Below are 60948 nucleotides of genomic sequence, written 5' to 3'. Positions count from 1 at the left end.
AGGTTTCTCAATACTAGCCATGCTCTTAAAGAAGAGGAAAATCCACAATTCTAGTAGCTTTTCTCCTGCAACAAAATGAATTTAGGGTCAGAAAATGAATCAGATCCAACATTAGGATTTGACATGGTCTCCAAGAGTAATTATTGGCATACAAATAGTTCCCAAAACACAATCTTACATTTTATCTTTAAGAAGAACGGTTGATGACCACAAAGACAACAGACTGTGGAAAGAATCTTTTATTCAATATAACTTTTTCTGGTCAACAATATGGAATCATTCACTTGTATTCGGTGTCCTGAAGTCAAGGCTTCAATTGTTTGAAGGTCTGTTGAAAAGAGAAATTAAATTACAGTTATAGAAAAAAAGATAAAAGTCAAAATCACAAGAAAATCTATTTTAGAGATCGTTTGCTGGTTTGATACGTGTTTAGCACAAGACAATTGTTACAGTGAGGTGAGGAGCCACAGGACGTGGCATCACGGTACAGTCACCAACCAACAGGGCATGAATGTCTTCATTCTACATTTTTAAGAGGTGCAAAAACACACAAAAAAAACATAGCCCCATCAGGAGACCCAACAAATAATATTATACAAACCAGACAGTTTTTTAAAACTTCAAAATTAATCCTTAAAGACCCAAGAGGCCTGCATGTGGTCTAGTGAATATCTTAACCACCCGGAGAAGTGTGTTGTGGAAGATCGCTTTGGACAATCAGAAACCGAAGTGAGTAAAAAAGTGTAGGGGGAAGGCATACATTTTTAAGAGGGATTTCATGTCTTTATTTGCAGGAGCCATCTGCTTAGAAACATCCAACTGATATTTAGCATTACAAAAAATGGTGTCTCCACTTAATACAGCCTGCCCCCTTCTACCAAGATGTTTCCCAGCATTTACAGATTACTGCGGAGTATACTCTGACCTGCTCAATTCAGCATCCCAACTTAAACCTAGACTAGCTAAGTGTATATCGTGCAGTCTGCTTATTTTTTCCTACAACACGAGATTGGAATTTGACGTGCCAGGAGCCAAGCAAAATTTTAACAAAGTAAGATGGTGACTGCAAGGGACGACTTCGAAAGTGCAGTTCACCTGCATCACTGGCTTCATCGGCCAATGTATCCAGTGGAGAAGTACAATGACAAAGATGTGGGTGTTTTATAATGCCTACGTGTTGCGGCAGAACCACCTTAAAGACATTCTTGGAGTGAAGAAATTCACCTTTGGCTTACTAAAGTTAAAGGAGGCTAAAGCAGGTACTCAAGGTCAGACTGCTTTGCACCAAACCGTTTTAATACTGCGGACCATAAAAAAGCCTGGATTTATTGGTTGCCTTAACATTAAAAGCCAGGGTATGCTTTGAAGCAGGCATTTATGATGCACAACGATGGGACAGCGCAGATAACCACCCAAAGCACCATCGGAGCAGTGTTAAATAAATGTGCTAAGCCCAATCCAACAGGGCCCTTCCACCACTGGTCATGCCATCTGAACCTAGGTGCATTAGGATATGAACTTAAGAACTCCACCGTGATGTAGGGCACCGTGCAGAAATGCACCAATGGTGATGCTTTTGAATAGACAGTTGATAAAAGCTGTATTGATCGCTATATCCCGTCCTAAAAAAACATGTATATATATTTAAAGTTCTCGCAATGAACAGCCGCACATGTCAATCAAAAATCACGTGCTTGATGCAAAAAAATATATATATATCTGCTACTATCACAAGACAAATTTCTGATCTTTGAATAAAATTAAGACAAATACAAAAACGTTTGCTTCAGGAGCTTTCAAGATCTAGAAAACAGATAAGAACCTTTGGCCTAAATGGGCCCTTGCAAGGGAGGCTCTCCTTCAGGTTAACAAATGGATAAGGCAATACAGCAACAGGATAAAATACTTACTTGGCCCATTCGACGTTCAGGATCAAGTGATCATAACCAAAGCCAGACACCCCGGCAATGGCCCTGGCAGCATCTTCCCTGCGGTGGAAACTGATGAAGGCAAATCCCTGAGTAGAGAAAAAACAGAGAATGAAGGGGTCTCAATTCAGGACATTGAGAAGAAAATAGCAAGTGCCCAGATGTATACTTCTCTGTTCATACAGCTTTGAAATGGTGGGCTTCTGTGCAAAGTGGACCACAACCCACCACAATTACAACTACTAAGGCATCAGCAGCAAACATGCAACGCAGTGCTGAAAAATGTTAGCCTCACACCTGAACTGTGGCAGACACACAAGAAACGGGACACTCCAGCATGTAGATACTGAAATAAAGTCTGCTTCCAGTCCCCTTTATCCATCCTTCACTTGTTATTGGTTCCTTGGGAGATCTAATAATATAGGAGGAATTCACTAGGTATGGCCCACTTTTAAATGCTAGGTGCCTTGGCATGTAAGCTAGAAGGTTTACTGGGTGGTACCTTCCTGGATATTTATTTTGTCAGACCTGTCTGCAGGTTTAAAATCTGCAGCAGTCACACTACACAAGTAGGCCTGAAACCAGGTTTTCCTGCTCAGCCGAGTGGATAGCACAATATGGTCTTCAGGTCACTGATGCATTTAACTTTTCATGCCATGGGTGTATTTTCAGCACCATATACTAAGGTACTAAAGTTATGTAGGCCAAATGGGAAGTAGGCAATTTATTCATGTTGTTGGAGATGAAAACTAGGATCTGGTCCGCAGTGCCCCATTGTGTAGAGCTCAACTACCAGTCAGCACAAAAATGAAGATGCTCACGCAAAAAGAGGGTTTGTTTAACCATAAAACTACTTATAAAGTGTAACTACACCTCAAAGACATCTGTACACTACACAGAACAAGATCGCAACAAAGTAGAAAACGAACAGAAAAAAAAGAAAATATCAAGTATTGAACACCCCACCACTCACCGACAGATACAACACTGTAAGCTGTACAGATTTCTCCTCTGCAACCATTGTGAATGGCTGCGGATTACCTACCTTTGACTGTCCAGTGGTCTTGTCTTTGGCCAGGTAGATTCGGGAGATGGATCCAAAAGGCCGGAACAGCTCCTGCAAGTCGGTCTCTCGAGTGTCCTCGGATAAGTTGGTGACTCGGATTGTAGCATTATCATCAGCTGGGAGAGGCAAAAGATGGTTAGCACAGGCTGGCCACAGATCATACTCGAGAAGTAAAGTACTTCTACACCACGAATTGAAGACTGAGCTACAAACTTCACATAATGCCACAAAACATGAAGTTGGGAAAACGGTAAAAAAGTAGCTTAAGACCGCTCTGTCTCCCAAATTCTTCTCAGATCACAAAGCGATCTATAGTAAAGCGCTTTGGATGTGCTCTACTTTGCACGATTTTCTTTTTTAAAACTAGGCATTTCCCAAGACTCCATTTTCAACCTTGGGGCAAATAGGTTGCTTAATGGCATTGTTATAAACATGGAGTGCAAACCGATGCACTTACTTGCAACAGCCAGTGAATGATCAAACCACAATGATCTGAAAACGTGGCTGCACTGAATAAAGTCAGTATTTGTTTGCATTTACATTGGGTTCACAAAAATACTGTGAATGAAAGGACGAGCAAACTGATCATATTTACGCTCGTTCCAGGTTTATGTTGCGGGGTGGGAGGAAAGAGTTTGGAGGGTACTCTCCTTTAGTTTCCATCTAACAGTCACTTCTATGGTTAAACAGATTATGTGGGAAGTTTTTCACTGCCAAACCTGTAGACCCAATCTACGCCACTTTAGCTTTAAATGGATTCTACAGATCATACTGGTAGGTGGGTGCTGGATTGTTTCACCAGATTACCAACAGAGGATTCTTTTAATCGTAATTTTAAACTGAGGAGCTAGAACTGGGTCTCTTCACCGGAGGCATACCTCTGCGATTTGGCTGCATGGACTCTCCTCGCCGGGTGGCCCCGTCTCGCAGACTGGGAGGTACATATTTTCCAGTTGTGCTACTACTCTTCGCAGCTTGCGCGGCATCAGGTTCTGCATAGAAATTAACACAGTTAAACAGGACATACATTGGTAGTTGATTTATTTATTTAGGTCTATAGTGAGTTGATTATTGCATTTAAAAGACAACTTTGGCCACAGACCTCCACCAGGAACTTTATCCTTGTCTCCAGTAGTTAGCCCCAGCTGATCTGCCAACTCTTTCTGCATTGGGCCCAAAGTGTCCTTATAAGGACATCTTGTTGTCCAATGGTCACCCTTGCAGATACGGCAGGACACAATCTTCTGGCCCTTCAGCTTATTCATCGGGTCCTCATCCTCCTGAGGGTTCAGGTCCTACATGTAAGATTAAAAAGACCATTAGGTGAGCTCGAGGTGATGGAAGTTATGGTGAACAATGCTCATTTCCTCAACAAATCAAGGCCATTTATAAAGGTCTCATTTTACACAAATGACTGTTCAAAGACTTACTTTGTTGCTCTTACTATTCGGCAATCAGTGTTTGTAGAATTAGTGGAGGAATTTCTGACCTTGAACACATACTTAAGTTCAACAGAAGCTTTGGAATAACTGATGTTTTAGGATAACAATCTTCCATATCTCTCTTGTAAGCAACTACTCATCCTGCTCCAAACCGTGAAATATTCTCCAACGGTCGATAGTGCAATATATATTGTGACATAAAATATATGTTACATACAAATCAGACGAAATTGTATGATAATCCTAAAGCATTAACTCTTCGGGGTGTGCATGTGGGAGGCTTTTAGCCTCGAAAAGTAACATTATCGAATGTAATGATAACTATTAGAGCGTTCAAGATGACCATATTATTTTAGCAGCTGTTTTACTTTTGTTAGCATGACAGTTAAAGAAATGCTGCAAAAAGGTATCTTCCATTCTGCTTTCTTGCAAGACCATGTAAGGACCAGATCTGGAAGGTAGATGGAAACAAGGTTGAATACATTTGCTTTCCTTTTGGACATGTCTCTGCCTAAGACATTGTTCATGCTATATTGTGAAGATACAAAAACTGTAGCGCACCTCCCCATAGAGAATCATTGGACAGTATGCTATAAAGAGACCAGATGATTTCGGAGTGGCAGGCACAGATTAATTGCATTAGGAGAGATGCTGGAGAACCATTATCCATCGGCAGGCACAATAGCCTTCGGAGGTATGCAGGGATAAGTACATGGCATAAAATAGTTAGGGATATTACTATTCATTCAGCCAATACAACAACCATGAGGTGAATTACAAATCTATAGGTGTTAGGGAGGGATTAGATGCATTTAAAACACGTAGTAGGGATGTGAAATGTTTTGGGTTTCTATGATGGGCTTTCTTAATATTCCGTTTGGACAGTTTTTGAGGTTAAAAAGAAACTGTACTACACTAAGAGACTGAAAAACATGCGGAGGTGCTCAAAAACAAATTTTTGGAAAGAGGGTATCCAAGACGGATGGTACGCCAAGCGTACAAAAGAGCAAAGTACTATAACCGGGACACCCTGTTCGAAGAAAAAACTGCAGTAGCAGCAGAGGCACAGCCATTAATCTTTGTAACCAATTTTAGCCAAGTAGGTAATAAAGTCAAGAATATAATAAATAGAAATTGGCACCTAATCTCCAACATAACACTAGAGAAACTGCCGAAACCCATGTTTTCTTTTCGCAGAAATAGAACGATCCGCAATAGGTTGGTACATACCTATAGAGAAACCTTGAATCAATCCCAACCATGCATCAACAATGCACCTCTACCAATGGGAACTTTCCCATGCCAGGGATGCGTTAATTGCGGTACCATCATTAAAGGGAGTTCTATTATCACCACCAATACAACAGTCATGTTTAAGAGCTTCATGAACTGTCGCACCAAGAATATAATATATCTGATACAATGTCCGTGCAATTTATGTTACGTAGGGGAGACGTCGAGAGAGGTACGTATTCGCCTTAACGAACATAGATCTGCAGTAAGAAATAAAAAGAGAGGCGCTCCCCTGACAGAGCACTGGAGACTAGCAGGACATAGTGCAGAAGATCTAAGATGGTGCCGCCTTGAAACTGTAGTCTTGAACTATAGAGGAGGCGACACCAATGCAAAGAGGAAAAAGAGAGAACAGTTCTACATGTCAAAATTTAACAGTGTGAGATGTGACTTAAACAGTAAAGAAGATTGGGAATTAATTGTGCATTAGTGGGGGAAAAAAAAACCCATAAAGAGCCGTATTAATGACAATCTAACTGAATTTTATTCCCAATACAACCCAACGAGTCAATATGAGTATAATACCTATGTGCCCTGTAGTGATAGAATATGTTAACATCGTAATATTACTCTGAATCGATTACCAGAAGCATTGACCTACAATGAGTAAGTAGAATGTGCAGACAAGGGTCACAAAGACGTGATCATGTGACTACCATCCTGCGAATTAATACTAAAAGCATACGAAGGAGTGAGACAGGAGATGCCGATTTTTTTTGGACAATATCGGCATTTCGGTAATTACCTCAACTCGCGAAGGCCATATGGCAGTGAGTGCAATAAAAGTTGGATTTTTTTAATTAAACAAAAATACAAAATAGGGGATTACTGTTGACATCTTAGAATCGCGCGCAGAAGCGCCTTTGCTGGTAGCAGTGCGTCGAATTGCCATGACAACAGCCTTCCGATTGGATACCTTTTGCCCAATCGAATCAGGGAGTAGACTGGCAACGACGTAAGGCTGTAGAACACGTAGGCCATAGTAACCGCGTTATTTTGGCTTAACTACCGAGCACTGATAGGCTAGAAAAAGACCAATCAGCCTGCAGATAGGACGTTACCAATTAGAAAGCTCGCTTTATAAACGAGGTTGACGACACCGACGTAGTATCGAGATCGGAACTAAACGGAAGCCGCATACGGATCAGGCGACGCTGTGACGAGGAGCAGGGAGGCCGAAAGAAATGAAATAGGTAAGCCCGACAAGCCTAATATTGTAAACTTTGAGACAATTGAGGGACTGGTGAAATGCCTTATTCTAGTTAATAAGAGGCGGGAATCAAACAAAATATAGCACCTTTTTACTAACTGTAAGGACACCGCTGCATGAGAGGGTGCAACATAACCACATACCAGCTCCAAACTTAATGACTAAAAGTTTAAATTTACAAAAATAAATAAAAAGAACTATACCATAGGAGCTCAAAATTTAAGAATCAGTTAAGTCTGAAACGTAGCGATACCACAGTTCTGATTCGAATGATAAGTGCTATACGCAAATCAGACGTAGCAGAGATAGAGATGCTACCGATACAAATGACCATAACTATATAACGATTAACTTATAGGGTCCGGTGGGTCAAAAGGAGCAAGAAGGGGAAAATAACCCCCAAGCTCTCTGAAGCTGATCGTAATCAAGAAGAAAATCACGACTGCGGTCTTGACCACATGATACTAGGTGAGTGTGCCTTGTAAATTGAGGGATAACATAGATGAACAGCCTTCCACTTAGATATTACTTAACATTTTATCTTGTTTTACCAAAAGGATTCCTTAATTTCTGAAATTTAACGGTGGCTTCCTCGTACAGTGTGGAAGACGATATCCCCCACTAAAGAAGGTATATAAATGAAGTTATATCCACAATAGTATAATAATCAAAACTGCATGATATATGATAAAATAGAATCCTTTGTTTTCCAATCAGAGGGATAACCGGGGACAACCTGAAATAAAAGAAACCTCTAATGCAAACAGCTCGTACAAGACTGGGGCACCAAACACCACCAATAATCAGGGTGGATACAAACACTAATGCTAAAGGTAAGGTGACCGGGCTAGGCCCTTTGTTGATAATTGAGTAAACCTCTTACTGGGAACTGAGATATAACTAGTAAGGACACAACTATATAACTGTAAGATGTGTCGTACAACCACCTATGCACCCCTAGTAATAGGGATGACTTTCGCATCTGTATATCTCTGAGGAACTTGAGGATTCTTAAGAAATACCGAATGTTTTCTAACAATGGGCAAACAAAGACTAAGTTGATAGTGAGCGAATTCCAGAATCGTATGCTTTTCTATATAATGTCGAATATATCTCTGAAGATGCACATGATACATAAAATCTGTTTAAGAAAATGAGTTCTAAAAAAATGTATGATTAGGAAGAAAGTTGGTGTGACACAGTACTAGGGTGCAATGAACAATGTTTTTATAGAATGCATCAGTCAACAAATAGTAATTTTGTTTTTTAATAAAAACTTTTTAGAATCGGTCCTGAAGAAGGTGCCATATAAGAAAAAACGAAACGCTGCGTCGACTCGAATAGTGATTCTTTTTCGTTATGAATTAAAACCTTGAATTCTATTGCAATTTTGTAATTATGTACCTAATGTTATTTTTACAATGAATGTGTAAAATATTGTGTATACTATTGTGTTGACTGACTATATGTTTTTAACTTTTAAACATTATGACATATATTTTCTTGTATTAAATGAGAATAAATACAGATTTTTATCAGAAATCAGTTGTTTTCAATTTTTAATTTTGTAATTAGGTTTAAGTATTGGTCACCCAACATAGATAGCATCTGCAGACTGTTTATGTACTAAATATACACTAAAGCCCTTTTTTTGATGTGATAGGTTGCTAAATCTAAGCTAGATCCCAGAGTACTTGGAGATATACAGAAGATTCTAACTGAGTAGCAAGTCCTTAAGGCTTGCTACAGTACGGGACACTCCATATTTCATTCTTAATATTCACCTTTCCTAATCTTATTGACGGCTGAAGTTACCATGATACCATTATTCGAGCCACAAGGCTTTTACGCTGCTTTTTCCCCCCTTTTTTTTTTTAAATCCTGCCCCGGAAGGTGACTCTTCTCCTGTTCTGGTAGGTAGCAAATCCATGTGGTGGAGAGTGCTTACTCTTTGTTATGATGGACTAGTCATAGTTACTCTGAGCTGATACAGCAATTAACCTAAATGCACACCATCATCATCCTTTACTGAAAAGAAGCTCCAGATTCAAAACATAAGACTGTCGAATGAAGCCACGCTTTGGATAAACCCAAGTTTCACAAATTGATCAGGATATATTTATTAGTGGTGTCTGAATCTTCCAACTTTACCTGCATAATTGGCAAGCTTTCTCAGCCTGAAGAATATCCCCAACTTTGCTTAGAGGATATCAATTCCACAAGCAAAAGGTTTCCATTAGAGAATTCTCTACATCACAAATCTTGTTAGAAAGAAACGTATCCCTTCATTCTAAAAACGTGATAAAAGTTCAAAGATTTTTAAGATTGCAAAGTTGGCAAAGAACCTTGGCAACTGCACACCTCTATAATTGAGGCGGATTTTTATTATTTTTTATTATTATAAAAGACTGAGAAATGGATTTAAAAGAGTGCATTAAACAGGTTTGAAGTATTCCAGTACAATAAATTGTGTACTTCTCACTTAACGTTTTGATTAACATGAGAAATGTAGGCAAAGATGAAAAGGCTGATTTTCCACTATTCTCTACAAACCTTCACTGGCTTTTACTCTACCTCTTTGCTGCTGATGAATGTCATGAGTACATCGTCGCTGACTGTGGTGGTGGCAACATTCGGTCCAGGAGGATCAAACTCAGAATTCCCAAACTTCTTCCAGTTCTAATGATCCAAAAATGAAGAAGGAAAAGAAAACATTACTAAACACTGCACTGCTTTTGTGAAGTACATTTACATCTCAATGTCTTTGATCCACAGGCCCACTTTCAGTGTTCTGCACAACAGACTATGCTGAAGTCCTTCAGTCTATCCCTGCCACTTGATTAAATTGTTCAGAGTAACTCAGAAAAAAGACAAACTGAAAATATGGAGAGAAAGTTTTGGTACTAAACCTCACAAGCTGCTGAGTATATGGAGTTATAGGTGCATTGGTAGAGAAGGATAGCTGTTTTTTTCCCCAGATCGGCTATGTGAGGACAGGCTCTGCAGATAAGGGCAGCATCCCGTGCTGCAAATATGCTGTGGAATACTAGAAACTTTAGAGATTTGGTGTTGGGGTAACAACTTCCAGTGATTGTATGGACTTTGTAGAGGAGCTTTTGACACTGTAAATGTACAGATATGGATTTGGAGCTTCCGCGTTACAAATATGCCTCAGAATTTAATTAAGCAGAACCCCAAACTGCAGTTATCTCCCACCTTTTGCCACCTTTTTAGCTATCAGATGAAGATTTTCAACTTGGTAAAGTGCACCGAGGCCTGTTCACTAGACCCTCTGTGCCAGTGCTTCTTCTGCAAAACAAGGTGTCGTCTAATTGTACTACAACTGGCTATTGACTTTAGCACACATGTGAGTCGCTAGTAAATGGTACATCAAGCACCTAGGGCATGGGTGCTAACAAGGGTCCCAAAGGGCTGCAGCATATCTTATGCCACCCTAAGGGACCAACACACAAATTTCACACAGACTGCCATTGCAGGCTGCGTGACATGGTGCACACCACGAGGGGAAAAAAATAAAATGACAATCCTGTGTGTTATGCCAAAGACACTGCATATAAAATATGTAAGTCGTCCCTACAGCAGGCCGCATTATATTTTGTGTGAGGACATATCTGCATGAGCAGATATGCCCCTGTGATATCTAGTTCTATCACTAGATATTGCAATTGAGCAGGGAAGCTATGTTAAGGTATGTACTGGGCACTGGTCAAAACGAGTTACCTAGCTACAAAATGGCTTCACTGAAACATATGGTGTTTGGTATCAAACACCTCATATTACTAAACCCATATTGATTCCATTGATCGATTTATTAATACATACACCCAGAGTGTACCGTAGAGGTACCCCATGGACTCTACTAGACTTCTAGTGTGCTGGTTGACTGGTTCTGACCAGCCTGACATCACAGATGTACCTCGGACCTCTAGGGGTGAGGGCCTAAGCTCTCAGGAGGACAGAAACAAAGCATGCTCTGGCAGGAGGTGTTATATCAACAACAAGCGAGGGTCCCTGGGTACACTAATGCTAGGAAGAGGAAGCAGGGAGGAATACCAACAACAACAAAGAAGCCTCTTCCTAGAAACTATTAATCTATAGGTAATATATCCAATAATTTCTATATATTAACATTGTCCCACACAAGAGCATTTATTTGAAAAACATATCACTTTTTTTTTATCCATCAATCATGACTTTTTGCATTAAAAGTATATACAATATAATTCAATAAAATAGACATATCACGCAGCCCCCAAGCATCCTCACAGGCAACCACAAAACCAAATACAAATGTAACAAATTACAGTACAAAAATATAAAAAACAAAGACAAAAGTAAATGCAGGCAAAGAGCGCCGATGCACGTTTCGGAAAGGACAAGTATCCACAAATCCTTTGTCAGGGCGCAATGGAAATAAACAATTTCTTCAAAAGCGTAGAATTCTTCAGTATTCAAATAATCTATCCAAATTGTAGATACATAAGCAATCAGGGCTGTCACTTCGGAAATAATACATATAACTTTGTAATATCTCCAGCGGTACACAGCGGAGCAGAACTACTCCACCGCGTCCAAAGACGTGTCTGGCGGAGGCTCAACTCGATGAGGGGGCACACACGCCTTTAGTCTGGATCAAGGGAGACTTCCTAAATTACTGCACCGAAAATCCCGGGGGTCCCGGCAATTACAGGTTCCCTCCGGGAAGGGGGGGGCTGAACTCGAAATCACAAAGTCCTCAGGAGGCAGAATATCGTCCAACAATACGCCGGTGAAATAAAATATGAGGAGGTGTTTACACCACATGCCAACAGGATGACCTGTAAATTAACATTGCCAGGCAGGGAGCTTCAAAGAGCCCACCGCCTTTAGTATGCAAATCTGGCTTCCCTCAGAGGTGATGGTATGCCCAACCCCCCCCCCCCCTACCCAGACCAAGGCCGATTTTGATCCTGGATAGGCAGTAACATTAGTGGTCACGAGGCGTGTTCACCCTCAGGCACGTTCCATCCTCCAAGGTTGGCTACGTGACTTGGGAATCAAATGTAAAAGTATACCATCTTGGCGACGACAAATTTAGGAACTCTGGAGCAGGGTTATGCCCACTTCCCACAGGTAGTGGGTCGTTTGGGGGAAGGGGGTGGGGTAAGGAGACGATAAGCTACTACCCTACACTCACTAATGCCCCTAAATCTAGTGTTTAGGAAAGCTCCTGGCACCAGAAAAGGAGATTCTTTCCGACCTAAGAAGGACATCGAAGAGCAGCAAGGACTGTGGAGAAGCAACTAACTTGCCATCAATCCTGCCGGCCTGTCTGCTCTTCCCGACAAACTTGTGCCAAAGTAGTCTCGTCCTACAGTTTCCGGACCGCCACAAACCTGACTCGAGGAAGCACCACTGCACCTGTGACCCCTAGCCCGGAAATGTAGTGGTCCAACCGTGCCAGCTTGGTCCCCGACCCCAGAGACAAAGCCCACTTGGGTTTGCCCTTAGTGGACTTACCGACGCCGCCTGCAGCCTCCTTGTGCAGGTCCACTCTACCTCCAGTGAGGAAAACTCACCACCTCAGAACACCTCTACACCCTGCCGCCCAGCCCAAGGAGAAGAGGACCTAAGGTGTGCCCACGTCCCTAGGATTGTGAGACTTGATCCGCCTTGTTGAGTCAGCCTGACTGGTCTCCCAGTCCCAGCTTGAAGCCTCTGTGCAACCAGACCATTCCCTATTGAAGTGAATAGGACACCAGACACCATAAAACATCTCTGAACCTGGACGCTCCAGAGCCTCCCGAGGTGACCTGTTGGAGTGCCCTTGGATCTTGCCCCATACTCACCTCAAGTCCAGGAGATTGGCTCCGTAAGTCCCTGTGAAGTGCCTGAATGCAGTACATGTTTGGTGTAGGATTTCTTAGAGTGTGACTCACTTACTGCCTTTGAGTGTGTAATATTTGGTTAGCACTACCTCCGACATGCCTAACTGCTCGTCTGCACGACCACAAAAGAGCATTCGGGGTGTCATTTGTGCCTTTGGGGTTTGCCTGGGCTCTTTATAAAGCATACACTGTGGATCTCTTTGGCCCACTACATAAAGAGCCAGCTTCCTACACCCACACATATTATGGAAGAGTAGGGGCTGTGATAAAGAATACTCTTGCCTTTACATCATTGCTCTAGTCTGCTTTTAGGCACTAAAGTTACTACAGAAGCACCTGAACTGGATCAGTGTTTGTCATTTTACAAACATTTGGTTCTATTTAGTACCAAAACTTGTCAGTACAGCCTGAAATTTAAAACAAACATGTCAACAGGTTCAGGAGCAGACATACACTGCCTGGTGGCTAGTCTGTGGAACGTTCTAGTTGCACAAATATTACGATCTGCATCTGAGACAGAAGTCTCACTAAAGAAAAGAGATGTCCTTAAATGAGGTTTTAAAGACACCAGAGAGTTTGCTTAAAACTACTCCGATACCCTCTTCTTTCAAAAATGATATCTTTGCAGTGCCCAAACACAGGTTACACATAAAACCAGCTACTTTCCGGATTTCATAAACAGCAATCTATATGCACTGCAATAGATGAAACAGACCCCATGTCAAATAGTATTTTAATTAACCGAATGTATCCGCTGACATTTGAGGAAATACAGAAGGGTACACCCCTTGGTTTTTGCCAACCATCATCAGGAACCAATTCAACAGATCTGGTGGAGTCAAGCGTGACCACTGAAAGAATCACAAGCTAATCTTTGAAATGCAAACAGAAGCACAATTACATATAGCCGCGAGAAGGGAAAGCAGTGGAGTGGCGATATGATGCATAGACAAACTCCTGGCGGGGCCATCATCACCATCTAAAGAAACCAATTTTCATTAAGAGTGACTAAAACTAATCTTCCAACATATAAAATGGATTTCATTGAAACCAGAAATAAATATTTATGTCAAATGTACTCAAGTATGAAGTGCTTAAAGGCCAGCGAGATGAAGAAGCAACCCAATGCAAGACAAGCGAGCAATAATTGTGTGGAAGAGTAAAACCTGGCACCATGTAAGACCTGTGTTAAGAGGTTTGTCAGAAAGTGTTCCTAAAGATTCAAAGGCATGTGACTTTTGCCCAGTAATTACCATTAAATTATTATCCAAGAAGTGTGGTCTTGTTTTCTCAAAACCACAAAATCAACACCAATTGTTCCTCTTTACATCTATGAAGAGGGCAGGCGCAAACGGCACAGCTTCACAGTTGGCCAAAGGTCCATTGAGGCTATTTCAGTAGCTTATGTATGGGGCTGGCATGCAGAAAGAGCAATCGGCTTCAGCACAAGCCTGAAATAGGCCAGAAGTGTCCCAGAGATTAATTTGAAGCTCAGTAGAAGGTCTCGTGTGGTTGGCTTACCACTAGACCGAGCGCACAGTGGCCCAAGGAAGAGAAAACACAAGGCTGCACATACTTCTGAATGAGTCTCTGCTGCAAAAAGGGGGGGTCACTGAAGGGTAACAAAAGTTCGTGAAAGGGTCAATATGACACAAGGAAGCACAAACTGGATAATGCTTGGGTACAGTCATGAAAGGAAAGTGTACTGACATCAAAAACAATTTTTTCTCTCCAGAAAATGACTGAACAGATATGCGTTGGGTAGAGAAAATGGCCCAGCTTCTTGACTTTATGACAAAATGCTATAAATAAATTAATAAAAACAAAGGCCCAGTTTGGGAGAAGGAGAATAAAATCATTCAAATCCACTATGAGTTTGACGACACCAATACTAAGCTTACCTTCCTTCTTGCTACAGATTTGGAGGCCTTTCTCGTTTCAATTCTGAAGGTGCGGATAATCTGCAAATATAACAAATTCATTTGTTTAAGAGGTTGGAAGGCAACTCTCGCAAGGAGCAACAGACAGCATGTCATCTTAAGCGATTCAACAAATGTTTTTCCTTAAGGAGAATTTCTTTGGCAACAGGTCTGAAAACATGTTATTCTATAGTTTGAAGGGGAACACAGAGCGGGGTTGGACAAGGAAAGAACCAGTATATAAACTTCCAATGAATCGATTATGCAGAAGGTTCAAAATACTATACTGGAGCAAATGAAAAACAAAAATCACATTTTAATAAATTAACAGAAGGTGTACATGTGTGCCCTCAATTATTCTTTAATACGAGACAAGGAAAATCCATAGCAGTCCGTTCACTTTTAAACTTTACAGACGTGCCTTGGCCTTCAAGACAAGTTATTAATAAAGTAGCATGGACCCCCCCCCTCACCAAATTCAAAATTAATGGGATAAATGGGGAGCCGATTATGATAAAGTGGAGAGTACAGCTATAGCAAAGAAAATGCTTATGAGAGCATGTTGGATAGGCAAAGAGATGGATTGATGAAAAAGTAATCAGTTACGTACTGAGCACCATGACTACGCCAATCACTAAAAGGCCATAGCCTCACCAAGCTTAAGTCAGAAATGCTTTCATTATCTTTTTAAAAGACAGGTTTGGAAAGGCAATATTATTAGAAGCACTGAATCCAGAGAGCTGGAGCTCTGTGGGGGAAAACTCCTGACCGCTTTAATCATTACAAGCAATGTTGATTAAGGAGAAAAAGGTTGCAACCAGATGTAGGATCACTTGCAAGATGGTTTATTAAGTATTTAAGATAGTGGTAGTAAACGCTTAAATAAGTCATACAAAACTTTCAGAAATTGCTAGTAACTGCCAATTTTCCTCTGAACTATGCAATGGTTGTAATTTCTAGATCAAAATCAAATCAGCCTTCCTCGGGGAAGCCATCTCAGAAAGAGAGCTGTGGGTAGCAGACAAAGGCACACTTTTCCTGCACGCCTCCGCAATCCAGCCTTGAGCTACCATGGATTTGAGAACAAAACTACGCATCGTAGACTCACCTTGAACTTCTTGCCATCCTCGTCTGTCTTGTAATCTATAACAACCTTATGGTTTTCATCGAGAACTAGTTTTGGTGCATCTACACCTACAAAAAAGCAAAATAACATAAAAAACAAATAATAATCTGCATGGATGTCCAGGAAACCAACCTATCAGATGTGTACATAGATCCAATAATAAAGATGACAACTGCAAAGCAGCAGTGAGGAATGTGGTCCCCAAAGAAACATTTCTACAGCAGTTCTTTCAGAATCTTGAGATGTTAATAACAACCTGCTTATATAGAAAATTTACTACGGCATTTACTCACTGGCAGCTTTCAAAGTGTCACTACCTACAAAACCCAAAACAAAAGTTCTAGTACTACACTGGCCTTCATATTCGCCTTGTAGACCCAACTCCCAGGTTACATGCTTTATTATTTCCAGGAAAAACACAGGCATCATAAAGCCTGGTTAAAATTAAATTAATAAAACGCTGAATGGGTTCTGAGAAGCACTGTGTCAGGCACAATACACAACCCAAGATCATAACAAAATGCAAGCTCTGGCCATTTCTGATGAAATTACTGCAATCAAAACATTCTTAAAAGAAAGAAGAATCTAAAAGGTTATCAAGGATAAAAGTAGATTTTATAGATGAAAACTCCTAAAGCAGATCCCAACAATGAGGCAAAACCATACCAAGAAGCTGCAACATAACTTCCAGATCCTTCCAGAAAGCAAACAATACACAAGTTAAGAGATTCTAAACATTCAAATCACACAAAACTCAAGAGGTAAATGTAATGTTAGTCTTAGTCAAGCACACAGCACATCTATTCTAACGGGTTAAAGATTTACTTAGACATGAATTTAAAATAATTTTTATAAGCATACACTTTACTAATAGAAAGCTTCATCCTATTCTGCATTTTACTTCAAAAATCTAAACTTACAATTCTAGATCCTAACTAAGCCTTGTAGGAGAGTAGGATCTGCTTCTTATAGTTAACCCCACTTTTGGCTAATGTTTCTCTTTTTTCATCTTAGTCTGACTGATCCTGCTATCCAGGGTCCCAGCCTAGCTGCTTTCTCCTCTAAATTGATTACATTTACTTTAGGTACACTACAGATTGGATTCTGGGGTACCCTTATAAGTCCCTAGTATATGGTATACTATGTACCCAGGGCATAGGTACCCCAGAGGCCCCTCAGGGGCTGCAGCATGTATTATGCCACTCCTGAGAGACCATTCAAAATGACACCACAGGTCTGCTACAGCAGCCTGTATAAGGTGGTGCATGCACCCCTTACTTAGATATAGGTTCACTATATCTACCTTATATCACTGCACAAATAAACTGATCAGTCACCCCTATGGCAGGCCTTATCAACCTTGAAGGAAGGGTGCTGGGTTTTGTGTGAGAGGGTGCTCCTGCATGAGCAGAGCCCCTCTGCAGCCTTCGGGACCTATATTCAAGGGTTTGTGATTCTGTCAACCATATACTCTCAAGTGCATGATAACCTTGCGGTAAATGCTAACTTTAAAACGGTTGCAAGGAAACATGTTGTGTTTGGTGTCAAACACCTTGTAATCATACCTCCCCTCCAGTAACTGGCGAGGGAGGTATGATTCCACCCTCCTAGAGGGAGAAATAGGACTACACTGGTACACCCGGTACCAGCTTTTTCAACCCTGGCATCACATGATGGACGCTGCCAGCCACAGACATGAGTCTGCCCTCCTGCTGCTGGACGAAACTCCAGCAAGGGAAGGTTTGACAATAGGTTTCCTGTTACAGGGAGGTGTGACCACCTCCCAGACAGGCTTTAGTGCATTGGGGCTGGGTGGGTGCACTCCAAGAGTGCTTTAATGTCTGCACTGGGGGCACATTTGGTGTCCCTGTGCATAGTCCAGCTCAAACCAGTTGCAGGAGCCACTTTCTCCTGCTCTGGCGCGAAACTGGACAAAGGACATGGGTGTAGACACCCCTCTGTCCAGACCCTCCCATAGGTGGGTCCCCAGAGTTTGTTCCACCCCTTCTTTGGGTATAAAGTAGGAAGCCCTGACCACAGGACTTTAGATATTACCTGGACTAAACTCTGCCAAAGTACTTCGCAGATCTGAACAACGCTGGACGACTGAAGACTCTCACTTGGAGTAAAGGAGTTACTCCCCTGCTAACCAGGCACCTAAACACATCTGACAGGTTTGCTTCTAAGCAGGTCCTGAAGGACTACGAAGATTTCTGCAACACAGAAGGTGGGTTCCAGTGGTCTCCGATGTTGATCTACACTCTCAGCTAATCTGAGGCCCGCATCCCTCGTGGGGACTGTGCAACCCGAACCCCTGGGCACCGTGTACATTTGCAGCAGCATATGCTTTTTAGCGACCCCTGAGGCTGTGCTTTGGGCTACTTTTAGTCCTGACCCCAAGCAGTGTTTCCACCGAAGATTTCCTGCCTACACTCCCCGAGTGTACCATGGGCTGGTATTTTGCGATTCCTCTTTAGGTCACTTTGCGATCCCAGGTCCATTGGCCTGTGGATCCCTGTGAAGGTAACAACTTTCAGTAGGCTTTCCTGGTTGCTCCTGACGTGCCCCGACTCTCCATTCCTTGGAGAGTCCCCAGGACCTTGCTGGTCCTCACCAAAGCCAATTTCCTCTGACCGCGTGGGTTGCAGTTGCCAAGGCTTGTTGGTCTCCAACCCTGACATTGACTCACCCTCCCCCAGCACTCAACATCCTTCTTGGGAAAGTTCCCCTCTGAACTTGGTTGTTGTCGTCGTCTCCTGGTCCCAGTGGCTACAGAGTCAAGCTTCACCTCTTTGCACCTGAAACACTCGATATTGGTGGGCATTCGTCTACCGAGCCCCTGGTCACACTGAAGTTACCCAGACACTGTCCCCTCTGCTTTCAGGTTCTTCTCAGCTCCAATCCAGGCTTGGATCACACCGGACACTTCATCTTCCCGACAGCAGCACTTCTTCACAACACGCCATTGAACTCAACTAGCGTTTCCGACACCACTTGACCCCTATGCACCCAGCTTCCCTGGATAGGTAACACGGGTGCCTCGGTACTCTCAAGGGTGCGGGCCTTAGAACCTTCTATATTCCAGTGTTTGCTTGAAGTCCTCTCCTAAGTGTCCTCAATCTTCAAAATTCCAACTGCGACTTTCCCATATAGTTGTACAGAGCTGGCGTCTCTGTTCTCACATTTCACCCAGCCTCCATGGGTCCCCTGTGTCACTACCTTGGGTGGTTCCTTGTGGTTTCAGCGATTCTACGTGCTCTGGGCACTATGTCTAGTCAAGTCATGGTTGTTATACCACTGTCTTAGAATATGGTTTGGTCTCCCCCTGGAGCCCACTGTGTATTGTGCTATTTACCGTCGTTCAAGTGATTTAATATTGTGTGATTTAATATTGTGTGCTTTGTTCTCTAATCTCATAAAGAGGTTAGTAGGGAGTGTTTAGTAATAAATACATATATTTTATATATTCATTGTGTGGTTCTCCTTTCATTTGGTCATTCAGGAGGTTATAATCTGGTAAACCAAGCTGCTTTACATTCCTTCAAGACTTAGCCTGAAGGCTGCTCTCCACAGCTACCACTAGGATAGCTTTCAATAAAGGTTGTCTTTAACCCAATTATCAATAAGGGTCGTTTGGACCGGTGCAAGGTGCCCACTTTAACTAGTGGACAGCATATACCAGGCCAACTTCTCACAAGCCATTGGACAGGCAGTCGTTCATAATGATAGTTAATAATGACTGGCACCAAGGGTGCTTGGGAGCCAGTTCTGGCTTTAACCGCATGCGTGCGGCTGTTTTTCCCGCTGTATGCGGCATTTTAAAAATTACCGCGATTCATGACGAGCTCAACTCGTCATCAGCATGGAAGGGGTTAATTGATCGCATCACTCGCCGCTTTGTGATGACAAAGAGGTGTTGAAGGACAGTTATGTAAAATAAAATTGCATTACACATGCGCTAGTACTTCTAAAATCTTCATTTTATTTCATTTAATCTTAAAACTATCACACTTTGTATCCGCTACCTTATACTGCATGTAATGCAAGTATAAACGAATGACTTACATATTCACAGTGCTTTCTGTCAAAGGCTTTGCCCTCATAACACTAAAAACACACAAGTCACTATTCTCCACTGCACAAACCAAGATGTAATTCTGTGGCTCTCTCGTTACACACAGACCTCTGCAGTGCATTAACTGATAGAGGTTTCATACTGTACCACAGTGCATTTCCCATGGAGTAACAGCTTTCTAAAAATTTATTTTTCATTTAAGCTGCCCATTACTGTATATGTATCTACCTGATGGTGAAAGACCTAGAAAACGTACAGAATATTTTGGGGTTTATTCATGAGAGGCTTGCATCACCAGAGCATCACTTTTGACGCTGTGGCTGTGCAAGCGCCTCAACCATATGTACGAGGCATTGCAGTCACTGTGCATGGCCTCATAGATATGGAACAAGACAAAGCAGTGCAAGTCATTCCATTGCCTTATTCTGCGTCAAGGAGGCGTATCATGAGCGTTGAGTGGACGTTGATGATGCCCCAGATTCATAAAAATTACGTAAACCTGGGGCAGTGCCAAAACCTTGCGCCTCCCCAGTAGAGGCATAACCAGGAGAAGTGTTTTAATTTCTCCTAGTGTTTTCCTCTGTGTGTGTGCTGCATTTTGCAGCTCGCATTAAAAGGGGAAAACACCTCTCGGGATTGTTTATGTGATGGAAGGTGCCCCTTCCTGCACAAAAACAATTCAGCCTAAATAGGTGCTAGGCAGCAATTTGTGTGCCAACGCAAGGGGAAAGGACAGGAATGCACAGTATTCGTAAATACAGTGCACTCCTTTCACACTGGCGAAGGGCAGTGCTGCAAGAACACTTGCCACTATGCCAATTCCTCATAAATGAGGCACTTGTTTTTAGCTACACCTTTGACCACGCCTAAAAGCTCACCGACATTTGGTTTGCTAAACAATGTTCCACCCACCGTAAAAATGATTTGCTGTGGGAATTGGGGACATTTAAGCTGGTTGATGAGGTATACCACCAGGTTCTAGAAATTTGTCAGGAAGGGTCCTTATTCCTAAAAATGTTTGCCAAGGGGGGTCTCGGCATCAAAAAGTTTGAAGGACTATGCTATAGAGTAAGCACCGTTTACAGTACTCAGTTCTCTACTGATATCAACTTCATTTCTTAATGTAGGTTTGGTATTTGTCAGGGGTTTGATACAGATAAAAGCTGTCTGTAGTAGGGCACTTGCTTTGGAATTAGCATTCACTATTTTGGCTTTATCTGAACAGTTGTATACAGGTTTAACATCACACTCGGGAAGGGTTTCCCGTATATCTGTGGTTGATTGTTAATGTGAACTAGGATGCATGTAAAGTCATAGCACTTAATACAGCAATATGCGGGGAAATAAAGCTTGGATGATGTCATCAGTGATGTCGTAAGTCAGGTCATAGAACAAGCCATATGTGAGTTTATAAGCAGCTGCATTGCGGGGGCGCATGTTATAGGGGTCACTGAGAAATTCACCCAACCGTAAAATTACATCAACCTTTGTTTTGTTCAAGGAATTCTTTATTATATATATATATATATATATATATATATATATATATATATATATATATATATATATATCTATATATATATATATATATAGATATATATATATATATATATATACACATACATACATACATATATATACATATACATACACACACAAAATAGGAAGCAGAGGACTCTGGGTAGTTCCCTAAATTAGGTGGAAAGCAGCTCCTATATAGAGAACCCTGCAACACCAGAGAGTCTGAATGTGCTCACCTCAAATGCCTGTTTTTCTAGCAAAGTTTTTAAGCAAAGGATTAGCACAGTGCCACCCATGCAGAGCTAGAAAGGAACAAAGCCTTATGACATTTATGCAGCAAAATCTTTAAGCATAGGTTTGCAAGTGCTATCTATACCTGCCGAGCTGTAAAATGACAAAAGACTTTCACCACTCCAGGCACAGTATTACAGCTTTAGATTGATACATACACACACACATACGTACACACACACACACACGTTGGAAAGAATATTACGTGATGCTCCCTAAACATAAAGGAGGCACCCATCTTACAAAGCGTTCAACAATAATCAAGAAGTTGTGTCTGAAAGGATTGATTTAATGCTGTCAGAACAGCCGCAGACTGAACTGATGGCACGCCTGCTAACACAAGGTTGTGACATTACAAAATGTCAAGTTGGTTACGAAACCAGAAGTTACAGGTACGTGCTTCATTAAGTCAGATTAATGGCTGGATGAGGGATACAAACTGGTATAGTTTAGTTTGCAACTGTCAAAATGGCTGGGGAACTGCAATCGCATAATTGAACAGTGTGGGTCAAATACATGAACTGTTTGATTCGCATCCATTGTGTTTTAACCCCTTGCTCGCGGCAGGAATTCCGCTCCTGTGCTGGACATTCCGATCGCGGGCGTGGTCATGACGGCCCCCAGCCGTCATCAGCACACGAGCACTGTGTGCCATGACGGCTGGGGGCAGTCATCAGCATGGAAGGGGTTAAAAACATTACTAAAATGACGTACATAGGCAGGATCAGTGAAATCAACTAATGTTAAATAAAACACACTGTGATGGCACATATGACTTTCATTAAATTATGAGCAACATGCATTCCCCTTTTGCTAGCCATAATATGTCGTCCAATAAGAACGAGAAGGGACTCATTCAAGTTTCGTATACTTTTCTTGTTAACCAGTATTGATGGCATGATCTCGCTGAAACGGGTCTACATGGTTTTAATAAAGCGATATGGAACCTGCAGAGTGCTCCTAGATCCCATGTGGATGTTTGTTAGAAAGAATATTACTTGATCGGCACTAATCACGAAGGAGGCACCCGTCCTACAAAGCATTCAACAGTAATCAAGTAGTTTGTGTAAAAGAATATACATTTCCCTAAAAAAACGCAAAGGTTAAGGTAACATTTTAGTCAGGAAAACTTCTCTATAGAAACAGTGTAAACTACACAAACATTAAAAATTGTAAAGTTATAGTTCTAACTTTCATTTATAATTTATCTACCACCTTCAAATTATTATAACTAGCGGACCTTGTTACACACATTTTTCAGCTCACTAATCAGTGGTTAACTTGTAACGCAATAAGTGCCAGAGGACAACAGCTTGCACCATCCAGCTGCCAGCGCTGCCAATTACACTACCAACACACTACAACCATCACACTCCTACAAATGTGACAATTCATACTATTCAGGGCCCCCAAAGCTATAAGATTGGCTTGGGTGGCACGTATTAGTGATTCTTAAAGTAAACAGCACTCATACCCAAATTTGGCAGGCAACACAACCCTGTGGCAGACTGTCACAAGCACCAGTGCTAAGTATTAAGTGCCGGTGTCGAGCACCGGGGAAAAAACAGCTCAAATTAAGCACTGAACCAAACTATAACACCCCACTCTACCGTCTATTGTGTTGTGACAAATAATGTAATTTGAGAAGTTATAAGTGGTGTTCTGAATGCTATGATTTCACATGCTGAAAGTGATCTATTATGCAAGCGGAAAGGCATGAGTTATAGTTAATATAATGTGGTGAGTGAGGTAACACGACAGTTTGGAGGTGCACAACATAGTTTGAAGATGGTACGTAAATTATAAATTGAAGTTGTGATTATAACTTTACCATTTTTTATGTTTGAGTATTTTAAGTTGGGTTTGTATAGAAAGAAAACAAGGTATTTCTAACTATAAATTATCCATAACCTTTGCTTTATGAATTGTATGTTATTTTTGTTTATAGGTTTCAAATCGCAGTGTGTAGTGCCACTAATTCGAGTATCGCAAAGTGGAGTGTAGTACAGTACAGTGAAGGAGAGCACCAGCGTCTAGTGTCGTAGAGTTTAGTAAAGTAGAGTGACGTAGTGTACAGTTTAATACAGTGGAGTGTTGCTTCGTATTGTGAACAGCATGTTGTACAGTGGCATGTCGAACAGTAGAGCCAAGTGTTGTCGACTGGAGTATCATGAAATTGAGTGTAGTGGAGGGCCATCAAGTAGAGTTACATGGCATGGTGTTTTGCAGAATGTAGTGGCATAGAGCGGAGTTCAGTGGAGTAGAGTGCCTTATAATTCAGGGTTGTGTCGAGCAGTGGAGTGGTGGTGAGTCTCGTACAGTGGAGTATCATTTGTAAAAACAGTGCATGATGGAGTGGCGAGGTATAGTTCATGTTGTCTGGTTAGCCAACTGAGAAGAGTGTGTCAAGAGGTTCACTAAGTCTAATAATTCGAAAGCAGGGGATGAATTGTTAATGAAAGTTATAACAATATCTTTAGAATTTTTTTAATTTGTGTAGTTCAAACTTGGTTTGTTTAGGGAAAATATGTTGTCCCAACTATAACTAAGCTTTAACCTTTGTTTGTCTTTACATTTTTTAAAGTTTTATAAAAATGTATTTCAAATGATGAGAGTCCAGTGTCGCAAGTGGAGAGTTATTTGAAGTGTCACATAGTACAGTGGTGGAGAGTGTTGAAAAGTCTATAGTTAAACTGGAGTACTGTAGATTGAGAGGGAGTAGAGTGTAGTACCATATCACACAGTGTAGTAAAGCGTAGTGGCATGTCTCATATAGTAGAGTTAAGTATCATAGAACTGGAGAAGCAAGGTGTACAGTGGAATGACGTGTCAAACAGAGTATGGAAGGGTGTTGTAAAGTGCTTTCAGAGTGGAGTATGCTATGTTATGTTAGGAATTTAGTATATCGCACGACTCGTCCTTGGTAGAGCATCTCGGCGCTTGCTAGCCAGACAGCCATTCTGTGCCATTAAAAGAGCCAGGTGTTCAGATGTTTTGTAAAACTTGAAAACGCGATGTAGTCCCTAATATAAAAGGGGAGCTGGTTCCAATGGAATGGGGGCGAGGTATGAAAAGGAGCATCCACCGTGTTTTAAAGTTCGAATACCTTGTGGTTGAAGCAGAAGCGGATTGCTGGATCTAAGGTTTCTTTGAGGGCAATAGGGAACTAGTTTGTCCAGCAGATAACGGGGACCCCTTCCTGATCTCGCTTTAAAGGGCAGCCAGAGTATTTTAAAAATTGTTCTCTTCTTTATAGGCAACCAGTGCAGGTACCTAAGGAGGGGAACAGACGGGGTGCCTAATGGCTGTTTATTTATCAGTTGGGCTGTCGTGTTCTGTACTAACTATAGTTTAGATCTAAGAGATTCTTTGGATGCTACAAATAGCGCATTGCCAAAGTACAGGCGACTAATAAGTGCTTGGACTTGGGTCTTCCGGAAGGACACCGAGAGCCACTGGAATATTTTCTTAAGGAGGCGCATTATCCCAAAACACGAGCCACAAGTGGCAGTGACTTGCTCTTTCATCGATAGTTCATTATCTATCAGAACGCCCAGATTTCTTACTGTATTTTTTGGGCAAGGCGCCCAACCAAGTTCTGTTGGCCACCAATCAGATGTCCATAGAGACTGTGCTTTTCCAAAACATAATCTCCCTTTCTACCCCCCCCCCCCCCCGCCCCCCATTCAACTGAAGGCAGCTTAAGGACATCCACTTGGCAATGTTTCTCATACATGTGGTGAAATGGGTTTAAACATACTCTACCTCAGTTCTCAGTGCAATAATCAATAGTGTGCCGTCAGCATATGAGAGTATTTCAAAACAGAAAGGCTTGACCAGCTGAGCCAGAGGGGAGACAGATAGTAAAAATTGTGGGGCTCAAAGACGAGCCCTGAGAGACTCCGCTTCCTAGAGACAGAGTCTTAGATTGGAAAGGAACCAGCGTGACTTTTGGAGTTTTGTCCTTAAGGAAGTCTTTTAGCCAGTTCAGCGCAGTACTGTGTATTCCCATCTCAAACATATGTTGGATCAGAATGGGATGGGACACAGTATCAAATGCTACTGACATTTCGAGCAGGACCAATATCACAAGTGTACCTGCATCTAAGGAGACACCAAGTGAATCCACTACCACTACAAGAGTGGTATCTGTACTATGAGCAGGCGAAAACCCGATTGAGAAGAATCAGGCAGATGTGCTTCGAAGTATGAGGAGAGTTGTCTGTGGACATGAGATTCTAGCAGTTTGCTAATTGAGGGCAACAGAGAAATAGGATAGTAGTTTGATATGTCCATAGTATTAGCCAACAGCTTTTTTAAAGTAGGTGTAACAAGAGCGGTTTTCTAATCTTTCGGCAGTGTTGCTGATTGCAGAGAGCTATGACCGCTGGAGCAAGAGAACTAGATAGCAAGGCTATGATATGAGGGGGGCAGAGATCTGCTGGAGACTCGGATTTTGTTCTAGTCAGAAGATCCAATACTTGAGACTGGGCGATAGGTTCAAATCTTTCTATCATAGCCTGAAAGCTACTTCCAGATGCCTTGTCTAGATCTATATATGTTGACGTCGATGGGTCGTTGTGAAAGTTAATATAGATATAGTCTGTCTATTTTTTATTCAAAATATGAAGCCAAGGAGTGACAGTGTTTGAGAGGCTATGCTAGCCAAGCTGCATGCAAGCGGGTTGGTATGTTCCTTTACAACTTTGAACAGCTCTTAATTTCCAAGTGGAGTGTTAGAGTACAGTGGAGGAGAGTGTCGTTGAGAGGAGTGCTGTGTCAGAGTGGCGTATCGTAGAGAGAAGTTGAGTGGCGAGTCGGCTAGTGTCATACATTGTAGTACAGCAGCGTAGAGTGAATGGGCATAGACTGGAGTAGAGAGTGGCCTAGTGTGTCGTACAGAGTTGTGGAGTTGCACACAGTGGAGTGACGTACAGTACTGTGGTGTAGCGTGGGATAAAGTGAAGTAGAGTGGAGTACACTAGAGTACGGTAATGTAGATAGGAATTACATGTCGTAGACTGTAGTGGCATGGAGTATCATACAGTTGAGTTATGCGTCAAACTAGAGTACTGTGTAGTACAGTAGAGTGTAGTGGGGTGTCTTAATTATTGGAAACTGATGTAGATTACAACAGAGTAGAATACAGTCTAGCTGATTTTTGCACAATGGAGTGGTGAACAGTAGAGTGTTGTAGAGTGTGGTACAGTTGAGTGGCATACAGCGTTAGAGTACAATGGCATTGAGTGGAGTAGCATACAGTAGAGTACTGGGTCTAGAGTGGAGTAAAGTGGGGTGCAGTGGCATACAAAGAGCTGCGTAACGTGTTGTATAGTGGACTAGAGTATTGTACAGTGGAGTAGAGTGTTTTACAGTGGTATACAGTGGAGTGAAGGGGTATAGACAGGAGTAAAGTGTCGCATACAGTGTAGTAGAGTGGAGGTGCACAGAGTACAGTAGTGTGTGAAACAGTGGTGCTGCCCAGTGTGGATTGTTGCATAGGAGCATACAGTGAGGTAAAGTCTTGTACATTGGAGTAGAGTTGAGTGGTGTAATGTGCAATAAAGTACAATAAAGAGCATTGGTGTGTTGTAGAGTGATGCAGAGTGTACTGGCGTAAGGTACAATAGTGTGTAGGTATGTCGTAGAGTGGTGTGCAGGTAGTAAACTGTTATAAATTGGAGTGGCATCTCGTACAGAAACTGAAGTGTTGTGTCACGTAGAAGACTATCATAGTGGAATAGAGTGCTGTACATTTGAGTGTACGGGCAGAGTGGAGTTGGACAGTGGAGTGTATGGGGATGGAGTGGAGTAGAATGTTGTAGAGTGCCATAGTATGGCAGACTTTTATAGAGTTGGGTTATATAGCGTGGAGGAGTGCGTCATCCAGTGGAGCAGCATAGAGTGGAGTAGGGCAAGCTGGAGTGACGTAGAACAGTTTACTATGAAGTGGAGTACCATACAGTGGAAGGGCGCTCAGTGGAATGCAGTACAGTGGAGTGTAGCGGAGTGAAATGGAATAGTGTACAGTTGAGTGGAGTAGGGTACAGTGGATTAACGTAGAGGGCGGTGGCAAACATTTAAGTAGCGTAGACTAGAGGAAACTTATAAATTGGAGTGGTGTCTCATAGTAGAATGGAGTTCTGGGTCGTACAGTGTTGGAAGAGGTCGTAGAGTGGAGCAGAGTGTTGTACAATAGAGTGTACAGGCATGGAGGCAAGTTCAAATTAGGACAGTGGAGTGTACAGAGATAGAGTGGCATAGAGTGTAGTTAGAGTTTAGTAGAGTACACTGGAGTGGGAGAGTGGAAAAGTGTACAGTGGAGTGGCGTGGAGGAGCGTAGACTGGAGTGATGTACAGTGGTGTGGCGTATAGTGTAGTAGCGTGCAGTGACGTGGCATAAAGTGTGAAAGCCTACGGTGTAATAGAGTACAGTGGAGTGGGATATCGTGGGGTAGAGTGTAATAGAATACAGCACAGTGCCGTGGGGAACAGTGGAATACAATACAGTAGAGGAGAAAAGATTGAAGTTGCGTAGAATGGAGTGGCGTACACTGGAGTGGCGTACAATGGAATAGCGTAGAGTAGAATAGGAGAGTGGTGTATTCTGGAGTAGTGTACACTTGAGTGGGATAGAGTGAAATAGCATATAGTGAAATGACGTAGAGTGGAGTTCAATGGACTATCGTAGAATGGAGAGGCGTGGAGTGGTGTACACTGGAGTGGCATACAGTGGAGTAGTGTATAGTTGAAAGGCATACAGTGGAGTAGTATAGAGTGGAGTGGTGTACATTAGAGTGGCATAGACTGGAATAGCGTATAGTGTAGTGGTGTACAGTAGCATACAGTGAAATGGTGTAGACTGGAGTAGCTTAAACTAGAATGGGGTAGAGTGTACTAGCATACAGTGGAGTGGTGTCCATTGAAATAGCATAGAGTGTAATGGGGTATAATAAAGTGGCACACACTGCAGTGGTGTACAGTGAAGAGAAGTACAGGGACATGGAGTAGAGTGTAATAAAAAAAAAGTAGAGTGGCGTACATTTATATGGGGTCCAACTGAATAGCGTACAATGAAGTGGCGTAGAGGGCATACACTGAAGTGGGGTAGAGTACGAGTGGCATACAGTGGTGTAGAGTGGCATTAAGTAGAATGGTGTAGAGTGGACTAGAAGGTAATGGAGTAGCATACAGTGGAGTGGTATTGCGTACAGTGTCATAGCACAGAGTGGAGTCTCGTAGAGTGGAATAGCGTATAGTGGAGTGATTACAGTGGCGTGGCATAGATATATATGAAATGTAGCAGCAATCTAGACTATGGTATGCAGTGTAAAGCACCATAATGTATAATACTGCCAAATTTCATATAAATCCATTCAGCCGTTTTCGCACCATGTAAAGTACAATAGTCTATTGAAAATGCATTGGGGGAAAACGAGTTTGGGACCCCTTTTATTTTTGCACCCCCTTAACGAATTACCACTGAAATGTACATCATCTCAACATGTGGAAAAAGATGGAGATATGGAAAGTGTTGTGGTGATTTGTCAAACAGGTGGGAAGTTATTAGGCAGCTAATATCCGAGGAATTCCTATCTCTGGGTATAACTATAACTACAAAGTGGCAATCAGATTGAATGTGATTTCTTTCTTTTTATCTACTGTATTTGTTATGTATTTTGTTTATTGGTTTACATAATCATATGACCATAAATGTGTCTTTTAGATGATTATGTAATTCTGGAACTTTACAAATGCAGTTTATTTTTTGGGCTTTCATGATACATTTAGTAGGATTGTGCTACATGTGACTGCCAAAGTGAATTTAAGTCAATCACTGTTATAAAAATTAAGATTTGTTGCCCACCAATGGCCAATTATCATGCCCTCCATATAGTAGTTTGTGTACCTCACTGCTAGGTCACTTTTCCATTTTGTTGAACAGACATACATAAGGAGGATGGTTTTTGTTTTGTTTATGGGGCAGTTATTTTGTGATCCAGATTAAGATGCATTATATTTGTTAATAAGTTTCCATTAGCATGCAACCATAAATGACCCATTTATGGTTGCATGCTATATGAACATAATTTGTTCATATAATATATCTGAAACTTTACCTATGTTGTCTAATTTATTTGTTGGGGTTACTTGCTTCTAGTAGGATTGTAATACATATGAAGGCCAAAGTAACTGAAAGGCAATCACTGTTCTAAAAATTTAGATTAATATTTTTTTCCTAGTGGCCGATTATGTTGTCTAAATAGTAGTTTGTCTGGCTCACTGGTTGGTTAATTTGTCATTTTGTTGCACAGGGAAAAATAAGCAGGATGGCTTTTGTTTGGCTGGTTAGGACAGTTTTATTTTGTAAGCTAAAAAGCATGCAAAGAAAACTTATGTAGATCAATATGTATTCCATTTGTTATGTATTTGTGGATAGGTTTCGATTTGCATGCAACCATAAATGGGTCTTTCACTTCATGTAGTAATTCTGAAACTTTACTTGCAGTCTAGTTTATTTTTTGGGCTTCCTTACTAGGCTTGTCCTACGTATGAAGGCCAAAGTATATGAAAGGCAATCATTGTTATAAAAATTGAGATTATCATCTTTTTCCTAGTAGCTATATATAATTTCCTCCAAATATTTGTTTGTGTGGCCCACTATTTGGTCAATTTAGCATTTTGTTGCACAGTGGTGCATAACAAAGATGCTTTTTGTTTGGCTGGTTGGGCCAATTTTATTTTGTGAGCCAGAGAGAATGCAACGAAAACTTATGTAGATTAAGATGTATTATATTCGTTATATATTGGTTTATAGGTTTCCATTAACATGCGACCATAAATGGGTCTTTCAATTGTTCGTGTAGTAAATCTGAAACTTTACATATGCAGTCTAGTTTACTTTCTGGGCTTTCTTGCTACTATTAGTAGTATTGTGCTACAAGATATCCCTAAGTTGAAAAACCTTATAATTTAAAAATTCTTACTCTAATTGCCTTTTGTACCCCCAAAGAATTGTCTAAGCAAACTAATATCTAATGCTGCCAAATTTCAGCAAAATCCGACAGGCCGTTTTTGCGCTACACAAAATACAGCAATCTATGTAAAATACATTGGATTTCAAGACCCTACGAAACTGTCTTCTGACAATGAAACAGGTGCAGCAGGTCTGCAGAGTTTTGCAAACATTCATCAAAAGGGTGGAAAGTATCTATGGTAACCCTAACTTAGTGGCAACAGACACTTTAATATATAAACACATTTGAATAGTTGTATACATATATTTGGCGGTAAAGGTTTGTTTTGTAATCTTGGAATTGCTTGTATGCAACATATAAACTTCCCAATACAAGGAATTAATTAAAATGATACGATCTATTGGGATTGAAATGTGCAGGGCCATGGAGATCTGCAATTTATCCAAATCATGTTTATTTTATCACAAGACGTTTGTTGGGGAGTAGGAACCATGAGTCACATAACTCATTTTTGAGTTTCATTCTAAGCCCCGGTCTTCTAAATCATGCCATTTTAAACAAGCATTTGCAATGCAATAGGTCTCGCATTAGAAAAGTTTGAGCTATTAGTATTGTAAATGGCAATGTCTTTATTTATGCGGTAGTTACGTTTTTTTTGTATAAAAAGGAACATATAAAATATGGCTTGTACAAAAGTATAAAATTGTTATGATGTATAGAAAGAAATTTGATATGTACATTCGATTTTCAAACGAGGTAATTGTAAACATCACAAACATATTGTGCAAACATTGCAATAGTGTTTTAGTTTTTTTCAAAATATTTTTTTGAGAACATGGCTTGTAAGAAAATTATAGGAAAAGTACAACACTCTAAATAACAAGAACAGAAGTGAAATATTAACATGTTTTTTGTGACATTTGTAATAAAGCTTGAAACATTGAGAGAACATATTTGAACCAGTTGTTGAATTGTTGCATAGATTGATGCTGTGGTGGTGCTGAGTGATGCGATAGATAGAGTGAGTGCAATAGATAGATAGATAGATAGAGGGAGGGTGATAGATAGAGGGAGGCTGATAGTGGTGGCCCTGAGTGATGCTGTGGAGGCCTTGAGTGATGCTGTGGAGGCCCTGAGTGATGCTGTGGAGGCCCTGAGTGATGCTGTGGAGGCCCTGAGTGATGCTGTGGAGGCCCTGAGTGATGCTGTGGAGGCCCTGAGTGATGCTGTGGAGGCCCTGAGTGATGCTGTGGAGGCCCTGAGTGATGCTGTGGAGGCCCTGAGTGGTGCTGTGGAGGCCCTGAGTGGTGCTGTGGAGGCCCTGAGTGGTGCTGTGGAGGCCCTGAGTGGTGCTGTGGAGGCCCTGAGTGGTGCTGTGGAGGCCCTGAGTGGTGCTGTGGAGGCCCTGAGTGGTGCTGTGGAGGCCCTGAGTGGTGCTGTGGAGGCCCTGAGTGGTGCTGTGGAGGCCCTGAGTGGTGCTGTGGAGGCCCTGAGTGGTGCTGTGGAGGCCCTGAGTGGTGCTGTGGAGGCCCTGAGTGGTGCTGTGGAGGCCCTGAGTGGTGCTGTGGAGGCCCTGAGTGGTGCTGTGGAGGCCCTGAGTGGTGCTGTGGAGGCCCTGAGTGGTGCTGTGGAGGCCCTGAGTGGTGCTGTGGAGGCCCTGAGTGGTGCTGTGGAGGCCCTGAGTGGTGCTGTGGAGGCCCTGAGTGGTGCTGTGGTGGTGCTGAGTGATAATGTGGTGGTGGTGCTGTGGTGGTGCTGAGTGGTGGTGCTGAGTGATGCTGTGGTGGTGCTGTGGCGGTGCTGAGTGATGCTGTGGTGGTGCTGAGTGATGCTGTGGTGGTGCTGAGTGATGCTGTGGTGGTGCTGAGTGATGCTGTGGTGGTGCTGAGTGATGCTGTGGTGGTGCTGAGCGATAATGTGGTGGTGCTGAGCGATAATGTGGTGGTGCTGAGCGATAATGTGGTGGTGCTGAGCGATAATGTGGTGGTGCTGAGTGATGCTGTGGTGATCCTGTGGTGGACCCAAAGATGTGATTAAATAGTGAGGAAAAGTAAAAGTAAAGGAAGAAAAACGACGTGTTGCACAATCTGCATGCTCAAATCAATATGTGTAAAGAATAAAAGACTTGATCACCACCACCGAGTGCACAATGCACTATACATGTGTTAAAAACAAGGGCATATTAGCCCATATGAATAAATATACCTTATGTGGCGCAATAAATCTTGGCTATCAAAATAGACAGCTGTGGCAATATCCTAAGCGAGCAATATCTGCTGTAATAGCAGGGAAGTATATTAGTTTGAATCCTGGCCTTAGTTATTAAAAACCAACCGCTTTCTGTATGTTACAGCCACATTTCTTATGGGCAATTAAACACAAATAACAATCTCACCTAATGAGCAGGAACGTGCTGCCTCTATTTACGAAGATAAAAACCAGCCGCTTCCCCAATTTAAACAAAAATGATCTCAACAAAGGGTTCTACAGCCTTAAAATTGCACCCCAATTAGGGAGTCGACAAGGTCACCAAAGCAAGAGCAGGAAAAAATGATCGCTCAGCATGAAAACAAAGTCCATCTCACACTTGTCAAAGTTAGATGGAAGCTGCGTTGTCGTCAACATGCTGACGCACCTTACCGTTTGTGATTGACAGGATCACGGTTCAAAATGATCACATTTTAGAAGCTACCTATAACATAGCATAGGTATGGTCTCTTCAGCGGGGGGAGTTACACCAAAAATACTTACTTAATGGAAAGAAGCATCATCCCTTTTGTGCAAGGTCTTGAAGTACTTTGGCCAAATAGGGAGACTAAAAATACCAGCATGCAAGTGCCCATGCCATGTGTGAAATACTTTCACGTGCACATCAGAGTCTGGGGCATTGACACCTAGTTGCTTTTCCACACGGAGCCCGGCTCTGAGAACAGATGGAGAGGGATGTCCCTGGAATTAGGAGCTTCCAAAGTTAGCTTCAGTTGCGGTGCTGAGTAAATATAGGCCTTGTTCGCTAGGCCTTTGTAATGGAAGTCAACAGACATAGTCAATGACCACAAGTGTTTAACTTGTAGCAGTGCAGAGTGATATGGTGTAGATTGTATGACTTATTTCCCATATAAATACTAATATGTTTTGTTTGTCCTGCAAATTGTGGCAGGTGAATTACTTAAACGTGCAGCTAGCTGCCAGACAACAGCCCACTGGTTCGCACCATCTACTTATGTGTGGTCTGCTCAATACCGGCTTTTTTTTTTTTTTAACTGTTTCACTCTTGCCAGGATACCCATCAAACAGTTTTGTTTTATGGGTTAATCTTGCCCGTGGTCAGTCCCTGTGCCTTCAATGTGCCAGATTATTGAAGGAGTGTGCTTGGATCTAGTGACTGTGATATAGAGGACCGCCCGATTCTTTGGCTGCGCCCGATTCTTGCCTGGAATCCTATAATCTTGCCTGGCGGTCCTATAAATCACAGTCACTAGATTCAAGCACACACCTTCAATAATCTGGCACATTGAAGGCACAGGGACTGACCACGAGCAATATTAACCCATAAAACAAAACTGTGACAGGCATCCTAGCAAGAGTGAACCAGTTTAAAAATGGGTATTCTTGGTCTTAACAATAGCCTGCTTTTGTACTTTGTTTAATTTTCTCCTCATGTATCATTACTGTTCCTATTGTGTGAAGCGCTCCGACGCCTTCGGGTAAAGTCTGCACTATATAAAAATGCATAAATAAAATAATCAAGGATGGGGCTGCGGGGCCGCTGGACCTGGCGTGGCCTGGGGGCCGAGGCTGGTGTTGGATTCCGCTCGCCTACCTTTGCTTGCTGAGTTAGTCAGTGCATCACGCCGTCACCGTGTCTTGTGCTGCTCTTCAAGGGCTGGGGCTGGGCGCTGCCGCAAGTTGGCTGTGGTGTAGCCTGGGTGGACGGCAGCGGCCGGCAGCAGCAGTGACACACGACGAGTGTGAGTGTCACTCACCTCACGAGTCCTCCTCCCGACCTCCGCTCCTCTCCAGTCACCGGCGCAGGCACCACCAGTAAACATCACCACACACTGTCCGCCGCCCCGGGGGCCGCGCCGAAAGCAAAGAGAGCGTGCAGTACTCACGTGACGTCAGCCCCAGCATATATGGGAAGCGTGAGGGGGCAGCAAATGAATTAGTGTGACAACCAGATTAGATAACACACTCGCAACAAGCAAGAATGTAGCAAGGAGGACTGAGCCAGGCCTGCAGGCCCCAATCATTTAATGGATGCCAGACCTATGCTAAGGCTGCCTTCTGCTCTAAGGGTGGGCGGGGTCATCCTGTGCCTGCGCAGAGACAGGCCCATCAATCATCGGACCGGCTCCCCCTCCCTCCAGTGACTGTGCGCAATGCGCTCTGAGAGACTGAGATTAGAGTGTGTGTGAGTGATTGTGGGCGCCCGCCCAGGCCAGTTTTTTTCGCACAAGAATGCCAAAGTAGCCCAAAACCTAGGCCCCCCCCCCCCCCCGCCAGGCATGGGTTTTTCTCACACAACTGGGGGAAAAAGTCGCTCAATTGTGCGGGAAATAGCCCAATCTGGCAACCATGTTTACGAGATACATTTGCAATCAGTCTTATTGATCCGCGCGCGCCCTCGACGTGTGCCGGCTGGATTTAGACGTGCACTTGGGGGTTGTCCCGTCAGCCTCCGTGGCGCGGTGTCCGCGGAGAAATATCGCGCACTTGTCACGCTCAAGAAATTCATCTTTACGCATCTCTGGCTTCAGTTTTATGTATAGTAAACGTTTCAGAAGATACTGTGAGAGCGTCTCTCTGCACATGGGCAGAACCCAGACCTGGAATTGGGGTGGATTCTTGCCCCCGAAAGAAATCACCGCCGCAGCCCTGCTCCGTGTAAACCGGAAGTCAGGCACTTTTGGCCGAGACGGGGCGGGCCTGCAATCCGGCAGGAAGTTCCGCCCGCCGCCGAGGAAGAAGTGAAGCCGGCCGACTGATGGCCTCTCCGCAGCCCGGGGCTGCCAACAGCAAAACAGCCAGAGTGTTGCGGGGCTCCCAGATGCTGGAGGGAGCCCCGGAAGTGAAGTCCTGCCCCCTGGTGCCGCGACGAGACTAGACTGCCGCAGAGAGGAGCCTGATCCCCAGCAACAGCCCGGTGAGTGCCCGACCAGCGCTGCAGAGGAGACACGGAACACGCCGAAAGAGCCCGGTAAGTGGGAGGGGAGGGGGTGTACGCGCGTGTGTCTGTGTGCGCTGGTGTGTGTGTGTGTGTGTGTGTGTGTGTGTGTGGGGGGGGGGGGTCTGTGTGTGCGTGTAGGTGCGGCGGCGGCGACGGGGGGGGGTGTGCCTGTGTATGCGTGTGGCTGTGTATGTGCGCATGCGTGAGTGGCGGTGTGGCTGTGTATGTGCGCATGCGTGAGTGTGGGTGCGCGTGCACGCAGTGAAATCCAGGACAAGAGAAGCGCGTGGCACCCTCTTGTCCTTCCTTCCCCGAGACAGGCAACATTAGGTCTCCAGCTGGACGCATCCTTTGGATGCTAACTCCAGCTCGACCTAAAAATATACCTCAACAGGAGATTTAGCTTACTGAATGTGATCACAATTTATACTTGAGTTCTCATCTCTTCACTACCTCTTCGAGTAAGCCTGGCCTGCTCGCTATTGCAACTTTTGAAAGACTTGTTCAGAAAATGTACAACTAGTCTTAGGCGGAAATAAACACTGTATTCTAAAAGTGGGCAGGGCCACAACACAGTGACACTTCCCTGTGAAGAGCAGCCACTTGGCCTTGCCATCAGAATCATGCCACCCCAGTTGTGGTCTAGTGGGAAATGTGGACCTGGGAGACTTCATTTAATCTTGGCCCCCCATTTGGCCAAATTGTGTGCTCTTGGGCAATCCTTTTTAGGTCTCGCCTGTCAATGCGCATGCGCATTGAGCAGAGCGAGACTATAGGGCTTTAAACAAAGTTTACCTAACTGCGGCGATTTGGTGCTGTGCCCGTGGCTTTTAGGTCAATGCGCTTGCGCATTGACCTAAAATGCGCGTGCACATCACCAAATCGCCATCTGTTCCCTGAGCCGCACTCCTCCCACACCTTTGAAGTGAAGCTTAGCTTCACTTCAAAGGCCCCTGCTGCTTAACACCCTCTCCCCACTCCGCCCCCTCCCCTGCCCGCCATGTCGCATTTCTCCTCCCCCCCTTCTCTGCCTTCAATCCGTCTTGTTTTATAAGTGATGTAGGCGTAGGCGAATACATCACCAACAAGCACGTGTGTAAATTCCATTGTTTATAACAGCCTGTCTCTTTTTTCTTTTTTTTTTAATTAGGTTTTATGCGGTTTTGTAGGTTTTGTTGCAGTAACTACTATATGCGCACTATTCACGTTTTGTTATTGCGCCTGTTTTGAACCATCCATGCGTCAGCCTTTGCAATGTTATCTCAGCCGAAACATTACTTAACAGCCACGTACACCACGGGTCCCACGCTGCACTCCTTCACAGAGCGTCACCCTCCCTGCATCTGTTGATGCCAAAAATAAACAGCAAGTAGACAAACATTCCACCCGCGTGCAATGAGAGACTTGCACGATGGATTAAATGCATATGTAAATGCTTCTAAATATTTGTACTTTTTTTTGTTGTTTTTTTACTAAATGCTGCCCAGACGCGAAGGCCGCTGGACTTCCTTGAAATAAACATCCTCTGTCTCCAGGGCTGTCTCTCAGGAAAGGGTCGCTTTAGACACCATAAATTGTGCTTGCTGCCCCCTCCCCGTACACTTAGCAGGCCCCCACACGGCGGCCTGCAACAATGGCAGGGGGGCGCCTCTCAACACATCATTAAGGCTGTTTTACCAAATGCAAATACAGCAGAGGCGCCTCAAAGACCGTCTCATCTCTCACCCTCACCCTCACTCACCCTCAACCCCTCACCCTCACTCACCCTCAACCCCTCACTCACCCTCAACCCCACTCACCCTCACCCTCACTCACCCTCAACCCCTCACCCTCACTCACCCTCACCCTCAACCCCTCACCCTCACTCACCCTCACTCACCCTCACCCCCACTCACCCTCAACCCCACTCACCCTCAACCCCTCACTCACCCTCACTCACCCTCACCCTCACTCACCCTCACTCACCCTCACTCACCCTCAACCCCTCACTCACCCTCAACCCCTCACCCTCACCCTCCCTCACCCTCACTCACCCTCAACCCCTCACCCGCCCTCACCCTCACCCTCACTCACCCTCACTCACCCTCACTCACCCTCACCCTCACTCACCCTCAACCCCTCACCCTCACTCACCCTCAACCTCACCCTCACTCACCCTCAACCACCATCACCCTCACTCACCCTCAACCCCTCACCCTCACTCACCCTCAAACCCTCACTCACCCTCAACCCCTCACCCTCACTCGCCCTCAACCCCTCACCCTCAACCCCTCACCCTCACTCCCCCTCAACCCCTCACTCACCCTCAACCCCTCACTCACCCTCAACCCCTCACTCACCCTCAACCCCTCACTCACCCTCAACCCCTCACTCACCCTCAACCCCTCACCCTCAACCCCTCACCCTCAACCCCTCACCCTCAACCCCTCACCCTCAACCCCTCACTCACCCTCACTCACCCTCACTCTCACTCACCCTCACTCACCCTCACTCACCCTCACTCTCACTCACCCTCACCCTCAACCCCTCACCCTCACTCACCCTCACTCACCCTCAACCCCTCACCCTCACTCACCCTCAACCCCTCACCCACCCTCAACCCCTCACTCACCCTCACCCACCCTCACCCTCACCCACCCTCAACCCCTCACCCACCCTCAACCCCTCACCCACCCTCAACCCATCACCCTCACTCACCCTCATTCACCCTCACTCACCCTCAACCCCTCACCCTCAACCTCTCACCCTCACCCTCACTCACCCTCAACCCCTCACCCTCACTCACCCTCAACCCCACTCACCCTCACTCACCCTCAACCCCTCACCCTCACTCACCCTCAACCCCTCACCCTCACTCACCCTCACCCCCTCACCCTCACTCACCCTCACCCACCCTCACCCTCAACCCCTCACTCACCCTCACTCACCCTCAACCCCTCAACCTCACTCACCCTCAACCCCTCACTCACCCTCACTCTCACTCACCCTCAACCCCTCACCCTCAACCCCTCACCCTCCCTCACCCTCAACCCCTCACCCTCACTCAACCCCTCACCCTCACTCACCCTCAACCCCTCACCCTCCCTCAACCCCTCACCCTCCCTCACCCTCACCCTCCCTCACCCTCCCCCTCACCCTCACTCACCCTCAACCCCTCACCCTCACTCACCCTCAACCCCTCACCCTCAACCCCTCACTCACCCTCAACCCCACACCCTCACTCACCCTCAACCCCTCACCATCACCCTCCCTCACTCACCCTCACTCACCCTCAACCTCACTCACCCTCAACCCCTCACTCACCCTCAACCCCTCACCCTCACTCACCCTCAACCCCTCACCCACCCTCAACCCCTCACCCTCACTCACCCTCCCTCACTCACCCTCAACCCCTCACTCACCCTCAACCCCTCACTCACCCTCAACCCCTCACTCACCCTCAACCCCTCACCCTCACCCCCTCACTCACCCTCAACCCCTCACCCTCACCCTCACTCACCCTCAACCCCTCACTCACCCTCAACCCCTCACTCACCCTCAACCCCTCACTCACCCTCAACCCCTCACTCACCCTCAACCCCTCACTCACCCTCAACCCCTCTCACCCTCACTCACCCTCAACCCCTCACCCACCCTCAACCCCTCACCCACCCTCACCCTCAACCCCTCACCCTCACTCACCCTCACCCTCACCCCCTCACCCTCAACCCCTCACTCACCCTCACTCACCCTCCCTCACCCTCACTCACCCTCACCCACCCTCACCCTCACCCTCAACCCCTCACTCACCCTCACCCTCACTCATCACCCTCACTCACCCCCTCACTCACCCTCACCCACCCTCACCCTCATCACCCTCACTGACCCTCAACTCCTCACCCTAACTCACCCTCACTCACCACCCTCACCCACCCTCACCCTCACTCACCCTCACTCACCCTCAACCCCTCACTCACCCTCAACCCCTCACCCTCACTCACCCTCACTCACCCTCAACCCTCACTCCCTCACCCTCACTCACCCTCACCCTCACTCACCCTCAACCCCTCACCCACCCTCACCCTCAACCCCTCACCCTCAACCCCTCACCCTCACTCACCCTCAACCCCTCACCCACAACCCCTCACTCACCCTCACTCACCCTCACCCTCACTCACCCTCACTCATCACCCTCCCTCACCCACCCTCACCCTCCCTCAACTCCTCACCCTCACTCACCCTCAACCCCTCACCCTCACTCACCCTCAACCCCTCACCCTCAACCCCTCACCCTCACTCACCCTCAACCCCTCACCCCCTCACCCACCCTCACCCTCAACCCCTCACCCTCACCCTCAACCCCTCACCCTCAACCCCTTACCCTCAACCCCTCACCCTCAACCCCTCACCCACCCTCACTCACCCTCAACCCCTCACCCTCAACCCTCAACCCCTCACCCACAACCCCTCACCCTCACTCACCCTCAACCCCTCACCCTCACTCACCCTCAACCCCTCACCCTCAACCCCTCACTCACCCTCACCCTCAACCCCTCACTCACCCTCACCCACCCTCAACCCCTCACCCTCACTCACCCTCAACCCCTCACCCTCAACCCCTCACCCTCACTCACCCTCAACCCCTCACCCACCCTCAACCCCTCACCCCCTCACCCTCAACCCCTCATCCTCACTCACCCTCACCCTCACTCACCCTCAACCCCTCACCCTCAACCCCTCACCCTCACTCATCACCCTCACTCATCACCCTCACTCACCCTCACCCTCACTCACCCTCAACCCCTCACCCTCAACCCCTCACCCTCAACCCCTCACCCTCACTCAACCCCTCACCAACCCTCAACCCCTCACCCTCAACCCCTCACTCACCCTCAACCCCTCACCCTCACTCACCCTCAATCCCTCACCCTCAATCCCTCACCCTCAACCCCTCACCCTCAACCCCTCACCCTCAACCCCTCACCCTCACCCCCTCACCCTCAACCCCTCACTCACCCTCACTCAACCCCTCACCCTCAACCCCTCACTCACCCTCACTCACCCTCTCACCCTCACCCACCCTCACTCACCCTCAACCCCTCACCCCCTCACCCTCACTCACCCTCACCCACCCTCTCACCCTCACTCACCCTCAACCCCTCACCCTCACTCACCCTCAACCCCTCACTCACCCTCAACCCCTCACCCTCACTCACCCTCAATCCCTTACCCTCAATCCCTCACCCTCAACCCCTCACCCTCAACCCCTCACCCTCAACCCCTCACCCTCACCCACCCTCACTCACCCTCACTCACCCTCCCTCAACCCCTCACCCTCACCCTCACTCACCCCCTCACCCTCACTCACCCTCACCCCCTCACCCTCACCCTCACTCACCCTCAACCCCTCACCCTCACTCACCCTCAACCCTCACTCACCCTCAACCCCTCACCCTCACTCACCCTCAACCCCTCACCCTCAACCCCTCACCCTCACTCACCCTCAACCCCTTACCCTCAACCCCTCACTCACCCTCAACCCCTCACCCACCCTCACTCACCCTCAACCCCTCACCCTCAACCCTCAACCCCTCACCCACAACCCCTCACCCTCAACCCCTCACCCTCACTCACCCTCACCCTCACTCACCCTCACTCACCCTCAACCCCTCACTCACCCTCAACCCCTCACCCTCACTCACCCTCACCCTCACTCACCCTCAACCCCTCACCCTCACTCACCCTCACTCACCCTCACCCACCCTCAACCCCTCACCCACCCTCACTCACCCTCACTCACCCTCACTCACCCTCACCCTCACTCACCCTCACCCACCCTTACCCTCACTCACCCTCAACCCCTCACCCTCACTCACCCTCAACCCCTCACCCTCAACCCCTCACCCTCAACCCCTCACCCTCAACCCCTCACCCTCAACCCCTCACCCTCACTCACCCTCTCACCCTCACTCACCCTCTCACCCTCACTCACCCTCAACCCCCTCAACCCCTCACCCTCACTCACCCTCAACCCCTCACCCTCACTCACCCTCAACCCCTCACTCACCCTCAACCCCTCACTCACCCTCAACCCCAACCACTCACCCTCAACCTCACTCACCCTCACTCACCCTCACCCACCCTCACCCACCCTCACCCTCAACCCCTCACCCTCAACCCCTCACCCTCAACCCCTCACCCTCAACCCCTCACCCTCAACCCCTCACCCTCAACCCCTCACCCTCACTCACCCTCAACCCCTCACCCTCACCCCCTCAACCCCTCACCCTCACTCACCCTCAACCCCTCACCCTCAACCCCTCACTCACCCTCAACCCCTCACCCTCAACCCCTCACCCACAACCCCTCACCCTCAACCCCTCACCCTCACTCACCCTCAACCCCTCAACCCCTCACTCACCCTCACTCACCCTCAACCTCACTCACCCTCAACCCCTCACCCTCAACCCCTCACCCTCACCCACCCTCAACCCCTTACCCTCAACCCCTCACTCACCCTCAACCCCTCACCCACCCTCACTCACCCTCAACCCCTCAACCCCTCACCCACAACCCCTCACCCTCAACCCCTCAACCCCTCACTCGCCCTCACTCACCCTCAACCCCTCACCCTCACTCACCCTCACCCTCAACCCCTCACCCTCACTCACCCTCACCCTCACTCACCCTCACCCACCCTCAACCCCTCACCCACCCTCAACCCCTCACCCACCCTCACTCACCCTCACTCACCCTCACCCTCACTCACCCTCACCCACCCTTACCCTCACTCACCCTCAACCCCTCACCCTCACTCACCCTCACTCACCCTCAACCCCTCACTCACCCTCAACCCCTCACTCACCCTCACTCACCCTCACTCACCCTCACCCTCACTCACCCTCACCCTCACCATCACTCACCCTCAACCTCACTCACCCTCACCCTCACCCTCACTCACCCTCAACCCCTCACTCACCCTCAACCCCTCACCCTCAACTTAACCCTCACTCACCCTCACAACACATATTGTGTTACAATAGGTGTCACATTTGCGAAAGATAAAACTATTGGCATTGTAAATAACAAAGCTATTAATTTCGCTATTTTCAAAACAAGCACATAAATAAAAAATGTGTGCTTTACAATACCAATAGCTCAAACTTTCCTAATGCGAGACCTATTGCATTGCTGTGCTTCTCTCCCCTGCTGCACTCTCCTGCTCTCTAGAGATGTGGCCTAACGACCAGAGCTGCCATCTAAGTCACGTAAATACAAACATGTTGCATTCCGAATGCTATAGGTGTCACATTCGCGAAAGTTATAACTATTGGCATTGTAAATGACAAAGCCATCAATTTAGCAATTTTAAAAACCAACAAATAAATAAAATATGTTATTTACAAGACCAATAACTCCAACTTTTCTAATGCGAGACCTATTGCATTTCCAATGCTTGTTTAACTGATTGCTTTGCTCCCTTTTGGCAAGAGAGTATCTGGGATCAATGTAAAAGCTGCTAGTAAGTTCATGGTAAAAAACAGACATGATATTACCTGGAGGAGTGGAGAAGTGTGTATACGCACCAAAATACAATACAATGGTAAATGTATAGCCTTTGCAGCAGGTATTAGTGTGCTGCATTCTCAAGTCGGTTATTTTAACAAACTGAGTGAATCATACTCTACTCTCCTGTACCTCTGTCCACTGATCTGACAATGTAACAGCACTTAGAAACCAGCTCAATGGAAAAAGTAATTCCCAGTAAAGGTCCCGACGTGGTTTTTATTCACACAATAATGGCCGTTTATCAGCAAGTGGCAAGATTTGCATTTAGACTTAACACTTTTGAAGCGGCACTGTGCACTTTTACAGCTCAAAGCAGATCTCCCAGCGTTTCCCAAATCGCATATTTACTGCAAAAATAGCCAATGTGCGGAATGCCCACAATTTCATGCCCCAGTGCTGTGAAAAAGTTTAAGCGAAGCTTCCTGGATTTAGGTATTGTTTTAATGCAGGCTGCCTAGTTGCCCTAAATACCACCACGCTATTATGATCCTCTGTGAGATGACAGAACGGCATGTCTCTTAGCTGTCTGCCCACAACCATAAATGTGTTTTCAATAATTTAACATGTCCTTCCTCGGTTCTTTCTCCTTTTCACTTTCACTGGAGTTGCTTCAGGGACAGGGGAAAGCAAAAGAGCCAGGCCAGTATCAGCATCTTTTTTAAAGAGTTTCCAGAAGACAAGTACAAGCTTTTATGAGGTATGGTCTGCTATTTTTAAACTATTGTTTTACTATTCCTCGCTTTTCCCTCCCCTCCGCCCCCCGCTCCCCAATCCGCTCCTTCAGATGCTTCACTTTAGTACATCAGATTATTGGTCTGCTTTGAGAAGTATTGATTAAAATGGAGTTTTCAAACATGCATTGAGAAACATTCCTGGTCCCACCCAGATGGCAATTCTTTTAGAAAATACACAACTGACTTGCCTCTTGGTTCACTATCTGTGTTCTGGATTCTTATTATAGTTGAAAAAACATTATAGGTTATTACATCAAACACAAGAAAGTTTTTTCTATAGCACACATCCTGAATTCATATATTTGAAGGTGCTCTAGTGTCGTAAAGAACAAAAATAACACTCATTGAAATTAAGTGTTTGCCTAAGATCACACAATTTCGTCAAATAGGGAAGCCACGAATGATCCCAGGTTTTTCAGTTTCACGCTGTGCAATAAAGCCACTAGATGGGAATCTCTTTAAGACATCAAAGGCTAATGCTTTGTTCTTAAGTCTCAGAGGATGAGATTAGCGCATGGGTGACAGGCAGAATCCACATATTATTTTTGGCAGTTTACATAGTGTAAACGTAGCCAAAGGACATAAGGGAGCATCATAGACAAAAACAATGTTAAACTTTCTTTTTACAGTACAGGAACATGTGATGGGATTCACAGGATGCTGAGCAGATGTCAGGATTTGAACATGGTTCCGAATGTTACATGGGTGGCAGCTGTATCCACTAAGATACATCGCCTCCTGTTAAAGCTTGGTTATTTCTTGGCTCATTGTTTCAAGAATACCTCAAGCAGAGCCAGGCATCTGGCTCGAACTTTCCTGCCAATGCACTGTAAAGTTGCCATACGACTGTCAAAATGACGGAAATGTACGGCAAGCATACAAAGTTTTTCTTTTTATAAAAAAAAAACAAAGCTAGATTTTCTTTTTGAAAAAGAAAAAAAATGGCCTCCTTGCAAGGTGGGGGTTTTCCAATAGTGAGGGGGCTCCGATCACTTTTCAAAGCCCCTTATCGAAAGGTTTTTCCTTGCGGCAATGGGCATTGGAAAGAGGCTATATGTTCGTCCATCTAAATCAGATGGACAGACATACCGGCAAAAAATCCGACATCCTTGACTCAGTCTGTGGAGTTTGTCTCTGCAGTCATCAAATCATGGTCCCCCGGTTTCTAAAATTGGGAGGGCAGACCATAATGCTGGTGGAGAGGAACGCCATCACACCAGAGTACCCTTTCCGCTAACATACAAATCAGGCCCCAAGTGGGGTGTTATATTATGTATTTATCAATGACACTTTAGTCAGCTCTTTTTCAGCATTCAAGTGAGTGTTGGTGAGGGACGATTGTTGCACTAGCATCTACCAAGCAACCATCATTTTTAAAACGCAACCACCAGTTATAACATCTACCCAGCCCAACATCTTTAATAAATAGATACAAATTAAACAAGCATTAGAAATGCAATCGGGCTCGGATTTATTTGAGTTTGAGCTAATGGCATTGTAAATGCCAATGTATTGTTGCTATGTGTTATGGAGTGTGTTCATGTGGTGTGTACTGTACTGCTAGTGATCTCCTTGTGAATGTGCGAATATTGCACCACTTGCCTGTGATGTCCTTCTTATGCACCGCCACTCTGCACCGCCGCACCGCCACTCTGCACCGCCACTCTGCACCGCCACTCTGCACTCTGCACCGCCACTCTGCACTCTGCACCGCCACTCTTCCACTCTGCACCGCCACTCTGCACCGCCACTCTGCACCGCCACTCTGCACCGCCACTCTGCACCGCCACTCTGCACCGCCACCCTGCACCGCCACCCTGCACCGCCACTCCGCACCGCCACTCCGCACCGCCACTCCGCACCGCCACTCTGCACCGCCACTCTGCACCGCCACTCTGCACCGCCACTCTGCACCGCCACTCTGCACCGCCACTCTGCCACTCTGCATCGCCACTCCAGCGGCCGCGTGCCAAACGCAGAAAAAGTCCTTCGAGCCGGATTTGAACACCGACCTAAGGCTGACAGACGCTCCACTACAGTCCTTCGCTCTACCAACTGAGCTATCAAAGGCTCGCTGTCATCTCCGTTTTTTCCCGGGCACTGTATAACACCGCCAGAATGTTCCCGTTCGCATCTCGGCGGGGCGCCGCCGCTGGCGCTCAGAGCTAGGACCGCTCGGTCACTGCCTTTCCCAGGCTGCCTGTAGCATATTTGTGTACTGCCGATTGAGTTGACAATGCCGGGCTCGCTGCGTGGGTAAAATCCACCACCTACTGATGCACATCCTTTTTTGGTTTTCAAATATTTATTTAAATCACGAGGTCGTGCACGCGCCGTATGACTGCAGTAAAAATCTCTGCGAGCGCTACCAATAGGGCAACAATAAAATTGAGATTCTGTGCCTGTCAGCTGCCCGCCGGAGCAGAAGAGACGTTTTTTATACCGACGAAACCCTTATTGAAGTCACCGGCCCGTGTCTACACATGGGGCCAGCTAACCCCGCGGTGCCCCGCCCCGCCAGGCCTCCCTGACCAAGTAAGACGCGAGCACCCGGCCAACCACTAAGTTCCACAACGTATAGGCCCCTGCACCACAGGGAAGGCCTGAGGTAAAGGTGAACAAAATGGCCACCCAACCCCGCCCCCCCCCATTTTGAAACTGACCGTTCCCCCACAAAATGGCCGCTGGGTGCTTGACCCGTATGTCTGGCAATGGCCATTCCACAACAAAATGGCCGCCCGTGTGCTTGACCCTCCTGTCCGGCAATGGCGGCCCCGACCCAAGTACACTTAACAATTACATGCCAACTGTGAGGCCCGAACTCACTACCTCCCCCTTACGAGACTGACGCGCTGGCTCTAATTGGGCCCCTAACCCGACGAAGGACCACAGGCACCCAAAGCCCATGTCACCGTGAATTCATTCGAACACCGGAGCAACAGCGCTCCTCCAGCAGGGTGAAGCCAGATAGTATGTCCCACATCCTCACCGTGCACCAATAGAAGGTACCCCTCAAGTGAAAAGTTCCCCGACCGCGCGAGTCAGGTCAGGCCTGCTGCCCGCAGCCCCGCCACCCCCAGTTCACAATTCCGGGGGAAATACCAAGCCCGGGAAGGACCAGGCTCTCTGAAGTACCCTGGCCCCCCGGTCCCCGAGGCAGACGCGCACCAGGGTTCCCCAGTTGCCTGCTCCCCACAAACCGGCATTGAAACAATTTAAATAATCAAAAGCGCACAATGATTCACTAGTTGCGTGCTCCACACAAACCCGCCCCGCAATAGGCACAATTAGATAAATAATCCGACCCGCCCCGCCATCTGAAAAATAAAAGAACTAAACAGACGCGCACAAGCATTCCCTAACTGCATGCTTCACACAAACCCGCCCCGCAATAGGCACAATTAAATAAATAATCCGACGCGCACAAGGATTCCCTAGCTGCATGCTTCACACAAACCCGCCCCGCAATAGGCACAATTAAGTAAATAATCCGACGCGCACAAGGATTCCCTAGCTGCATGCTTCACACAAACCCGCCCCGCAATAGGCACAATTAAATAAATAATCTGACGCGCACAAGGATCCCTAGCTGCATGCTTCACACAAACCCGCCCCGCAATAGGCACAATTAAATAAATAATCCGACGCGCACAAGGATTCCCTAGCTGCATGCTTCACACAAACCCGCCCCGCAATAGGCACAATTAAATAAATAATCCGACGCGCACAAGGATTCCCTAGCTGCATGCTTCACACAAACCCGCCCGCAATAGGCACCATTAACTAAATAAACAGACGCGCCCAAGGGATTCACGGTTTCATGCTCCCCTACAAACCCCGCCCCGCAAAGGAACAAATAACTTAATAAACGCACAGACCGGTAGCGGAGCACTCAAAATAAACATAAAACTGCTGCCCAGTAAACAGTTCCCAACCGAGCACCACGAACATATCCACTGCTAAGTGCAAACAACCTTGGAGGCCCGCCCCGCAACGGAAAGCAATATTACCCATATAACCATCCTCAACCCAGTGCCCCGCAAAAACCCCCCTCATAGACGAACCCAAACCCCCAACAGCGCCCCCCCAGCAGGATGCTCTCACCTTAAGTCCGTGACGTCCTGGGCGGCATCCAACATCGAGGGCAGTGATTGTGAACGCGCCCGGCCATCTGGATTCACTAACGGAGGCACCCTGACAGCTCCTAATTATAATTTATGTACTTCTTTGCGCGAGCACGGATGAAATATGCCCAAAATGGCGGAACAAAACTACATTTACCCTATCACTTCAAGCCTATTAAAACCAAAACACAAGGAAGACGAATCACTGGCCAGATGACAGAAAACGCAAAGGAATGTGTGGAATTCCTCTCGCCAAGGCCCTAAGGATACTACTTCTTTTTTTTCTTATAACATTAGGATCTCGAAACTCCTCCCCCACTTACAGTGGGGAGGAGTCCGAGCCCTAAAAAGTGAACAGATGCATTAACTCGACAGTCCACCCTCAATCACAAGCTAAAAGTCTGGAGGACCTTGGCCGAGCCGGACTACCACACAGCTCCAGGACTTTTAATCGAAGCCTAGAAGGAATAAGAAGATTAAGAATGTCTTCAGCTTCTAGTAAACTGCAGGATACAAGCCCTGCGTTAGCCATTGCTGCAGCATTAGGTAACACACTTTCTTAACTACGACAGCTACACTCAGTTTCTGTGTTTAGCCTGTAATGTGTTGAAGTGTTGTACAGCTAAAGCAACATGAGTATTAGCCAGTTATACGTGCCTTGTGCAACGTAAAACTTGCATTAATTCAAACTGTTAGGGAGTATCCCTCATGCAACTAACTTTAATATAAGTTAGAAGAGGTAACAAGCATTGGCATAGCCAATAGGTCTCGCTTGGGGACCTTATAAGTATTTTGTTTTGCAGCACAATATCCTTGTAACTAAATACTTATAAGGTCCCCAAGCGAGACCTATTGGCTATGCCAATGCTTGTTTGCCGCTGCCACCTGTTGGGATCCTTCTCTTTAAAGGTCACAGCTGTGGTGTCTTGCTGTCTGATTTTTAACAGTGTTGTATCAGGTTTGTTGGTGCCCACATCGACAAATGTTTGTGCAGATGGAATTTGGATCGGTTTTCGCATGAAGGTGTGGGGCGGGGAAGTGGCCCTCCGTTCTATTGTTAGGCGCCAGAGAAGCAAGGCAGTGCAGTAAGAGTTGATGCTGCCGTCTTTCATCGTGTTCCTACGATATGTACGGATCCTCTTGGATATATAGTAAGAACTAATGACGATTTGCATTCAGGTAATGGATCGAGCGTTTGTAACAGGGTCCCAACACACTGATTGCACTTCAGAGACATCCATGCAACCACCTTGGGGGGCGGCGGAGGCAGAAAAGCCACAGGGAACTTTTGTCAGTGCCATGTTAAGAGCCACCGCGTACTCCGGAGCAGGGGAAGGAGTGCTAATGGCAGTGATGCTAATAGCGATGTTTCTGCGGGAACTCTATGAAAGGCGCGTATCCCACCCACGTGCGCCGAAAATGGAGTCAAGCTGTTTTGCAGTTAAGACTGTAAATCTGCCGATAGAAAGATGTGTGCAGTGGGTGTCGTTTAAAGTGTGTGAAAGTATTTGAGATACATTTGCCTTCGATTTCTGGTTTGCATCTTGCACTGCACAGTAGCGATGGAAAGCTACATCGGTCTCTGCATTCTGTGCTCATTGTGCCCGTCTTCATTGTAACCAGGGCTCGAAGTGCATTAAAGTATGGAAACAGATTGAGAGCGTCATGCGGCGGGGGTCAGTAAGCTCGGCGATGGGAATCAAAGGTGTGGCTAAAAGAAAAAAAAAATATTCAGGCAATTGTTGCTAAAATAACGCACACCTTAAGTGAAAAATGTATTTACCTGCAAGCAAATTACAGTAAAAGCATGAAGCGCCAGCTGGCTTACCGACTGCTGAGGCAGGAAGCAAATGGTGGGGGCCTGAAGGAGGAGGGGGTGCGAGGGATGGGGGAAGCTGGCTGGGGAGAGAATGCAGAGCGCACGCTGGGCGAAGCCCTTTGATGTGCTGTGAGCGGCCGGGAATGAATGATTAGGGGAGGAGAAGCGGGAAAGTGAAAGTACGGCCGGCCTGCGGCCGGCCATGAATAATTAGGGGAGGAGAAGCCCTGGCCGTGAATGCGCGTGCATGTTGCTCACGTGGTTCACATGAACTGCAAGAAAACGCCATGAAAACGCCAGCAAAAAGCTGGTGGTTTCATGATGTTTTCGCCGCTTGAATTCTCGCTCCGCTCGATGCGCATGCGCGCATCAATAGGTCGCGAGACCTAAAAAAATGGGGGCCAGCAAAGGAGGTGTGGCCAAATGGCCACAGCTGTCACATTTGGAACTGATGAATCCGGTTCAAGTCCCGGCATCGGCTGAATGGCCTGCGATTGTGGGCATTTTTATTTTTACTCCGCCCCAAAGAAATTGGCCTCAAGTACAAATGCGGTAGTATGTATTTATTAGGATGTTGCCATTTATTTAACTCAGGAATTTGGTGACTCAATTTCAAGCATCGTTAAAGGGTTGCCAAGTCACTAAATGTTTCAGATAGAGTTGGTAGCCCCATAGAGCCCAGACGTTGACTTTACGTATGCTTGAACAGAGGATGACACATATTTATTGCCATGTATAATTGTTGAGATAATTCTCTCTAGTCCACTTCTCAGACATTCTTACAATACATGCAGATTTCTTCCATATAAAGCTTAAAAAACTTAAAAACCTAGCCGCCCCAAACTAAACCCCTGTCCATAGCTCCATTAGGTGAGCACCTGCATTAATTTTGTTTCTTTTAAAGCACCGTGATGTCGGTAAAAGGAGAAGCCTTATGCTGCTGCGACTAGGAAAGCACACACCATGTGTTTTCCCCCTTCAGAATCCTTTTTATACGGCTATACCTATTAAATGTCACTAAAGTAAGTTTCTGCAAAAAAAAAAACAAGTGTGCCGCGAAATGTCCTTATCAATGGCGCAATATACTGGAAAACTGTCTGTAACAGGGAGTTGCTTGTCGTTACTAGGGTTAAAAGTAAAGATGGACCAAAACAGTGGACTACAGGTGTCCCGCAGTACCTCTATGCGGGCTGCGTTAAAAGAAACCACAACAGTTACCCTTCTCTGCACGTTCATATCATAAACTAATCCGACTTAAGCACGGCGTAAAAGTCCCAATCGCTGTCCCAGGTCTCTTTCCGAAGTGCCCTATCCCTCGTGTCACCGTCCTCTGATGCATAGTCCCCGCGTTAATGTATTCAGGACACCATGTCACTCTCTGAAGGCCCGTATGGTAACGTGCGCGGCCCTGGTACTACTCACCCGGTGAGCTGGGTAGTTCAGTGGACGCGAGCAGCGGAAGGCTCCCCGACTCTCCATCCTCGCCCTCTTCCTCCACTTGGTCTGCCCAGCTGGGCTTCGAGCTGTAAAAGAGAGGGATGGGGTAAGACACGGAGCTCCACTCAACCCCCTCTCCCCGTGAAACGAAATAGTCCGCAGTCTCCCACTCACTCGTAGTCGCCGGTCGGCATGGCTGCGGGAGGGCCCTCGGAAAAGGAGCCCAATGCTACGAACACAGCCCAAAGAGGAAACCACACGCGCGTGCGCGGACCTCGGGCTTCGCGTGGGAGCTAGTCTCCTTTCCATCTCCATGACCCTGGCTAGTTACGGCGGCCGCCCTTTTGGAATGGGACACATGCCTTGACGAGAGAGAGACAGGGATTAGAATGTCCTGCAATAGAGTCTTTACTACTTTTCTGTGTGGATTCCCTCGTGGAGCACAACGTTTTCAAGCGGACGTTTCCTCCAAAAATATAACCCAAAAAGTGGTGGTTACCGAGGGCGTGTTATTAATTGTAATTCTGTGTCATTACCAGAGGCTCCGATTATGTTTTTCTATTCTTCTCTGTAAAAATATCAGCAGCCAATCACCTTAATTAAGACAAAATTAAATGTCTTGTGTAACCCTTATAGTCTCATATAACGTGCTAATCATGATAGCGCAACCGTTATAAGTACTGTCATATCAATTTTGAGTCCTCTTTCTTTGCTGCTTTGAAAGCCAGATAAGTACAGTCATATTACCTTGTTTATTTAAGATGTGGACATTGTATGATATTGGTTTGTATTATTTTCTGTCAATTCTATGTCAGTCCACGGAGGCTCTGATTATGCTTCTCTTATCTTTACTGACCAAAACAGCAGCCAATAACAAACTTTAAACTTGCATGACCCCGGAAGGACAACCCCCTCCATCAGTCTGCACCAATCACTATCCAGTCCATACAATAATAGTCCATGTCAAACCGGAACCTCCCTCTTTCTTTGCTGCTGCAGCAGCGAGTTAAGTGCCTTTCCCTTATTTGTGTATTAATGAGGGTTTATGGTGTGTGTTATTGAAATTTCAGATAAAGTGTATGCGCGAGTGCGCGGCTGCTTGTAGCGCGACTGCGCTTTCTGTACTTGCGACTTTGCGAGAGTTTTTCAGCGTCGGGTTTCACTCTCGGTCCGCCGGCCTGCGGCGTGCGCTGTGTGCCTGATCGCGTTAGGGGGCGGTGGAGCAGGAGGAGGCAGACGCGGCTTCGCCGCGCACAGGGAGCAGTTGAGTGTGTGCCCCCTGTTTACCGCGCATGCGCGAAGAGCCGAGTTCCGTTTGAGTTTACCGGCTCCTCGCGTGTGGCGCGTTATTGACTGCATACATCCCTGGCCTCATTGTAACGCTGACCGGAGCGTGTCCGGAGTAGAGCTTTGCTCGAGGGGAGCTTCCTAGTGTGCAAGGGGTCTCCTTCCACCGCGTATCGGTCTGCCTCTGTGGTGTGTGTTGGCAACTGGGGTTGCTTAGTGTGTGTGTAGAGGCGACACCCCTGGGCTACTCCCCCCCCCTTTTAATCTCCTCCTCACCTCCTTTTTCACTTGGATATGGCGTATTACGCCGAGGAGGGCGACCAGTGGGTCGAATTTAATGAGTATGAACAATATGAGCCTGAGGAAGAACAACTGGAGGAGAATTTAGGTGAGGCTCTGGCTACCCACGACCAGAGCTCTGTCAGTAAGGCCCTGATTAAGGCGTTAAAACCTTTTACAAAGTCCCATCATACATCGGGCAAGAGGAAGTTTAAGTCCTCACGTAAGGGGGATACTTCAGACCAACCCCAGGCCCATAAGATAGCGGAGATGGCCAAGTCAGTGATGAGGGACCATGGCTCTATGGCTTTTCAGACCTCGGGGGATTCCTCCTCGACGCCACCTGGTACTTCAGACTCGGAGGTGGATTCTATAGCTCCTAGAAAGAAGTTTAAGAAAACTAAGCACACGGCTTACAAGGCAGACGATAGTCAGGTTCCTAGGAACCTTCTATTTGATCCCAATAATATAGTTCACCCTAGATCCACGGAATGGGTGCCCTGTGCCGAAGTTGCGCATTATGTCACCAATAACTTGCGACAAGGCTTTGAGAGTGGGGTTCGAGCCACTCTGAGATCAGAATGCCCCAGACCTTCGGTGCTGGGGAAGGTGGCGGATACTCCGGACCTTGACCCCACCATGACTGCGTTTATGAGGAAATTTGCTAAAGACCCTAAAAAAGGACTGGATAGGGCGTGGCGGGGGTGCCAGGACAAATTACTGGACGTCTCTGGACCCCTTACTAAGATTCTAGAGGCTGCAGTCAAGGCCAAAGAACAAGGCGTGCCTATGGACACGTCTGATGTCATGGAATGGGCCCAGCGCGCTATGTGTTTTCTGGGAAACGCGAATGTGGCGTTGTCTACGGAGCGGAGACGCTCTTTTCTTATGCGCATCGATTCACAATTAGCGGAGATGGCCACCAACGAACCTGGTTCTATGGCTAACGGCATGCTCTTCGGAGACAAGTTTGTTAAAGAAATGGGCAAGTACGTCGCCACATTTTCCGCGCTTGACAAGGCGCAGTCCACGATAAAGAGGGTGCTTCACACCGGTGTTTTTGACAGGGCCGGACGCCAGCGAGGTCGAGGATCCGGCCGAGGTTTCAATCAGGCCTCACGTGGAGGTGAGCAGAGAGGCAGAGGCTACCAACGCCCCAACTTCTACCCCTCCCGTAATCGGGGAGGAGGTCGTGGCAGAGGACAGAAAGGAAATTACAGAGGACAGCAAAATAACTCAGGAGACAACTCCTATTCAGGTACGAATTCTTTGTGCATCAGAACACAAGGTGGGAGGCAGGTTGGCCTTGTTTGTTCACAGGTGGCGGGAGCTAACAACAGATCCCTGGGTGTTACAATCCGTCCAAGGGTATCAGATAGAGTTTTATGGCTCCCCCGCGCAGCGTCAAGCGCCCGCGCCCGCGCCACTACATTTTTCCCTACAAGAACAGAGTTTCATAGACACAGAGGTGCTGGCTTTGCTCAGAAAGGGAGCTATAGTGGAAACTTTGCCGCACGCTCACGGCTTTGTGAGCACGGTCTTCGTAGTCCCAAAGAAGGACCAGGGCTTTCGATTAGTTTTAAACCTCAGAGATTTCAACGCATGGGTGGTGTATCGACACTTCAAAATGGAAGGCATACACCTCCTGCGAGACATTCTGTTAGAACAAGATTGGATGGTACGTCTGGATTTGAAAGACGCTTACCTGGCGGTGCCCATTTTTCCACCGCATCGACGGTTTCTTCAATTTCAGTGGCGCAACAAGTGGTTCGAGTTTGCCGCCATGCCCTTTGGCCTCTCGTCCGCTCCCTGGTGTTTCACCAAGCTGATGAAACCAATAATTCAATGCTTGAGGGAGAGAGGCGTACGGATGATCATCTACCTAGACGACATCCTGATCCTGGGATGCTCTCCGGAGATTGTCTCGCTCCATTTATCATGGACGGTTTGCCTCCTTCAGGACCTGGGCTTCCTGTTGAACTTGCAGAAGTCCATTCTGACACCTTCACAGGTTATGGAATTCCTGGGATTCCAGGTCGACTCTGTGAAGGCCCAGTTGCTCCTCCCGCTCAAGAAGAGGATGGCAATCAAGAAGGAGTTGAGGAAGGCACTTGTCTCTCCGACAATTTCCTTGAGGACCTTGGCTCGCCTGGTGGGACTTTTGGCCTCGTCCATCCAAGCGATCTTTCCGGGTCCCTTGCACTACAGAGCGATGCAACGATTGAAGGCCTTGCATCTTCGCAGGGTTGTGACTTATGCCCAACAGGTTTTGTTATCGACGGACGCGCGCACAGAGATGAACTGGTGGTTGGAGCATTTGGAAGCCTGGAACGGCAGAGCCATCTTTGCTGCCACCCCAGAAGTTGTGATAGAGTCGGATGCGAGCCGATGGGGCTGGGGAGCCCATTGCGGATCGGTGGAGACCGAGGGCCGTTGGTCCCGCGAATAATTGAATCTCCTCATCAATTGTCTGGAACTCCTGGCGGGTTCATTTGCTGTGCGGACTCTATCCCCTCAAAAGATTTCGTGTTGTATTCTCCTACGCATGGACAATGTGTCCGCGGTACGATACATAAATCGCCTCGGGGGCACCAGGTCTCGTCTCCTAGCGGAGATAGCCAAGGACTTTTGGCACTATTGCCTGGACCATAAGATATCGGTGACGGCGGAGTACATTCCGGGCTCTGTCAACGTGACAGCGGATTGGAACTCACGATATTTGAGGGATGCCAGCGATTGGATGCTGCATCCCAGGATTTTCAAGGCTTTGGACCACTTGTGGGGTCCGTGTGTGATAGATCTGTTTGCCTCACGACTCAACAGACAGTTGCCCCATTTTTTCAGTTGGCGCCCGGATCCGTTGGCGATCCGCTCGGACGCCTTTCTTCAGTCATGGACGATGGGCATTCTTTATGCCTTTCCCCCGTTTATCATGATCCCGAGGGTTCTAGCTCAGATTCGGAGGCAGAAGGCAGAGGTGATTTTGATCTCTCCATGTTGGAAAACCCAAGCGTGGTTTCCGGTCGCGATGAGTCTTGCATGCGCACCTCCGGTGCGAATCTCATCGTTTCCAGACCTTCTGACGGACCCGGTGGGCCTTCGACATCCGCTGGTCCTTCTGGAGCAGTTGTTTCTCATGGCGTGGAGACTTTCAGGAGACGCTGGCAAGTGCCAGGAGTTTCTCAAGACACTCTCTTTTTCTTGTCACAGGCGTGGGCGCCTTCCACCAACAAGCGCTATGAGTCTGCTTGGAGACGCTGGGTTGGTTGGTGTAACGAGCGACAAGGAGATCCGGTGGGATCTCATGTCTCTATGATTGCGAATTTCTTGTCAGATTTGGATCGGTCAGGCTTGGCATACAGATCGGTGAATACTTTCCGATCAGCTATTTCGGCGGGACATCCTCACGTGGATGGTAGACCGGTCGGGGAACATCCATTGGTGTGTAAGGTTGTCAGGGGGATCCGGCTGGTGAACTCTCCACAACCTAAGTATACGGAGCTTTGGGATGTTTCTGTTATCTTGCGTTTTTTATCGCCGTGGCCGGCGAATGAGGGTCTGTCTAGGAAACAGCTCTCAGCGAAGCTTACGATGTTGCTATGCTTGATTTCCTGTAGGAGAGTCTCGGACATTCGAGCACTGGACTTGGCAGGTAGAGTATTTACTCCCACGGGAGTTTCCTTTACCATTTCAAAACGTACTAAAACACATTTAAAATGTATTTCTTATCCTGCTTTTCCTCACCACAGCAAATTGTGTGTAGTTAAATGTCTGAAAGTTTATGAGGATTGTACTAGAGAGTTTAGGAACGACTTTGGTCAATTATTGATTTCTCTACAGAGACCTTTCCGCCCAGTCGCCAATGCTACTCTGGCCAGGTGGGTTTCCTGGTTGTTGAGTCTGGCGGGTATTGATTCCTCCAAATTCGGAGCTCATTCTGTAAGAGGGGCTATGGCCTCAAAATCCTTTGGTGCCGGTTCTCGGCTTCAGGACATCATGACTGCGGCTGATTGGTCCTCTGAATCTACTTTTAAAACGTTTTATCATAAACCTATTGTGGATGTAGCCTCGGTGGTGGTGGAGAAACTTTAAACTAGCATAATCAGAGCCTCCGTGGACTGACATAGAATGAAAAATTGTCTAGCATTCGCGACAAAGAATTTTCAATTCTATTAAGGACACGGAGGCGAGGATTATCCCACCCGAGTTGCCAGTGATGTACTTGATATGTCGATTTGAAGATGTGATGTATTTTCCCACCCGAATGATGTTATGGCTTGTTGTATTCCTTGTTGTTGGAATAGCCATTACGACATATTTTTTCGTTTCAGGTGATCAGCACAAACAGACCTGAGTACGATTCCTGCGGACTGAGCTGGGTCTCAGCTGTGGAGCAGTTTTCCCCTTCGGACAAGAGAATGCGATAGTTGCCACGTTGGGCTACAGTCTTGGTTGGACTGCGGAGGACATCGCAAAGAAAGAGGAAGGTTCCGGTTTGACATGGACTATTATTGTATGGACTGGATAGTGATTGGTGCAGACTGATGGAGGGGGTTGTCCTTCCGGGGTCATGCAAGTTTAAAGTTTGTTATTGGCTGCTGTTTTGGTCAGTAAAGATAAGAGAAGCATAATCCTCGCCTCCGTGTCCTTAATAGAATTGAAAATTCTTTGTTGCGAATGCTAGACAATTTTTCATTCTTGTGCGCTTAATACCGCAATGATTTTCCAAGGTTTCGTTGTGTAAACATAGCTGCCAAGGTTTCAGATTGCTACTTGTGATATTTGAATAAATTCAGTGTAATTATGAGTGACATTTCAACGACTATGAGTGACACTTGCTCGCCAGCAAAAATCAAGCAATGAAGACGTGGGAAACACAAAAATATCAGAAATTAGACGCATTTGAGCAAAGAGAAACTCTTAGAAGATCTTAAAACTGCAGAAAACACCTGCGGCGGCTAAATCATAATTACGATGAAACTATGAAAATGTCTCACAGCAACCTGAAACTTTGGTGGCAGCTATGTGCAGACATGCGCAGGTAAATGAAAAAGTAGTCTGTCTCAAGTGACAGTCACGACGCACGCTGGTGAGAGTAGCTCTCTGTAAACTGGTGGCTCTGCGCTGCTGCTGTTTGGAGAGAGGCGGGCAGCCTGACCTGGCTTTTAAAGATAATAACCCAGCCGCGGTCCGTGCTGGTAACAGCGGTGGGGCCGGGTGGGGGGGATTTCGACTGATGATGCAGAGGGAAAATGTATTATTCATTTAATTTTCCCTCGGCATCGTCCGTTAGAATCCCCCTCCACTCGGCCCCACCGCCCCTCCGCTGTTACCTGCATGGACCGCGGCTGTAATAACCCACCTCCTGCTCAGCTGGCTCTGTCCCCTTGGAGCACATGAAGTCAGACACTGTTAAACAGATTGAGTTCTAGTGTTGCCAAGTGACAGCAACAATTCTGGGGGACTCGGGCTGGGGCACAAGGAAAGTGAAAATGGGGGACCTTTTCTGGTCTTTGTTGACCTGCGGAGCGCCTTTGACTTAGTTCCCAGGGAGACCTTGTGGAGAGTGTTGTGGGAATTGGGGAGACCCCCATATCTCCTAGAGAGTATCATTCGGCTCCATGTAGGGAACTATGCCAGAATTAGGTATGGGAAAAAGGGGGACCTCACCACCTCAATTCCGGTTAATAGGGGAGTTAGACAGGGGTGCGTTCTTTTCCCCACCTTATTTTGCATTTACATCAACGGTCTGGTACGCGCTCTGAGCCAATGCAAAATCATTGATGCCCCGAAGTTGGCTCGGGGCTGTGTGTCGGCGTTGATGTTTGCTGACAACACGCTACTCCTGTCTAAATCCCCTATGGGGCTACAAAGAATAATGGATGGATTCTCACTTTTTTGTACGGATAGGGGGTTGGAGATAAACGTACAGAAAACCAAATATATGTTTTTTAACCCCCGGAAAACGCTTTATCCCGGCCCCCACCTGAATGGCTCACCCCTAGATAGGGTTAGCGAATTTGAGTACCTGTGGGTCACCCTAAATGAAAAAATTACCTAGGGACCCCAGGTCACAAAGGCAAATCTTATATTAACCCAAACCTCGGGGGGTTTGGCCAAAGTTTTCAGGAACACCAATCACAAACCCTTGAGTCCCGTCTTAGAGATTTATAAAAAACACGTGAGAAGTGCGACAGTGTATGGTGCTGAGATATTGGGCCACTCAAACATAAATCCAATGCTGATCACCGAAAATAAATTTCTCAGACAAATAGTTGGTCTTCCGGCAAGCACGCCTTTATTTCCTCTTCGCATGGACCTAGGAGTAAGACCAATTATCCAGGTTGTAGGATGTGATGAAGCAAAGCTTCGCATATTTTGCGACTTGCCGTATTCATGAACCTCGTCTATGTGTAACAAGGTAATAATTTGTACGTTTTACTAATGTTTATTTTAAGTTTAAGCAAGGTTTATGAAGCTTGCCTATGTGTATTTTTAATGCATTTAATCCATGTCCTTAAAATATGGCCGCCGCTTTTATTTAGTTACTGCGCATGCGTCAGCCACACTCACGTGTCCTGACGTGTCTGCAGAGTTGGAGGGAAATTTATGCGCATGCGTAATACATAGCTTTGCCAATAACGTGGTACTGCTCGTGCCACGGCTCTTGTATCTGTTTATATGTAGCCAACATTTAGACTGCATAAGTATATTTCTTAGTGATAAGTTGAAAGTACAAACCCTGTGATGTGTTTTCATAATGTTATTTCTATGTATTAATTTGTTCTCGCTTACTTTTCATGTACCGCGGGGAATGGGGGCCCGAACTGGTTGGGAGCCATATTGACGGTCTCTTCTGCGCATGATCATGGAAAACTGAAAGGTGGCAACTTTGGACAGTGGAACTCAGCCAGCTGGCAGCCACAGTCAAGATGCGCCTGGGAAAGCCACCTCTGCGCTACGAGAACGGAGAATGTTGCTCCTCATATGATACATTGTGTGTTGTGCTACTGTTTGCCGTGCAGTTTCTCATGGGAACCCCAATCTTGCTAGGCGGTACCCAGAGATGTAAATTAGGCATCCAAATAGTGTGTTATGATTGGTGTGTTACCCAAATCCTACCTTAGGACCAATCCAAATTGAGGGATTCTGACACTTTGCAACATTGGGGGGTGGTACACTGACCCAAAAGAGTATATCTACCCTGGGTTCACCTAGGGAAATGGTCCGACTTGTCTGGTTTAGCTGACCTGTCACAGACCCATCGTACTCAATAGGTGACTGAAGATACAGAGCGCTGCGGAGCACTCTGTCCGAAATTGACCATAGACTAAGGTTTTACTGAACCTTAAAGTGCTGGCGAAGCACTTTGCTGGGAGTTCGCTGACCCAATCGGGGTCTTGATCGATAGCTGCAGAGAGGGTGGAGCGCAGGCGTTGCTTCCAAACTGCGGGTGCGGTCCTGTCCTGAGCGGTCCTGTCCTGAGGGTTTGCTGTCCTGAGGTCCTGTCCTGATTCCTAATCTGAGGGTATCCTGTCCTGGGTGTCCATTCTGCACCTGCTGTCCACTGAGGGGTATCCTTCCTTGAGGGTTTCCTGTCCTTAACTGACCCGTGGCCAGGGTTTGGTTTCCACACCAGTCTAGGTAAATATCGCTCTAAACTCTTTGAACTTGCACCTTTCTATTTTTCTGTCTTTTGCTTCAATAAAGAGACACCTTGCACATGTTGATTTTCCATGCTTTTGCCGCAACTATTGGAACGTAAAGTCATTTGCATATTTTCTTAATATGTTCCCATGTTACCCTACCTGTT

The 60948-nt window shown here is 46.2% G+C and overlaps 1 protein-coding gene across 1 annotated transcript; it reads right to left on the bottom strand.

Annotated features, from left to right (window-relative positions):
• Positions 1-224: 224 nt before the first annotated feature.
• Positions 225-51891, bottom strand: EIF3G (eukaryotic translation initiation factor 3 subunit G). Its single transcript, XM_078639912.1, has 10 exons — positions 51744-51891; positions 51555-51655; positions 15855-15940; positions 14729-14788; positions 9514-9618; positions 4097-4289; positions 3873-3986; positions 2974-3110; positions 1911-2017; positions 225-328 (listed from the first exon to the last, which is right to left on the bottom strand). Exons 1-10 carry the CDS (start codon positions 51761-51763, stop codon positions 313-315), a joined length of 939 nt encoding a protein of 312 aa, XP_078496038.1. The 5' UTR covers positions 51764-51891; the 3' UTR covers positions 225-312.
• Positions 51892-60948: the final 9057 nt, after the last annotated feature.

The sequence above is a fragment of the Lissotriton helveticus genome, chromosome 1_1, assembly GCF_964261635.1.
Source record: "Lissotriton helveticus chromosome 1_1, aLisHel1.1, whole genome shotgun sequence".
Lineage (NCBI taxonomy): Eukaryota > Metazoa > Chordata > Amphibia > Caudata > Salamandridae > Lissotriton > Lissotriton helveticus.
Note: the sequence above shows the minus strand (reverse complement) of the source record. Positions and strands in the feature narration are given on the sequence as shown.

Bases quoted from the DNA above. Each gene is read 5' to 3' on its own strand.
- EIF3G (XM_078639912.1), bottom strand. From the start codon at position 51,763: ATGCCGACCGGCGACTACGA. The intron at 9,619-14,728 runs GTAAGCTTAGTA...TTGGATCATTAG, and splicing joins AATCTGTAGCAAGAAGGAAG to AACTGGAAGAAGTTTGGGAA. The intron at 3,987-4,096 runs GTCTGTGGCCAA...ATTTCTATGCAG, and splicing joins GGATAAAGTTCCTGGTGGAG to AACCTGATGCCGCGCAAGCT.